Source organism: Acomys russatus, chromosome 14 (genome assembly GCF_903995435.1).
Source record: "Acomys russatus chromosome 14, mAcoRus1.1, whole genome shotgun sequence".
NCBI lineage: Eukaryota > Metazoa > Chordata > Mammalia > Rodentia > Muridae > Acomys > Acomys russatus.
Window position 1 is genome coordinate 53,796,719 of NC_067150.1, and position 72,089 is coordinate 53,868,807.

The following is a 72,089-nucleotide window of genomic DNA, read 5'->3' on the forward strand; positions in this document are numbered from 1 at the left end:
TGAAAGATCCAGTCTCAGAAATACAACTGATTTCAGGGCTACTGGGAGATGCCCCAGCAATGGGGTAGAAGATTTGGGGAAAGGTGGTCTGTTTGAGCCCAAAACTCCTAAATTCCAGGCGGGGAATAACCCAAGAAATCAGCTGTGGAGTAGGCAAAAGGTGACAGACCAAGAAATTCAACTTGAAAAGATGTGAATCAAAAGAAGGTTCCTTTGGGATTTTTACTGAATTATAAACCACGTGTGCCGGCTGGACTCGGGCCAACTTGAACAAGGTAGAGAGTTCTTTTAGAAGAGGGAACCTCAGCTGAGAAAGGACCCCCAACAGACTGTCCTGTGGGCATGCCTGGGGTGCATTTCCTTGATCGATGATTGATGTGGGAAGGCCCCTGGGCTGGTGGTCCTGGGTAGTATAAAAAAGCAAGCTGACTGAGCAAGCCAGGAGCAGCAAGTCAGGAAGCAGCATTCCTCTATGGCTTCTCCTCCAGTCCCTGCCCTGGCTCCCCTCAGTGATGAACAGTATGCTATAAGGTGAGATAAGCCCCTTCTTCCTTGTGGTGGTTTAAATAAGAATGATCCCCCATTTGTTGGGGACAGTAGGCCATATGGCCAGTGTTCAGCCATCTTGTCAGAGCATGCACCTTTAGGCTTCCATGTCTCCAGCAGTCTGTCATTTACCAGAAACCAGCTGACTCGGTCGTGGTTCGGCAGTTAGACTAAAGACAAGATTAAGATGGAGCCACCCTGTTATGGCTTACCAGTTAGACTAGATAAAGATAGAGCAAAATACTCGGTGTGGCAGAACGTTATGACCCTGCCTGGAATTCCCTGTGTCTTGAAAGAGCCTGCAGCTGGGTTGCCATAGCAATATGCTTCCCTGTCTCCTGCCTTATAAAAGTTGCCCATGAGCAGCAGTTCCGGGAACTGTATCCTGACTAACCAGATCTTTGACAACTTTCCTCTTTCTCTGGAATTTCTCCCCTTTTGTGATTATAGCAGCTGTAAAGGTAGACACCTGCTGGAGCATTCCAGAGTTAGGTATCCACAGCAACCCTCACTTACGCAGATACCCATACTCCTGTGCCTATAAAAATCCTGTGAAAAATTCCAATAAACGGGGCTTGATCAGAATCCAGACTTGCCTTCATTTCTTTGCGTCTCCTGTCCCCCCCACTCGTCTGCCCCCTCCACAGGTACCCGTTGAAGACCCCGCGGACGGGGACACCCATTGACTCATACATATATTTACTTGAATGTTGGGTTCCGAGCTGGTGGACTGTTTAGGAAGGATTAGGAGGTGTGGCTTTGGGAGGGAGGTATGCCACTGGGGGTCGGCTTTAAAGTTTCAAAAACCCAAGTCAAGCTTAGTATTCTCCCTCTGCCTCTTGTCTTGGACCAGGTCTGCCTGGCATCCATTTCCTAGCCTTGATGATCATGGACTAACCCTCTGAAACTGTAAGCAAGCCTCCAATTAAATGCTTTGTTCTATAACCCACTTTGTTAATGGTATTCCTTCACAGCAATAGAGTAGTAACTAAGACACTTTCCCAAGTTAGCTTTGGCCATGGTGTTTTATCACAGCAATAGAAACCTTAACTAAAATACCATATGTTTTGTATTAGTTGCTTTTCTCAGTCCTCTGACAAAATTCTGGAGAAAAAGAGTTGATCTTTGCTCACAGTTTATGGGGCTACAGTTCACCATGGTGAGCAAGGCCAGGCCATGGAAACAGGAGGGGACTGCCACACTGCATGAACAGCCACAAAGCAGAAAAAGATGAACCCTGGTGTTTCGCTCACACCCTCCTTTCTTACTCAATCTAGAATTTCAGCCTAGGGATTGCTGCTGCTGACACTCAGGCTGGATCTTCTGTCTTTATTAAAACTCTGTGGGAACACCCTCATAAATGTGCTCACCAGCATGTTTTTCTATGCTGATTCTAAACCCAGTCACCCACCGCACATATGCAGGCTGAAATGTGACGATACAAGGCAAATAGCAGCAGTGGATTTTTTAAGCTTTAAAAGAGTGTGTGTGTGTGTGTGTGTGTGTGTGTGTGTGTGTGTGTGTGTTGTGTACATGAGTATAGCTGTCCATGGAGTCCATGAGGAGGCATGCCATGGCACATGTGCTAACTCACACAGAAACATTTATACACACACCATACACAAACATACAGAAGAAAAAATAAATACATGCATATTTTAAAACAAAATGAAATGGCTTTTATAAATATGACCAGTAATGTTCAAGGACTTCAAGGGAAATGTGAACACAGTGAGGGGAAAAAAAATAGAAGGTACAAATTTTTTTAATCACGTGGATTTCTACAAATAAAAATGTACTATGAGGAATTAAAAAACCCAGATGGAGTTAAGAGGAAATGGAACGAACACCATCAGTGTTGAAGAGACAGCAGGAGTCTCTTTCCAGGCTGAAATGCGTGGAAAGGCTGAGCGGCAGGGAAAGACAGCCGCTTTAACTTCTGGGACAGCATTTTGTTGACTGACACACATGAAGATGCAGTTTCAGAGGAGAGCAGAAAAAAAAAATGTGTGGAGAAGTATTAGGGAAAGTTTCCCAAAACTGATGAAAAATAAACTCACAGACCCCAGAATGTTAATGAATCTCAAGCAGAAAAAAAAATCAGACAGACACTGTGCTCCGATTGTTAAAACAAAAAACAAACAAACACACAGGCATAGGGGAGGGGAGTAAGGGGAAAATGGGAGGGAGGGAGGAATGGGAGGATACAAGGGAGGGGATAACCAAAAATAAAAATAAAATAAAATAAACTGACAAAAAGAAAGAAAGAAACAAACAAATAAAAACATTGATAAATTACTGAAAGCAGCAGAAGGAAAAACCCCACAATCCAGCTTATAAGAGAGACAGAGGGGGAAAAAAAAAACCAGACTTTTGTCACAGCCATGCACATTTGGAATGAATAAAAGACAACTTTACAGTAGTAAAAGAAAAAAAAAAAAAAAAAACAACCTGTCAAACTAGAATTCTGTATTCAGTGGAATGTCCTCCAAACAAAAACCAAAAAACCAAACCAAAACAAAACAAAAAAACTTTTGCAAACACAGCTGATAGAATTCAATCTTGGCAAAGCTACACTACAAGAACGACTAAAGGAAATGATCCTGGCAGAAATAAAATGACACTGAGTGGAAACTTGGATCTATCATCAGGAATAAAGACTGCTAAAAATAGTAACTATGTTAGTAAACATATTTTTCTATTTTGTCATCTCCTTAAAAATAATTGAATCAATATATAGCAATGCCAGCAGAATGGTAGGGGAACAAAAGTACGGTGTTCTGTAACCACTCAATACTAAAACAGTGACAACAACAGGTTCAAAAATTAGACAGTGCAAATGGAAACAAACAAGATGGAAGGGTCATGCCTCAGATTACATTAATTATAAGTGGTCTAATTATGAATTTAAAAGTCAGAGATTGTCAGATGAAATGAGAAGGCAGTTTCATCAAACTACCTGCTGCTCACAAGAAACCCATAAAGACATAAACAGTTTGCAAACACAAAGATGGATGTAGATATTCCATTTAAAATATAACCCTAAAAGAACTGGTGAGATGGTATAAATATGAAAAAAATCTAGAGAAACAGGAAGTCAAGTTGAATGTTTAATAATAATTAAGCATATAACACAAAAGTTCTAAATATGGGTTACATTTGGTGGCAAATACCTTCAACCTCAGCAGGTGGGATTCTGTGAGTTTGAGTCTAGCCTGGTCTATATAGACAATTCCAGGCCAACCAAGGCTACACAATGAGAACCTGCTTCAAAATTGTTGAATGATTATTATTAATATTTCATATTGAATTATTATTTTAGTGAAATCAGCAGTTACTTCTGAACCAACTTTATACCCAAATAACCACACAGAGAGACCCGGATCTATTTAATTCACCTATAGCACAATGCTGCACAATAATTACTCCATCCTAAACCTCCATGCTAGTATAGTTTCTTCCCATGCAGATTTCCCACATTATACTTGCTTTAGAATCATCTCCTAGGCCTGGTTCGTTTCTCTTGGAGTATCCTAGTCTCTCTTCGTGGCTCCTTCCTCTCCTTCTTCCTCTTTCTCCTCCCTTCACTGGATCAGGATGTCCCACCCTGTTCTCTGTTATTGCTCAGCATTGGCTAGTTTGTTTTTATAGACAACACAGAGAACAAATGGTGACATGTTTACACAAATTTGAAACTGGAGATACTCAGAATAAACATCACAGTGCAATGTCAGGATTCATCCAGAGCGTGAGGTAGAGAAATCAGCATTTTGAATGGACAAGGACAAACTGTACACAGTCCACAAGAACATTATGCCAACACAGAATGTTTTTCTAAATATGTATATTCTTCCTAATAACAGTTTCAAGAGTCATGAAGGAAAACGATGAAACTGTATGGATGCAGACAGGTCCACAGTCACTGCTGGGGTTTCAATAAACCTGCCAACTACGGCTTGGGGTGAGGGGTCAGTACCTCAGTAAGAATAAAGATGACGTGAATGACCCAGTTTGGTTGCTTTGATTTATTGACATTTGTTGCGCATCCTGTCTCAGCAAGAGCACACTACACACACACACACACACACAGACAGAGAGAGAGAGAAGGGGAAGAGGAGAGGAGAGGAGAGGGGAGAGAGAGAGAGAGAGAGAGAGAGCACATATCAAGATGGCCACTTTCTGCACCACAGGAACGATCAATGTATTTAGAAAATTTGAACACAGAGTTTGTCTCATGACCAAAACAAAATTGAGCCATGAGTCATCGACAGGCAGATAGTCCCCCACAATATATGGAAATGGAATAATACTCTTCAAAACATTGTTAGATTCAACGAATAAATCACAAGATGTTAACATTTTGGGGTTTTTTTTTTCTGATTTGTTTGGTTGGTTGGTTGGTTTTTTTTTGTTTTGTTTTTTTTTTTTTTGAGACAGGGTCTCTCTGTGTAGCCTTGGCTGTCCTGGACGTGCTTTGTAGACCAGGCTGGCCTTGAACTCACAGCAATCCACCTGCCTCTGTCTCCCAAATGCTAGGATTAAAGGCATCCGCCACCACCACCCGGCGGGATAATGTCATTTTCTATGGTTTGTTATTTCTGTTTAGAGTTTTGTAAAATGAGTAAAATTGGAATTGAAACTGAAACTGAAGACTCAAGTACAACACATTAATTAAAAAAAAAAAAAGGAGATTCATAATTTAAGTTTTTACCAAACCAAGTGGATTCCCAAAATTATATACAAAGATATACAACAATTAAAAAATATTGGCAGCGGGTAAAGGCACTTGCTGCTAAATTCAACCCTCTAAATCCAATCCCCAGACCCCACATGGTGGAAGCAAAGAACTGACTCCTGTGAGTTGTCTTTTGACCTCCACACACATGCTGTGGTGGGCTTCCGGACTGATGGGTGAGAACACAGCATCAGCAAAGAGGATGAAGAATTGTGCTGGGGTGGTGGGTATCAGCTCTTGATCTGCAAGCCTAAGAACCTGAGTTTGAATCTCGAGCATTCCTGTAAAAAACTCAAGCATGGCTATGCATGCCTGCAACCCCAGCATTGGAGGACAGGGACAGCCAGGTCCCCGGAGCTTGCAGGCCACCCAGCCGAGCTAAAACAGGGCTTCTGGTTCAGTGATACACCCCATCTGAAGGTACTGGGGTGCAATAGAGGAAGACATCCACATCCTGCTCCTGCCTCTGCAGACGTGCACCTGGGTACCCTTGCACGCGTGCCCCCACCCACATACACACACAAGTAAAAAGATAAGGAAAAATTTATATTTTAAAAAGATTGTTATATATTTTGAGTTTCATAGTTTTCACGACTATACATTTGTTAAAACTGCTCCTGCATGGTTCACTTTAGAGGGATGCATTTTGCTGTATGTATGTATCCGTGTACATACGTACCCCAGTAAAGGTGATACAATTAGGTTAAAGTTTGTGTAAGCATACATGTGCATGTGAGACAGGGTCTCTCATAGCCTGATTTGGCTAAACTGGCCAATGGGGCCCAGAAATCTACCTTGTCTCTGCCTCCCCAGGCCTGGGTTTACAAACATCTGCCACCACGCCTGACTGTTTCTACATGGGTCCTAGCATTTTACTGTGGGCAAGAATTTACCAACAGAATGCCACCCCTGCGCAGGTTTTGTTTGTGCTTTTCCTTTTTATCTTACATGTGACTGCTCAGCGTGCTGTTCTGTAAGCAGCGCTGACAGTTTGATTTGCCCCCTGGGCTCCCAGTTCCCAGTTGGGAATAGCTATAAGCTTGGAGATTGACACTGAGAAAACAAGCAATAGAGGTTGTATTTAGATCCTTCAAGCAACTGAAAACTAAAGTCTCCCAACTAAGAAAGGCTCAGTCAAGGGCTGGGCTGGGCTCTGCTGGGTGTTGAAGCCTCCTGTGACCCAGATGGAGGAAGCTGTCCCTCCCCAAATTTTGACAAGCTCACACCAGTAATTTGCTCCAAAACATCTGTAATTCTTCCTGCCTGGTTTAGAGATGTTTTTAAGTTGGCTCTTATTTTCTTCCCAAAACACTTCAGCAATGACTGAGGGTGCTCGTCAAGTTCCCCACCACTGGCCCTGGAACCCTGAATGACTTCTTCTAGAAACATCTTGGGTTTTACACGCCTGTCATTTTAGAACATAGGTGGTCTCATCAACTGTCACAGGGTGTCAGTTTGCTTTAGTTTAGTTTAATTTTGGGGGGGGGAGGTGATTAGTGGGATAATAAAGGGTAGTTAGTTATTTGATTTGCTAACACCCAGATGGGCCTAAATATAAGACAGAGGAGAACAAATACTGAGTAAGAGTTTCAGTGAATTCCTCTTGCATTCCTCATCAATTCCAGTGGGTTCCTCTTGGCACTAAAATTTTATTTATTATTTTCAGTTCCTTTTAAAAATAGAATCTGATGCAACCATTGGGAGCCAGCGTCAGGCTGGGAGCCCTGCCTATGAACAACAGCAACGCAATGTAAATCAGCTCAGTAGCCTAACTAGAGCACCTATTGCATACGCAGACCTTTGGGGACCTTTGTGAAAAATCCAGGAAGAATCTCTGGCTTTGATAGACTGTAATAAAAAATAAGAGCCGGGCGTGGTAGTGCACGCCTACGCACGCCTTTAATTCCAGCACTTGGGAGGCAGACGCAGGAGGATCACTGTGAGTTCGAGGCTAGCCTGGTTTACAAAGTGAATCCAGGACAGCCAAGGCTACACAGAGAAACCCTGTCTCGAAAAACAAACAAACAAACAAACAAATGAAATAGGAGCACATGGGGCTGGCCATGGCTCAGTTACCAGCAGCGTGTTTGCTGTGTATGCATGAGACAGCCTGAGTGCAGAACCTAGCATCCGTGTAAGAAGCTGGCCAAGATGATGACCATTAGTGTGATCTTAGTGCCTGGGAGGCAGAGATGGGAGGATTCCTGGAGTTTGCTGGCTGGTCACTGTAGCTGAATCAGTTGTCTCAAAACAAACAAACAAGAAAACAACACTTACACACACACACACACACACACACACAAAACACACCCCACACTCATATGGTATAGGGCAATTGAAAAAGACACCTAATATTGACTCTGGCCCCCTCACATGTGCACACCAACCCACAGATGCTCACACATGAACACACAATAGAGAAAAGAAGAAGCATGCACAGTTATTAGATTTCAAGCCAGAGGAATTAAAAATGTCACTAATTAGCAAGTCAAAGAACAAGCCACTTCATTTCTTGGTTGAACAAATTTTAATGTGCAAAAGAGAAACACTAATCCCAGTTGGATGAGTTTCAGAAAAGATCATTCTTGGAATGGCTGTTTAATAATAATAATAATAAAAATCAAAAACAAAAAACAAATGTGAGCTGGTGAAGGCCTTTAATTCTGAAACTTGGGAGGCAGAGGCGGGTGGATTTCTATGAGTTCTACCAGCCTAGTCTACATGGTGAGACCCTATCAGAAAAAAACAAAACAAATGCATACACCTGCCCACATACGCACATACACACGAACACACAAATAAAGGAAGAAGAATTGCATAGATTCTGTTGCTCTGTTAAATATAATGGGGATACAGGCTTAAGAGACCTCTGCAAAAAGCACAAAGCTACTTGGAATTTATTTGTTTATTTCCTCATAGGTCTACAAAAGGGATTAGGGCAAATAATAGGCTCTGTTACTTTGAAAAGTATTAAGATAATATTTTAAATCGTCAAGAGTTACACTTCTACATCTGGCCAAGATGAGGTAGCTTATGTCAGACCTAAGGGATCGTCTTCAAAAGTTAGATGGTGCAATTTTGTTTGTTTTGTTTTTTTGAGATAGGGTTTCTCTGTGTAGCCCTGGCTGTCCTGGAACTCAGAAATCTGCTTGCCTCTGCCTCCTGAGTGTTGGGGATTAAAGGTGTGTGCCCTTATTCCCAGTTTACTTTTAAAGATCTCACTTATGACTTTTAGGGTGGCCAAGGCAGCCACTATTCAAAGGGCCAAGATTAAAGAATGGGGGGAAGCTCTTTGTAAGGTCTCTAATCTTTTCTGGTTGGGGTTACAAGGTCACCACAAAGATGCCTACGAGCCACAGAGAGGACAGACAAGCACAGCTCTAGGCTCCAAAAAGTAAGCTACACCTGGAGGAGCCAAGAGCCAACAGAACAGCAGCATGGAGACAGGTATGTCACCCACGGCAATCTCCTCAATGAGGTATTGCCCAGTTCTTAGCTGTGTGAGTGAAAGGCTAAGAAGTTAAATAAAAGTATCCAAAAACTTCCCCGGGGCCCTTGGGAGACTCACTTTGTAGACCAGGCTGGACTCGAACTCACAGCGATCCGCCTTCCTCTGCCTCCCAAGTGCTGGGATTAAAGGTGTGCACCACCACTCCTGGCGAAAAATCTATTTTCAAAAAATAAAAATAAAAATGTTTAAAGAAAATAAAATGTCAAAATCCAACCTTTTAAAATAATTATTTAATTAGGTGTGTGTTTGTGTGTGTGTGTGTGTGTGTGTGTGTGTGTGTGTGTGTGTGTGTATGTGCCCACACACGTCTTGGCAGGTACCTATGGAGGTCGGAAGAAGATATCAAATGCCTGGAATTACAGGCCTGTAGAGTTGTGAGCCACCTACTGGGACCAAATTTGGGTTCTCTGCAAGAGCAACGTGCATTCCTAACTGCTGAGCTATCTTTTTTTTTTTTTTTAAACAAAAAAAAAATCACAGCTTCACATGAGTCAGCCTAAAGCTCGAGCATAGAGAACCTAAAGTGAAGGGACAGACAGCTAAGGCACAGTATCTGTGCACTACATCTGACCACAGGCTGACTCATAAGGCATATAACAAGGTTCAAATAGTAACCAGGGTGTGGTTGTGTGCGCCTGCAATCACATGGGCAGCAGGAAGATGGTGAGTTCAAGGCCAGCCTGGGCTGCATAGTAAGACCCTAACCCAAGGGCTGGAGTCATGGCTCTGAGGTTCGGAGCACTGCTTGCTCTGCCACAAGCTGTAGATTCAATTTCCAGCACCCACATGGGTGTCTGTAACTCCAGTTCCGGGGGATCTGACACACCCCACACAGACATACGCGTAGGCAAACATTAACACACATAAAACAAAAGTAAATTACTAATTTTTATATTAAAACAAAAAGAACCTGACCCAAAACAAAGATGATAGAAATGATTAAAAGTAATCCTTTGAGCCGGGCGTGGTGGCGCACGCCTTTAATCCCAGCACTTGGGAAGCAGAGGCAGGTGGATCACTGTGAGTTCAAGGCCAGCCTGGTCTACAAATCGAGTCCAGGACAGCCAAGGCTACACAGAGAAACACTGTCTCGAAAAACCAATTAAATAAATAAACAAAGTAATAAAAAAAAGTAGTCCTTTGACTACTTGGAATGAACAAATGAATTAATGAGTTAGTGGGTGAAATCTAGGAACTGATAAGAAAAAGTTACACACAACATTTTCAGACATTTGAAATCCAGCATTGTGTTTCTAGATGTGGGTTTTTAAAGTCACAACAGAAGTTCAAGAACTGTTGGACAGATAAATGTGATATGGCAAAATTTCCACCTAAACCTGTGCTTAGTGGGAAGTTTATAACTATAATTGCTTATACAAGAAGACAGGACCAAAGCTGTCTATCTAATGTTCATCTCCAGAGAAAACTAAAGCCATATTTAGAGATATTCGTGCAACCTTAAATTTATGTATTAGAAAAAAAAAATCCAAAAAGTTTTATAATGAATCATCTCTAGAAACTAAAAAAGCCCAGCAAATTATAATTCTCAAAAATTAGAGGAAAGAAGTAATAGAAACAAGAGAAGATACATATAAATAATTTTAAAAATTAATGAAACTGGGCCAGCAAGGTAGTCTAGCTGACAAAGGGGCTTGCAGTCAAGCCTGAAGACGTGAAATAAATCCTGAACCATGGTAAAAGAAAAGACTCCTAAAATTTGTTCTCTCTCTCTCTCTCTCTCTCTCTCTCTCTCTCTCTCTCTCTCTCTCTCTCTCTCTCCACACTCACACACACATACACACACACACACACACACAGAGTGATATTGTGCAATCACACATGTGCATGAATGTAAACAGAATTTTTTAAACTAAAAAGTAAAGATGGATGAAATTGATGCATCTCTAGAAAGGGTAACTTAGCAGCACTGGCGATGGAAAGACTGTATAATATACGTGTGCAGAATGGTAAGAGTACAGTCTCTCAAGTCAGGCCTCCTAAGTTTGGGTTTAATGCAGAATTAACACAGCCTTTAGTCTGCCTTGTGCTTTGGGTAAATTCCTGGCCACCTTCTTTTCAAACAGTCTTTGTTACATTTCCTGGTTTTGCAATTTCTGAGGTTGCAGCCGTGCACACCCAGGGGTACATTGCTATACACCTGCACATGCTCCGAGACACTTGTCTCTTCAGCCCTCACCCACCAGGGCTGTCCTCTCTGCAGAGTGCTCTGCAGGAGGTCAGTCCTGCAGCAGTGGGCCCTGTGCACCAGTGTCCCCGAGTATGAAGGGCTGTCCCCCAGGCCCTGCTCCCCTGCACTCTCTTTCTCTGCCTTTGCTCTTAGATATGCAGCCTTGAGCCTAGAGCCTGAAGCCAGCCGGCCACTGGGGTGTGAGCTCTGCAAGCTCACCTTTAACCTTTCCTACCCTTTAAACTTTCCTATGTAAGCTGTAAGGACAGCCCTGAAAAGATGTCAATCATTGTTAGCCAGTGGTGAGGGCATAGGGACAGTAATCAGGAGCAATCTCTCTCTTCCTTCTTCCTTCCCCCCTCTCTCCTCCTCTGCCTCTCTTCTGCTCTTCCCTTCCCTCCTCTGCCTCCCTTCTGCTCTGCTTTCCCCTTCCCTCCCCTCCACCCTCCCTTCCACTCCCCTGCCCCATCTCTTTCCTCCTCCCTGTCTCCAGCAGATTCTCCTCCTACGCTGCAGTTCATTTTGGTTTCTGTGCTCTGAGTCTGAAATGTCCCCCTGTAGGCTCATGTGTTGGGTGTTTGGTCCCCAGCTACTAGGGCTGGTTTGGAATGTTCTGGAAACTTTGGGATGGCCTAGCTAGTGGAAGTGGTTGGCTGGAGATGAGCCTTTAAATGGTACTGCTGTCCCCCTGGGCGGTCTTTCTCTGGCCCTCCCTTCCTCCCTGCCTCTTGGTCCACTGGGAAATGAACAACCTCAGCCACATGCTTCTGCCACCGTGAATGGGGCTATGCTCCATGCCTTTCCCCGCCCTAATGGACTGAACCCCCCCTGAAACTGTGAGCCAAAATAAGCCTGTCTTCTCTTAAGTTGCTCCTGTCATGTGTTTGTCACAGTAATGAGAAAAGTAACTTGTATACTAGGGTGCTGAATGGGGGTTCTAGAGGGCCAAACAGCTGTCACCCTCGGGGTCTTGCTCAGTACCTGTCTATATAGAGAGAAAAGAAAACGGCATCCATCAGTGTGAGTGTCTCACCACTAGCTATGGGATAAAAGCCGGAGCCTGCACCTTGGCTGTGGAGAGCTGGAACAGGGAAAACCTTTTAATGTGTCTTTTCCAAAAACAGCTGCTCTTCAAAAGCACTTCTCTTCAGCGAGAAGCTCAAAGGCAGACTCGTCCCCACAGGAAAAGACCAAGCCATGTTCCAGGTCACAGAAGCATCGCCCTCCCTCTCCCTCCTCCGACCCAGGTGCAGGACCGCTCTCGGCTCAGAACTCTGGTGGCCTTGCGAGGACACAGGCACTCTGAGGAAGATCACTGCAAAGTCAGCCAACCAGAACGGGTATAAATCAGCCACCGCACATGGTTTGGCTCCGAGGCGAGGATCAGGGCAAAGGAATATGCCATAATGGTTTTTCCAATGGCCCCCTAGTCTGCTTTCGGTCTCCCTTTTCTCCTCACTTCTGCCAGGCCTCTTCTCTCTGGGCCCTCAGACTCTGGCATGCGGGGGAATGTGTGGCCCAAAGGCCTCTCAGCAGTTCCAGAGATGGTGGCCGCTGTCCATCCTGCAGCAGGAGGAGGAAAAGTCGGGAGCCCTGCCCAGCTGCAAATAGCAGGCTATAGCCAGGCCACCCTGCAGGCTGTGAGAGGCAGACTGCAATCCAAGTCAGAAGTATGTTGGAATCCACCTCGGTAGTCTTGGGATTATTATTTTTTTTTAAATGTCCTTTTCCGATGCATACTTTGAAAAAATATGTTTGAAGGCAGAGGAAACTAATTAGGACCCTTTGTGCTGGAATTGCCCACTGCAGAGCTCAACCAGCAAGGAAAATAAAAATAGACCAGGTGAGGGTTTGAAAATGCAGCAAAGAAAAGACGATATTTAAGAGGCCGTCTTAGGGTTTCTATTACTGTGCTGAAACACAGTGATCAAAATCAAATTGGGGAAAAAGGGTTTATTTTGTTCACAGTTCCATATGGTAGTTCATCATCAAAAGCCGTGAGGGGCAAACGCCTGGAGGCAGGAGCTGATGCAGAGGCCACAGAGGGCCCCTGCTCACTGGCTTGCTCCTCATAGCCTGCTCAGCCTGCTTTCTTACAGAACCCTGGACCACCAGCCGGCAGAGCACCACCCGCAGTGGGCTGGGCCCTCCCCCATCAATCACTAATCCAGAAATGCCCCGCAGGCTTGCCTACAGCTAGACCTCATGGAACATTTTCTCAGTCGAGGTTCCCTCCGCTCAGATGACTTTAGCTTGTGTCAAGTTGATATTAAAAGTAGCCACACGGAGCAGCCTGAACCCGAGGTGCATCCTCAGGAGGCGAGAGAGGATGCCTTGCTGAGGGCCACACCCTGCTTGTGCCCGTCAGAGTAATTGTGACTTCTGTCCTGACTCTGATACTGGGATAGCAAGAAAATTGGGAAAAAGGAAGTTAAGAGAAGCAGAGAGTTCAGAGGACCTTACAAACTGCTGCCATTTATGCTACAAATTGATCCTTTTAGTAACTTTCATTCACTTGATCATCAGCTGCCTCCAAGAAGCAGGTGTTAGTGGGCGAGCTCATTTTCTTTCTTTCTTTCTTTCTTTCTTTCTTTCTTTCTTTCTTTCTTTCTTTCTTTCTTTTTTTTTTTTTTTAGACAGGGTTTCTCTGTGTAGCCTTGGCTGTCCTGGACTCGCTTTGTAGACCAGGCTGGCTTCGAACTCATATCTATCCCCCTGCTTCTGCCTCCTGAGTGCTGGGATTAAAGGCGTGCACCACTACACCTGGCTGCAAGCTCCTTTTCTATGAATGAGGTCAAAGTTATCCTGAGATGTTGTAGGCAGGCTGGGTGAGCCCTAGAGGTCAGGTGGTCTGACTTCCACCTGCGTAGTTTCTGGCTGACACCAAGATGAGAGTATTGTTTGGAGCTGGAAGAGTCTAACCCGATGGCAGGGGAGATAGGTGGTTCAGATGTTATAATAAAGTATTTGCCATTTGTGGTGGTTTGAAAGAAAATTGCCCCCATAGGTCCATAGGGAGTGGCACTGTTAGAAGGTATGGCTTTGTCAAACGAGGCATGCGGCTAAGGGATGGGCTTTGAGGTCTCAAAAGCTTAAGCCAGCTCACTTCCTGCTGCCTGGTGATCCAGATGGAGAACTCCCAACGACTTCCCCAGCACCAGGTCTGCCTGTGCCCTGTCATGCTGTCTGCCATGACAACAGTGGACTACACCTCTGAAACGGTAAGCCAGCCCCAATTAAAGAGTTGTAGTGGCCATGGCGTCTCCTCACAGCAATAGAAACTCTAACCAAGACACCATTCTAGCAGGAGAACCTGAATTTAATCCTCTAAACCTATGAGAAAGCTGAGCATGGTGGCGATGCTGTAATCCCAGCACCGCACCGGGAAGGTGGAGACAGGGGCATCCCTGGGGCTTTTGGGACAGACAACCTAGCCAAATAGGAGGGCCTTGTGTCCTCGTGAGAGACCCTGAGTCAAAGAGCAAGGTAGAGACAGCGCCTGAGGAATGTGCACCCTCCCACACACACGTGTACACCCCCCCCACAAGAATATACATCCACATCCACAGATGAACACACACACACACACAGGTCTTGGGTCAGCTTCTTATTGGCCACTCATCCCCCACACTCAGTGCAGTTTCCTCGTCTGTAATATTCTCTGGAGCTTCAGCCAACACTCCCCTTCCCCCACTCTGTAAGGTTTCCCTAAGGATGAAATGAAATGGTTTGACTAAAGACCTAAGCCCATGGGCTATAGCAAACACTCATCAGTTGCTCCTCAACTCTAACTCCATGCAGATCTGGGGACAAAAGCAGAGGTTTTTTTAAGAGAAGGGAAGAAGGAAAAAGAGCTATCAGAGATGCCCCCCCCCCCCCCCCCCCGCCCTCCCAAATCCAACAGGCATCGTGGCACCTGTGTTAAGATAGGACCCAATAAAGCATTGCCATCAGTCTTCAAGCCCCAATCTCCTCATTTGCAAAATGGGCCAATGGTGTCTTCTGCAATGGAGGTGAGGTCACCACGCCCTTCTCTCTCTGTTCACAGTGAACCGCATTTCTGGAGTCCTTCTAAGACTGAGGGCCTAGTGATAAGCACCCTTCAGCATTTCCCCCTCTTCTCCTCTGTGGTGGATTGAATGAGAAATGTCCCCCATAGGCTCAGGCATTTGAACAGTTGGTTCCAGTTGGTGGCATCATTTGGGAAGGTTTAGGAGATGCCACCTTGCTGGAGGAAGTGATCTCTCAGCTTCCTGCTCCAGCCGCCATGGCTGCTGCTTACTGCTGTGCTTCCCTACCATAACAGACTCCTTCCACCCCCACCTGCACCCTCGCCGAGACAGGGTCTCTCTGTGTAGCCTTGGCTGTCCTGTACTCGCTTTGTAGACCAAGCTGGCCTTGAGCTCACAGCGATCCGCCTGCCTCTGCCTCCCGAGTGCTGGGATTAAAGGCGTGTGCCAGCACACCCGGTTCCACAACAGACTTTTATCCACCTGGACTCGGAAGCCAAAAGAAACTCTTTCTTCTGCAAGTTGCTTTGGGTCACAGCGTTTTATCATGCCGACAGAAAAGCAACCGGGACCTATTTTGCATTTAGCCCTTTACAGTTTCCATCATTACTGAAAACATTTTATTATATTTCATTCTTACAGGGATTCTTATTAACAAGAGGAAGAAGTTTAGAGAGAACCAATGACTTGGCTGAGATTGCTCACTCAAGGTGGAAGAAGCAAGATTTAAACTGGGGGCCCATTGTCTCCAGATAACAGTGCCGCTGCGTGACACAGCATGCTACCAGCGCGTTCATGCCGCACAGCTGTTTTCCTTGAGATGATCTTGTCTTCCCAGAGGAGCTCATGCCCCTGCAAGGAGGTGGCCAGTGCTGACCCCAGCTAGGCTACTAGCTGTGATGGAGCTAAGTGTGGGGGGCCCGCGGGGGAGCTGTTCCAGAGCTCCAACACAGCCAGTGTGGAGCTGTGCGGCCCTATTGACAAGGATAATGAGGTGTGACCTTGTCAAAATAAGTGTGGCCTCATTGGAGGAGGTGTGCCATCAGGAGTGGCACACGTTTGATGTTTCAAAAACCCATGCTAGACCCAGTCTGTCTGTCTGTCTGCCTGCCTCTGTCTCTTTCTCTCTTGCTGTCTCTGTCTGTTTGTCTGTCTGCTTCTCTCTCTCCCTCCCTCCCTCCTTCCATCCCTCCCTTACTCCTTTCCTCCCTCTTATGGACCAGGATGTAACTCTCAACACACCTGCATGCTTCCATGCTCTCTGCTATAACGATAATAGACTTATCTTCTGAAACTGTAAGCCAGCCCCTCTTCTTTTCTTTTCTTTTTTTTTTTAGTATGAGTCATGTTGTCTCTTCACACTAATAGGACACTGACTAAGACAGGCCTTGAGCAGGAAACATCTTGAAGATGTGTTCCAGCCCCTCAGTGGCTGCCTCTAACTACCAGGAGCTCACTGCTCTGTGATTGGCCTCCACTCTCAGCCTGGCCGACTCTAGGTCCACCAGAGCAAGTGCTGCAGAAGGGCCAGGTAGATCACCCAGGATCTCTTCATGGTAGATGTAGAGCCTCGAGGGTGGGCAGGGGCTCAGAGCCCTCTTAGTGACACGTCTGTAGCCCTCACCAGTTGGACACTTCATTTCTGCTTTAAAATGGCTGGCGTCTTCATCCCTTCTTCACCGGTTCTCTGAATCGGGATCGTGTCTGGCACCATCACGAGTTTGTGTCAGGCAGGTGACAGCCGTGATACAGCTCTTCATTCAGGATCTGATCATGGCTGGTTTTGTTATTGTCACATCAACTGTGCAGGGTCAGCAACATGTGTATTGGAATAGCCTAGTTACCATCCACGTGGTTTTTAGTCGAGATCTTATGTAGTTTGGGCTAGCTTCAAACTCACCATGCACCCAAGGATGACCGTGGAATCCTGACCCTCCTCCCTCTATCTCCCTGAGTGCTGAGATGACAGTTTATGTGGCGCTGGAGATGTAACCCAGGGCTCCCTGCGTGCAAGGCAAACACTCTGCCAGCTGAGCCGTATCCTCGACCTCTGTAGTATAGCTTCTCAAGCAAAAACATTTACCATCTGGCACTGGAACAAAGGGATGATGGTGGCCAGCGGCGATGCAACAGGACAGCAGATGACAACTGGTTACAATGCAAGAGAAGGAAAGATGACCACATTCCCCTCTTTTCTTTCACGGTAATGAACAAATTCCTTACAGACCTGAGAAAAATGATGCCACGTGCCACCAGGCTAGCTGGTGCTCGGTTAGTCGGTTGTGTGAATGAGTCTTCATCTATCTCACGCTAAGCAAAAGCTAGTGAAGTGGAAGAAATCACCACCATCTCCCAGAATAGATGAAAGTATTTCCGCCCAGTGCGTGTGTCACAGGGCTGGGTGGCATGTGGGTCTGTAGAGGGATCACTGGCTTGAGTAAAGCATGCTGTTAATATTGTTCACATTTTAGCCACTGCATTTTATCACGATGCTTTAAGGCTTCCTTTGAACTTCTGTGTCTCTTTCTGTCTTTGCCCAAGTGACCAATCCCTCTAACTAGTGACAGCTCACAGCTAGGAAGGACCTCAAGACATTTCTAACAGCTCGCCCCAGGCTGGAGCCTTCATGCTGCTAGAAGCTCTCACTGAAGAGTCCAGGCATTCCTGTCTCTGTTGTCTTGAGGCATGATCTTGCTATGTAGTCCAGGCTGGCCTTGAACTCCCAAGTGTTGGGCTTACAGACATGCATGTACCACCGTGACTGGGTGGCCTTCTGGGCCCATTAGGGGACTCTGTAAAAACAACATTAGAAAAAGAATTTATAGACAATGCTTTATGTCTCTGTTTTACTCATTCTGTGTACATATCAAGAAATTATTTTCATTTATTTGCTTATTTATTTAGTGTAATCCTGAATGGCCTGGAACCCACTATGCAGACAAGGCTAGCTTCAGAATCACAGAGATCCATTTGCCTCTGCCTCCTGAGTGCTTGGATCAAAGTGGTACACCACCACATCCAGCACAAATTATTTCTAAGTAGCACACCAGAATTCCAAGAATGACTGGCCTGGTATCATCTACAAGCCTACTTATGTTTCCTACCAAATCTAAAGAGAACAGAGAAAAATCACTTATTTCAATGGGTACAAAAATTGTATTTGGAAAGTTCAGTGTGTGTGTGTGTGTGTGTGTGTGTGTGTGTGTGTGTGTGTGTGTGTGTGCACTCTATTTGCATGTATGCCTGCAAGAGGGCATCAGATCCAATTATCAATGGTTGTGAGCCACCGTGTGGTTGCTGATAACTGAAGTCTCTTAACCACTGAGCCATCTCTCCAGCTCCAGCATCTCTTTACAGTAAATATCTTTAGACACCAAAATAGAAGGACATGCCTTTAATTTGAGAATGGCTCCATCCTAAAAGTCTACAGCAAATACTCTTGACCTCCCCCCAAAAAGGTTCAAGTTTTAGATATATTCTTCTCACTGTTTGCTATGAGACAGGATGACTGGGGGTATGGTTAGGATATGGTTTGACCACTGTGCTCTCTAAGGCCCATGTGTTGAACCTTGGTCTCCAGTGTGGTAGCAGCTTGGTCATCACTGGGCTTCCCTAGCAATTAGAGTAGGGCCTGTTTCTGATTCTGTTGACTCTTCCTTTGCATTCCTTTCCCCTAGCTGGGCTGCCTTGCCTGGCCTCAGTGGGAGAGGATGTATTTAGTTGATCCGCCAGGATGAGTTGGTACCCAACGGGGGGGGGGGGCGGCCTCCCCTTCTCAGAGAAGAAGAGGGGGATGGAGAATGGGGTATGAGAGTAGGACTGGGAGGAGAGGAGGGAGGGGGCTGGGATCAGGCTGTAAAGTGGTTAAATAAATAATGAAAAAAAAAAAGTGGGGCCTAATGTGAGTTAATAGACACTAGGGCCTAAGGCGGTTCTCATGGGACTCTTGAGCCAGTTCTCTAGAGAGGAAGTAGTTATAAGAGAATAAACTTCATGGTTGGTTTCCTGTCTTGCAACACAATCTGCTCTTTGTGTGTGTGTGTGTGTGTGTGTGTGTGTGTCTGTGTGTGTGTGTGTGTGTGTGTGTGTTCTCTTTATGTTACCACCACCACGATGTGACACAACTAGAGGGCCCCTTGAAAGTTGGGGCCATGCTGTTTATGCTTTCAGTGCCTAAAGCTGTGAGTTAAACAAATCTCTTTTCTTTATTACTATTGGCCTCTGGAATTTTGTTACAGTGGTGGAAAACTGACTACTGTCACAACCATTCAACCTCGTGCTAGAGGACATAACCAAAGTAATAAAATAAGAAAAATAAATGAAGATTTAATTATTGCAAATGAAAAGGTAAAGATACAAATTGTGGAAAATATGATAAATGCAAATACAAGCTATAACACAACTAAAATAATATTCAATTGGATATAAAGCCTATCAATAAAATTCATTTGCATATATCTAAAATAAGTAATATCACAGGAAATAGAGCTGGAAATAAACAACAATTCACAATTGCAACATGTTTACAAATCACCTAGGAAAGTGTTAAATTAAATAAGGCATTTGTAAATCAAGTTGTGAAGCTTTACAATGGCGATAAACACCAGCTGGTTGCAGACGTAACTATAAAGACTTCACAAAAGATAAACTAAGTATTACCAGACGGTCTAAGAATATCTGTCTGGGAGCAGGGAACAGCTTTCTACACAAGGCCCCACAGGCATAAACCTTATAAGAGATAAGTGATAGTTTGTCGGTGCCGAAATAACAGGTTTTGTTCAATGATAACACAGTGTGTAGAGGTAAATGGCATCGTTGGAAGAAAATGGTTTTTATGACTGAAACACACTAGATACAGAGACAAATGGCAGTCTCCTGGCTCAGAAGGTTGAGCCATACAACTCTCAACCCATCGGCAAAGGAGATAAATACGTGGGTCACAGAGGGAAAATGCCAGATGGTTAAGACGAGCCTCTGGGAGAGGCCAACCGCGAATGCCTCCTCACCAGCAGCACTGGCTGATTAGGTAGCAAACATATCTGGAGAAGTGGGGGTGTAAGTGGGGGCCTCTATCTGAAGACTAGCTGGTGAATAGATTTTTTTTTTTTTGCTTGTTTTAGATTTTTAAGATTACATTTATTTACATGCATGGAAGACAGGGTGTGTGTATGCGGAGGTCAGAGAGGACTGCTTGCGGGAACCACCTCCCTCCTTCCATCATGCAGGTCTGGAAACTACACTCAGATGGTCGGGTGTGGTGGCGAGTCCCTTTACCCACTGAGCTGGTCTGAGGGGTGAGTTTTGTGTAGTGCTCATGGATCACACAGCTCCACCCGTGGGTACCCAAACCAGAGACGCTCTCTCAGGGATCCATGAAGAGGCTGGATGAGGGTGTTCACCCCCAGAAATGCTGGTGGTGACAGACTGTAGACAGAAAGCTTGGCTGTCACATTCAAGGGCGGTTGATGTGCAGGTGGAGTCCCGTGTATCACATAGATTCAATGGAAGTAGATTTAAAACAAAACAAAACCTGCTTTGGGAGAAAAATGGTGAGTAAGCACGGGAGCTAAAAGGGCAATAGCATTTATTAACTTAACATCACGTCCTGGGCCTGGGAGATGGCTCATTGGTTAACACGCTTGCTGCATAAGCCTAAGGACAAGAGCTCGGATCCCCAGAAACTCACATGAATATCAAGTAGGCATGGCAGCCCCTCTGCAATTCCAGCCTCAGAAAACAGAGACAGATGATCCCAGAGCAAAGGGGTAGCAAGGCTAGACCTATCGATGAGCTCTGGGTTTGATTGAGAGCTCCTGCCTTAATAAGGTGTTAAGAGTGGTTGTGGATGATTCCCAACATCAGTACTCACAGGTCTGGTGATACTAACTAGATGATGATATTAATGGCATATACAGTCATCAGAGTAGGGCCCAATGTGGACACCAGGGGATCTAAAGTCTTTGGAGGACAAAAGCAAGCTATAAGACACCACTAGATCATGCTAGACCAGTTTGCAATTGATCTCATAAACTTCTACAAGCTTAGTGGCTTCAAACAACAGACTTTGAATATTGTCTAGTGCTGGAGGCTGGTACCCAGATCAGCTCCACTGGGATAAAGCCAAGGCTTGACAGTTCTTTCTGGAGCCCCGAGGGAGCACCTGCTTCCTCGCCTGAGCCTTTCCTTGCAGAGGCCGCCTGTATTCCTTGGCATTCCTCCGCCATGGAGGCCAGCAGTGCAACAGAGCCCCTCCCACATTCTTTGCATTTATTTTTAATTAAATAATTAATTACCTATATTTTTGTGCATGTGTATGCATGTGGGCCTATGTTTGCATGGTTGGGGAGTACACATGGGTGTGCAGGCATTTGAAAGTCGGCAAACATCAGGTGTCATTTCTCAGGGACAGTTTGCCTCTTTATTGTTGTTTGAGACAGGGTTTCTTACTGGCCTGGAACTTAAAAGTAGGCTGGGCTGCCTGGCCAGGGAGCCCAAGGAGCTGTCTGTCTCTACCTCCTTAACACTGTACAAGCACGTGCCACCATGACCCAGACTTTTTGCTTGTTCGATTGGTTTGTTCTTAATGTGGATTCTGGGGTCTTTGTGTGGCCATCTCCTCTGCCTGTCTTGAATACAGACTCTGGCGATGTCAGTGACTGATAATATCGCTGAGTCCCAACTACATAGGCAGAGTCTGCATTTCCAAGAGAAGGATCACTATACATCCCAAAGAGAGGACTCAAGGGACAAACACACGGGGACAGTTCTTCTGCCTGCCGCAGGCAGATTACAAATGACAGACTATCTACCCATAATCAAAAACAATATTTTTCTTAACTCTCTTTTGGAGAGAGAGGGAGGTGTATGTTTCATAGAGAACTACTCCACTGCGAGGGAAGAGTGAGGGCCAGGAGAATGACGTCATGGGGTGGCAAGCCTATTGGAGGGCTCAGAGTCACTTCCTAGGGAAATGAGGTAGAAGCCACCACTGAAGGTCACAAGGAAGCTAATCAGGGCCAGAGCTGCTGGGACAGAACCTCATCTATGCCTCTGCCCACTGTCCAACCCCCACCCACCCCACCACCCACCCACCTACTTAGACAGGGTTCTTTTGTTCTTTGGTTTGTCCCTTGGTAGGGCTGAGGTCTCTTCCAGGTTGAGCTGCCCTAACTGTATCTTCTCTCTGCTCTCTCTTCTGTAAGCAGTGCCGCTCTGCAGCCCTTCCTCCTTCCCTCCCGCCCTCCTTCCTTCCCTTCTTCCCTTCCTCCTATGTTTCAACCTCTCCCTTCTCTTCTCTTCTCTATACTATTGGCAAGTTCACACGTTCCATCTCAAAGACAAATAAGCTAACCATCTCCATTTTTCCTTCTTCCTACTTTTGAATACTCTTCTCTCTCTCTCTCTCTCTCTCTCTCTCTCTCTCTCTCTCTGTCTCTCATACACACATGTACAAACACACATGCATGTGCAAAATACACACACATGTGCACATGCATGCACACACACACATACACACACACACACACACACACACACACACACACACACCTGCCTCTATCATCCCTACTGCAGTGTGTGGTTCTTGGCCCACCTCTCCTAACAAAATGGGTTTTGCCAAGCTTGCCTGTGACCTGCTGGCCAATGCATTCCAGGGGCTCACTACCCCGTTTCTCACCTCACTTGGCCTGGAGCCAGTGCTGGGTGCCTCTGACCTCTCCCTTCTTGGTGAACACCACACCTGGCTTCCTTCAGTCCCTCCATGGCTCCCTGTCCTCCCTGCCCACACTCTCCCAGTCTCTCCGGGCCTTCTTTCCCTCTCTCAATTTCTGACATCTGGATGTTGTCTCATCTGTTCATGACCTTGTTCTTGTTTTCCTCTGTGCCTAAGCCCCTGGGAGCATCTCATTCCTCCTTTACTTCTGCTGGGCCCCAGGGAGCCTCCTCCCTCCATTTCCCCAGGTCTGGGATTATGAGCCCAAAGCACCATTCCTGTTTGTGTTTGTTGGTTTTAGAAACCAACTCACTATGCTGTCCTTGTTGGTCTGGAACTAACTACATAGACCAGGCTGGCCTCAAACTCATAGAGATCTACTTGTCTCTGCTTCCTAAGTGCTGGGATTAAAGGCGCATATACCTGGACCATGTCAGGACAGCTTTTTTTTTTTTTTTTAATGTGAATTCTGGGATCAAACATTTCCCATGCTTGCAAAATAAGCATTTTATTGGCTGAGCCAACACACACACACACACACACACACACACACACACAGACAGAGAGAGAGAGAGAGAGAGAGAGAGAGAGAGAGAGAGAGAGAGAGAGAGAGAGAGAGAGATATTTTTGATATGTTCGGAAATCAAGTCTACTCATGATGACTGGTTTTGTTGCGTTTGAAACAGGGTCCCCTAACCCAGACTAACCTGAAACTTGCCATGTAGCCCAAGCTGGCCTTGAACTCATGACCTTCCTGCTTCTGTCTTCAGAGTCCTTACGGCTTACAAGCACATGTTGTCTTACCCAGATTTGTTTGTTAGTTTCAAGCTGGAGACTAGATCCAGGGTACAAGCTAGACGACCACCCACCACCAAGCTGCCCCCTCCCCCACTCATGCCTACCATAGCTTTCCGAGTGGATTTGCATGAGAAGCTTGGGTTCTCTGAGGCCTCAGTGGTCAGTGCTGGTAGATGAGCAGCAGGTGGTTACTCTTCTCGACCTGACCTCCAAAATCCTATTTCCTTCTCTTCAGTGAGCCTCAGATTAGTCAGGGTCCTCCAGCGAAACAGAGCAGGTTGAGACAGGTACATCTATAAGTGAGGAGGGATTTATATTAATGGCGGCCATGGTTCTGGGGAGCTGAAGAGGGCCCATGATCTACTGCCTGCAAGCTGGATACCAAGAGATTTGTGGTGTCATGTGCAGTCCAAGGCAGAAGGCCTTGGAGCCAAGGAATACTTAGGGTGGAGGGGGCTGATATCTCTCTCAAGCAAAGGGGTGAAGGGAGAAGAGGAGGGAAGATGAATAGAATAAGATGGGGTGGGATAGGATGGATGGGGTGGGGGATGAGGTGGGGTGGGGCTTGATGGGATAGAATAGAATAGAATAGGATAGAACTCAACTTCTATGCTGGGTATTTTTATGTCAACTTGACACAAGCTAAAGTCATCTGAAAGAAGGGAGCCTCTGTTAAGAATAGGACCCCATAAAATAAGGTTATAGGCAGGCCTGTAGGGCATTTTCTTAATTAGGGATTGGTGTAGGCAGGACGAGCCCATTATGGGTGGTGCCATCCCTAGGTTGGTGGTCCTGGGTTCTATAAGAAAGCAGGCTGAGCATGCCATGGGGAGCAAGCCAGTAAGCAGCATTCCTCTTCCATGGCCTCTGCATCAGCTCCTGCCTTTGAGTTCCTGCCCTGTTTAAGTTCCTGTCCTGACTTCCTTCACTGATGAGCAGCTGTCAGAACACAGCCCAAGAATGGAGTTGCACGAGAGATTTCTGAGTGCTTGTGAGAAAACTCTAAGAAACCAAGGCAAGACTTAATAACCTCAGTTTCTTCAAAAACCACCTAATTGTTCTTGGAATGTGCCTTCGTGCCCAGGTGTAGGAGATAGGAGAGAATTTATTTCACATTATTCATTACAACTTGTTGTTATTTGTTTACTGCCCTTGTGATTATACACTGTACTCAGGTGTCTCCTCTTAACCCTCAGAGTATATGTTGTCTGGTCCTCTGAGTAAAGTTGGCCATTGCATTAGGCTTTAGTCTGCCTCATTTGTCAGCTCCATTCTCCCAGGTCTCATTGCCTCTAGAGCAATGACAAACATAAGGAAGTGGAAGGCAGTTGAACCTTTTCCTCCCCAACTTGCTTTTGGTCATGGTGTTTCATCACAGCAATAGTGGCCCTAAGACAACCTCTTTCTACTCTCTGCTCCTGGGACAAGATGCTGCCCACACTGTGGAGGTGTCTTAATTTTCTGGTTGCTGTAACAACGAAAACTTCGGCTCACAGTTCAAAGGCTCACAGTCCACCACGAGGCAGGAGCTGGAGACAGCTGGCCACATTGTATCCACAGCAGAGAGGTGAATGCTGGTGCTCAGATCACCTTCTCCTTTTTGTCCAGTCTGGCATCCCGGCCAATGAAATGGTGCTTTTCACAGTTAGGATAAGTCTTCCATCTCAGCTAATCTAAGCTAGAAACTCACTCACAGGCGTGCCCAAAGCTTTGTCTCCTAAGTGATTCTAGATCCTGCCATGTTGGCAATCATGTTAGCCATGTTGGTGATCACTCTTAGCCATGTTGGTGCTCACTCTTAGCCATGTTGGTGCTCACTCTTAGCCATCATGGGAAAGTTATGGTTTTTTCCAGCCACTAATTCAAATGTTGCTGTCTTCTGGAGGCGCCTCAGGCACAGTATGGAATCAGATCTTTGGGCACCAGTGTCCAGCTGTTGACACACAATTAAGCATTCCTGGCACCAAGAAGCAGGCCTTGCTAAGCAACTTGGCAGGAGGGGCTCTGTGGTGCATCATCACAGGGGCCAGCAAGGGGGGGGTTTGCTTTGCCGGCAGTACTTAGAGTATCAGAGTCCCCTACAACCCCTGGCTGGGATGTCTAGTTGTTTTTGATGGTTTTTCTTGAAACAGGGTATCTCGCAGGCTAGTCTTGAATTCACTATATAGCCCAGTGTGACCTTGAATTTCTGACCCTTTGGCTTCTACCTCCCATGCACAATTTATGCAAAGCTGAGAACTGAACTCAGCTTTGTGCATGCTAGGCAAGTAGTCTACCAACACTCCAACCCGGGGTGGCTCTCATATACAAATTGGGTTTTGTCCCATCTGATCAGATCCCAAGCAAAGTCTCTAGGAAGGCGTAGAAGGCCTCCTGGAGCCTAGCTCAGGGATTCTGAGACTACTTTGGAAGGCAAAGAGCTATAGGGCACAGGAGCTGGAAGCCAGGCTGTGGAGCCTGCAAATGTCATTACTCTAAAGAGAAATGTCTGGCCATCGCAAGCTTTCAAATCTTTTGATGAAAACCAACCTGCTCACACTTCAGGAATTTTCTGGCTGGCGCAGCAGCAGCAGCCACTTGCCCTACTCCCCTGGGGGTGAAGTTTCCAGCAGAAGCAGGCCAGATGTGGGGTATCTGGAGATAAATGGGAGGAGGTGGGATGAGAGTAAAGGAGCTGGGGCAGGGGCTGCAACTGCTGAGGGCTGGACAGACCACAGAGCTTCACCCAGACAAAATAAACGCAAGTCCCTGCTGGAAAAGTGCAGAACCAAAACGTGTTTGGGGAAAAACAGGTGGAAAGGGGCTTCATGCCGCTCAAAGACCCGTGTCCAGTCAAGTTATTTTGGACGGAGTATCGTCAACGAATACCCAGTTAGATTGAGGTAATCACAGTCCAGCTTTTCTGAGCTTTGGCTTCTTTGGCGCACACCATCACTGAAGTCCCCTTTCAATGCTGTAGTATATGTAACCATGGTTACCTGTTTCACACAGGAGGAACCTCAGGCCCTGAGCACGAGGTGGCCCTGACAAATCCATGCAGTTAGGAAAGGTGAAGGCCTGATCCAAATCCCAGAAGGCACACTCATCTTTATAACCACACCGAGACAGGGTGAAAGGCACAGACAGTGGACCCAAGCTGTCCACGGGTGACTCCATACTTTACAGTGTGACTCCAAACAGGCTCTGTCATTGGTAAAACTGGGCCTCTGAGCCTACTCCATAGGGTGGCGAGGAAGGATCCCATCCCTCTCAGGAAGGACTCTCAGGCAGCCAGGGGCATGGGATGGGCTAGGGCCTTCTCTTCTCTTGGCCAAAAGGACAGCTTCTGTTGTCTTAGTGAGGAGGGTGGAAGCATGCAGAATCTTTCAGGCCCTCCCTGTTTGGCCTGAAGGGGGTTGTGGGGAGGGGGTCATACAAGTTAATAACAAACTCTAGTTCCCACCAGGCACATAATAAATACCCAATAAATGCTAGCTTTCAGCTAGTTAATAGCATTGCATGGATATAAAACTTCTAAGAAGTGAGTGTTCTCCAATGGAGGCATTGTGCATGGTTTTTGCTGGGGTGTGGGTAGGAGGGAGATACCCAGGCATAACACATGCATGCAGTAAACTCCAAGCAAGGCAGCTTGCAACTTGTTCTAACAAAGTTTACAGATGTGTCATCAGGAACACATGGGGAAATTGCTCAGTTCTGACTGGAAGTAAGGATGGGCTTCAAGGAAGAGGCAGCTTTTGGCTTGGATCTTAGGTAGAAGAGGTAGAGAGACATTTTACTCAGAGGCGAGGGGGTAAGGCATGTGAGGACATTTGGCCAGAGGACCAGTGGGAACAAGTGGAAGGAGGAAGAGTTGGTGGAAATGCTGAGGACCTGAGATGTAGACAGAGGTCTAGGAGCTCCGAGGGCGGGTTGGCTACCTGCAGGATGCATGTGTTTGTTGTATGCTCTCAGCCTAGGCACACTCCACCACTGCATCTTTCTGTACTCCAGGCTACAAGGTCACGGCCTCCCCATGCTGTCTGAGTGGCCCACACTGCTCAGTACAACATTAGTGGTCTCCTGCCCCACATAGCCCAGGAGAGGAGGCAATCACTCTCTCAGCCCTGAAGCCATCCCTAGGTCTCTTGCCTGAACAAAGTCAGCATTTATAGATCTGGTGCAGGCAGGTTCCCCTGCAGATGCTGGGCAAAGAGGGTTTTCCAGAGAGGGGAGCCCTTTCTGTCCTGTTGGAAGATCATATGGAATTTGGGCTGGGCCCAGGTGATGTTATTTTTGCCCTCTAAATCACAGTGGAAGAAACAGAATAGAGCTGAAAGCAGGGCTGTTGTACTTCTAGGATTGAGGAGCCTTCAGAGAGCAGCAAGTTCATGTTGAAAGCAGTTGTCTTCCAGGATGGGGAGCCATGGGGACCAAGGAATCACAGCACTAGGCCAGGCTGGGTAGAGGAGGCCTTTAGGCCCACATATGCCTGCACAGTCTCTTTGCCTGCCAAAGCCCAGGTGCCTCTGCTGTTCTGGAATAGAGAAAGAACCTGTGAGCTCCCAGGCCCCTTGTGGCTGATGATGAGGTGGGGGTGGGGCATGAGGGAGTTCAGGAACCTTCTTCCAAAACCCATTCAGGTCAAGTGGGAAGGGTCTGGAAGCTTCCAACTGCCTGAACCCAGACAGAAGGTTGTCATTCATCCCATGTTCTTGGCTGGGATGATCCCCACCATCTCTGGATGCTGCCAACACAAATCTCAAGTCGCCTCACCTCCTACTGTCTGGGGAGATTTGAGACACTCCTGGATCCTCATCCCCCCCAAAACTCTTCCTTCCAGCCTTGCATGGGCCCTGCTTGAATCAGACATTTCCATGATGAGATCCAGAGTTTGGGGTTTCAGGAACTAGGTCCCCAGAGGCCCCTATTTCAAGAAGAAATTATATGCCCAGAAAAGGCAGGGGCAAATTCAAGGCAGGCCTAGGAGAAGAAGCGGGGCCTGGGGGATGTGGTCAGCTCAGAAAAGAGCAGCACGCTGGAGAAACATTTGCCAGAATTAAATCTGGGCAGATGAAAAAGCAGGAGGAGCAAAGTGGCAGTGAGTGTACAGCAGGAGGGAAGGGGGGAGAAGGGAGAGGAAGGAGGGGGAAAAAAAACAAAACAAAAGAGCAGGGAAGGAAGCGGGGTGGGGGGGAGGGCAGGAAGCAAGAGGAGAAGGAGTGGGGTCCTTTCTCCCACAGTGAGAGACGTGGATGGAAGGCAGGCAGGAGAAACAGAGAGTGGCTTCTTCAGCACCCCAGCCCACCCATTCTTCTGGGTGCAGTGCAGTGGGTCCTAAGGGTGCCCTTTAGTAAAGGCTTCTTCCCCAAGGTCCTGGAAGCACCTGCTGAGACATTCTGGAGGGGTGTGTGTGGTGTCCTGAGGATTGACCCCAGACTGGCTGTTCTTAGGAAAAAAAAAAAAAAAAAATCAGTGTCAGCACCAGATGCTTAGCCAGAGAAGACACTGATCCAGGAGACACAAAGAAACATGGCTCTTTTATTAGTCCAATGAGACACATCAGCTGGGCCCCATACACTCCTGCTGTGTTAGTTCTGTCAGAGTCTCCTGGACTGCAGCTCTCTCCCTGGTACGTATGCAGTGTGACCCAGCAGCATCCTTAAGGAGGGCAGTTCTGGTCATCCTGTGGACTTCTTGCTGTGTGACTCCATGAATATCATCTCCAGATTTTGGTCTCAGGCTGTTACCCGAGGGCAGAAGTTATCCAAAGAAGTGCAAGTGTGTGGTCTAAGACTAAACTGCTGCTCTCTGTAGGCTGAGACAGGGTGGGAAGGTGGAGATACCAGGCAGCCTTGTACCTGGGGACCCAAACACTTGACTGCTGGAAAGAAAGACGGTAAACTTAGAACAAGCAGAGTTGAGGGCTAGGTCTAAACTTCTTCTCACTCACTGTGTGGCCTTGGACAGACCAAACCCTGAGTCTGAGTGTCATTACTGTCACCTTGGGGGTGAGCATGGCAGTTCCTCATAGGAATCTCATGGAGTCCCAGGCCTGTCCATTTTCTTCTGTCGGTAGCCCTTTAATCAGTTGGAAAGTCACTTGGTTGTCTAACTCTGTTCAAAGCCCACATGGTGGTGCACACTTGTAATCGCCCTCAAAGTGACCCTCCTGAGGGCTGGAGATAGAGCATGGTGGAAACTTGCCCAGCATGTGTGAGGCCCTAAGTTCAATCCCTGATACCACTGCCAAAGACAAAACAAAACCTTCCTGGAGTCAGGCATGGTGATGGAGCCCTGTAGCTGACACAGGAGGACTCTGTGTTCTGGCAGGCTTAAGCTACATAGTGAGGCCCTTATAAATAAACAAACAAGCTGACAAATAAACAAATAATCATATTTTAATTGACTTCTTGATGTAGCCAAGGATCACCTTGAACTCCTCCTGCCTTCATCTCCCCAGTGCACCCCTACACCTGGTTTATCCAGTGCTAGGGGTTGCGCATGCTAGCCAACTTAACTACATCCCCAGCCCCCAAAGACCCAATAGAGGCCAGAATTACTGTCTGAACTTCAGAGACATTGAGGCCTAGAGTTCCAGGTTTGCCCAAGGCCACAGCTGTGCAGATGGGGAGGAGCTTGAGCCTGGCATGACATCTATCCATCTGACCTTGAATAGCTAGGTTCCATTCATTTACCCTTTAGAGCGAGTTAACTTCAGGCCTGTCCAAAGGTTAGTCATAGCTGAAAGCCAGACTCTGCTGAGAGGCTGGGGCAGAAGGAGCTGAGGCCCAGTGCTGCCTTGGGGGCAGGCCAGCAAGCTGGCCCAGGGCTCTGCCATGTTGAGTGTATGGTTTCCTATATTAAGACCGGTTTCTCCAGCTTGCACGTCTCTGTATTAGACTAGGAAAGCCTAAGTTCACTTCCCATCTCTGCTCTTTTCTGCTATGCGATTGGATGCAAGTCTTTTAACTCGCTGGTCCTCAGTTTCCCCATTTATAAAATGCTGCCCAACCTCCCTGGTATTCCCCAGGTCACATGGCACACTGCTTGGAACTTTGAAGCTTTAAAGCAGTGATTCTCAACCTTGCTAATGCTGTGACCCTTCAACACAGTTCCTCATGTGGTAATGACCTCCAACCATAAGACTGTTTCATTGATACTTCATAACTGTAATTTTGCTACTGTTATGAATTGTAATGTCAGTATCTGTTATGCAGGATTATTTTCACTGTTACAAATTGACCCAAGTGGTCTTGATACACAAGTTGAGACCTGCTGGTCTAGAGGAATAGTGTGATACCTCCTACGGGGAAAGAAATGAAGGATAAGCCACGTGTGTCAACACCTCCGATTGTGGGGGAAAGTGTTGGATCTTGCTTTGGGGCCACTGGGAACTTTGTTTTAGCTTCAGGACAAACATCAGTCTGCCTGGAAAACATTGACAAAAATCCAGAGCACCAGAGGGGCAGCTTGTTAAAGCCGACCTGGTGAGGCTGGGCGGCCATTAATGAAGTGCGAGCCTGCAAGCCTGAAAACACAAGACCTAGGTGAATTCTGCCAGAGTCTTCTGCCTTTGGTGTCTGCTTCTTATAAAACCTCGGTTCTGCTCTCAGACCCTCAAATTCCTAGACAGAAGAATCAGCCTCGGCTGCCCATGGAATTTGCAGAAAAGAAGGTTTTGAAAAACCACACTTGGGAACAATAGTTATCAGGGAGTGTCTGAGTCTCCAAAGAAAGAGCCAACACCCCAACACCCAGATCTCTCTCAGGGGTTTCCCAAGCATCCCTTCATGGCTTTAGGATCCAGCCACTACCCAACATGGCCAACACAAGCCTTGCTTGTCTATCCTTAGCTTTTGGTCGTGAAAGTAAACCACTGTCAGACCTAGTAGCTGGGTGGGAGCAGATTCCCAAGGCCCGTCCCCAAAGCTCAAAAGCCTGGACTGCTGAGGGCTTGTTCTCCCAAGGGCCCTGCTCTGCCATTGCTCCCCAGTGGAGGTAGATGGCAGGACCTGTCAGCTTAACTTGTCTCTTACCTATATCTAAGTCCTTTATTATACTTCCAATTATAGCAGTCTATGAATGGAATTTTCAAAAACCATATCACACCGTAGAGCATACAAAAAGACACAAGTCTCCAGGTTCACCCAAGTCCACACCCCACATGTCTGTGATTGGACCTGCGTATCCCTATGTAATAAGACTACAGATGTGGCCCTTTCTTGTTCTTCTTGATTTTCTAGCTGACAAACACAAATTGTGTGTTCATGTGCACGTGCACACACATATGTATATATGTATATGTACACATATGGCTGGGGCTGTAGCTAAATTGGTAGAGTGCTTGCCTAGCATGCATGAAGCCCTGGGTTCCATTCCCAGCACTGACCCAAATCAGGTGTTTTAGCATATGTCTGTTAGTCCCAGCACTTGGAAGGTTGATGCAGGAGGATCAAAATTTTCAAGGTCATCCCCAGCTACTTAGAAAATTCAAGGCCAGCTCGGGAAACTTGAAATCAGGTGTGTGGTTATGCCTGTGTGCAAGCGTGCATGTGTGTGCGTGTGGTATTCAAGGTGATGCTCAGGACATGTATATGCTGTACATGGTAAATCAATCCAATCCATTTAACGTTACCTTATCTCACCAAATTTTTTTTTTGTGATAGGAACACTTAAAATTTTACCACCTTGACATGTTTGCTACCTTTTTGTGTATGTGTGTATGTGTGGGGGGGTGGGGGGATGTGTTTTGAGACAGAGTTTCTCTGGGTAACCCTGGCTGTCCTGGAAGTAACTTTATAGATCAGGTTGGCCTTGAACTTAGTTCTTTCTTTGCCTTTGCTTCCCCAGGGCTGGGGTTAAAGGCGTGGGTCATCACTGCCAGCTATTGCCCCCTTTCTTTACAATAAATCTCTTGAAGTCATTCTCTCTGAATGACAGAAGTTTGTTTCCTTTGGCCAACTTCACCATCTCCTGGACGCCAGCCGTTGGTGGCCACTATTCCGATCTTTGTTTCTACGAGTTTAACTCTTAGAGCTTCCCACATAGGGGAGATTTCTGTTCTTTGCCTTTTTATACCTGGATGACATCACTTTACATATTGTTCACTAAGCTCTTCCTCTCTTTAATCCATGCAGTATTCCAGTGTGTGTGTGTGTGTGTGTGTGTGTGTGTGTGTGTGTGTGTGTATGTGTACTTTCACTGTGTTTGGTTTCACTTATAAGGGCACAGATGAGGGACTGTCTACAGACATACAGACACCATGCCAATGGCTACACCACTGAAGACAATGTTTCCTTTTCACCCTGTAAACATTAATTCCTGAAGACTCTCAGGGAACGTAGTGAACCTCACCTCTCATGATGGAATGTTGACAGGACGAATTTTGAGTGTGACTGGTACAAACAATCACAGTTGCTGTCAATCAAAGGTGCAACCACCATGTGAAGAAGGTCTTTCACAGTGCTCCCCATCCTCCGGCTGTTTCTCTTCTCCTCTTCTGTGAAGTTCCCTAAGTCATGGGGAAGGATTAGATGGATGTCCCGTTTTAGGGCTGACCATTCGATAAGTACTTACTCTTAGCCCACTTTTTTGTTTTTGTTTTTTTGGTTTTTTTAGACTTAAAAAATTATTTTAACTTTTAAAGAGATTTATTTGCTTTTATGTGTATGAGTGTTTTCCTGCATGTATGTATGTATGTGTGCTATATGCGTGTCTGGTGCTCTCAGAGGTCAAAAGAAGACCTTGGGTCCCCTGGAACTGGAGTTGCAGATAGTTGTGAGGCATTCTGTGGGTGCTGAGAACCAAACCCAGGTCTTTTGCAAGAGTAGCAAATGCTCTAACTCCAAGATTTATTTTTATAATTAATTATGTATGAAGATGAGTCTTTGCGAGGGCATGTGTACATGAGCGCAGTTGCCCAGCGAGGCCAGAAGAGAGCATCGGAGACCTTGTAGCTTGAGTTACAGAAAGTTGTAAGGCCATTGTGGACAGTGAAATGTGGGTGCTCAGAAACAAACTAGGGTCCTCTGTAAGAGCAGTTCACCTCCTTAACTGCTGAGCCATCTCTCCAGCCCTGTCCTTGGCAGTTTGACCAGTTATGGGCACTCTACAGTAATCACCACTCCCGGGGAAAAAAATCTCTGACCAAAGCTGAGCCACCTTTGTAGGCTTTGAACTTTTTCAAACCTACTTTATTTGGGGTTCTTTAAGGCTTATACCTCCCTTAAAACCCACCGACCCTAGACAGGAGGGAAAAGAGGTTAATGGCACAGGAGAAGGAGACACTTTTAGACTCAGAGCCTCTTCATAGTCAAGATTTCAGCAGACCCATTTAAACAGCAAACCAGCAATTCAGCAAAAGTGACTGCAAACCACAGCAACCGGAATCTGGAGCATCAGCCAGAACCTGGAACCTCGAAGTGTTCTCTAGAACCTTTCTCCCTAGGAGTGTCTTGAAGTGGAGCAACAAACAGGCAAATGATAGGAAACACTGCCAAGACCAAAAAGTCTAGCCTCTTGTTTTGGGGCTCATATATATATATATATGTGTATATATGTATATATTCTCCTCTCAGAGTCCATACTAGGATGTTTTTCAGTTGGAAAAGACCATGCCCCCATAAGCGGCAGTTCCTCTTCTAGTGGACAAACACCGTGTGTCCTCTCACAAGTCTGTTTCCAGCAGACAAACACAGCACACCCTCACCAAGTCTGTTTCACATCCCACACTTGGGGGATGTTTACATCCACTACACACCTTTCTATGTCATGAACTTAAGCTGATCCCTCATCTCAGCCAATGTGACCACTGCTGCAGTGAGCACGCAAGCACACGTGGACCTTTAACACTGAGCCTTAGTTGTTCAATTTTACTCATTAGCCATTAACTGCCTAGATGACAACTTAATTAATTTACACGTCTTCCCATATCATAGTTACTACACACACACACATGGGGGGAGGGGGAGAGAGAGAGAGAGTGCCTGGATATGGAGGATGAGGAGACAATGAACGCGCGCGCGCGCACGCGCGCGCGCGCGTGTGTGTGTGTGTGTGTGTGTGTGTGTGTGTGTTATCACTGTGCCTCAAGAACTGTCCCTAAGTTAGGGGCTGAAAAGGGTGAGCACAGCCTGGAAGGGGGGATTCAGAATAAAGTCAAGATTCACAGATGGGAGTAGAGTGTGCAAGAAATGAGCTGTCCTTTTCCAAAAAGTTCTTTGTGTGATAATGTTTTCAAAACCCCAGAGTCTGGGCAGGTACACCTTCTAATAAACAAATGGACGGGTCTCCTAGGAGACTGGAAGTTCCCCTAAGCATTCACTATAGCAGTTCATTCAAGCAGTGGACCTTAGAGAGCACTCCTGTTTCATAAATAAATGCACAGACTTCCAGCCCCTTGCTTGAGGCCTGGGAAACCCCATACTCTCTCCGTCTATCTTGACTCCCCTTTGCAGGCACTGTGTCTGCTGGAAACTGACGTCCTCTAAGATGCCTGACAGGAGATGGCTTCCAAGGCCATCCCTTTCATTCCTGCATCCACACTTGAGAAGTGGCCAGAGCCCACCCTCCACCCTTGTCAGAGTGGAGGGATCTGGATAGGGAAATTGATAACCAAGATACTCCCATTCTCCTGGCACTTCCATGGGGCAGAAGCAACCACAGGCTCCCACTGCGCTCTGTGTCTGCCTGGGACCAGGTACCCAGCTGTTACGGTTGACTTGAGTAGTTGCTGCTAAGTGCTGCCTGGACCCAGCAAAGGGCCGTCGCTGGATGAGGTGTTCTGTGACCCTCCCACTCTTTCCTCTCCTGTGGCCCGAACTCTCTCTGTCTGCCCCAGCCGTGGGGCCCACAGGCTGCAGGCTGTGATGTTAGGCCTGGCAAAGGCTTTCTTCCCAAGAGTCTTCTCATCCAACCAACACAACATATGATCTAGCCTTCAGGGGAAAGACCTGAAGAGGATCTTCAAGAACAGTCCAAAGGACACGAGGAAGGAGGTCAGGTGATGACAGCACTGCCTGAGTGATGGTGGGGCCACGTGAAGTGGGTGGATCACTGCTCCAGACAGACTGACCACAGACGAAATCCCAGCTCCCTGCAGTTTCCAGCTCTGTGTGACCTCAGATGCCTTGCAAACCTCTTTGTGTTTGTGTGTGTGCATGTGTATTCCTAAGTGCAGGTAAACGTGTGTATGCTCATGGAGGTCAGAGGTCAACTTCTGCTGTAGTTTATCGAGTACCATTACTGTATTTTTGAGACAAAACCTCTTTGTTGGCTTGGAGCTTGCTGGTTAGGGTAGGCTGGTTGGCCCATGAACCTCAGGGATTGATTCATCTCTCTCTGCTTCCCAGCTCTGGGATTGCAGCATGTGACACCATATCTGGGTGTGTGTGTGTGTGTGTGTGTGTGTGTGTGTGTGTGTGTGTGTGTGTGTGTGTTTCCTGAGTGTTGAACTTGGGTCCTCCTGCTTGCACTTTGCTGACTAAGCTGTGTCCCCAGCTGTATGTCACTTTTGTCATCTGCATCTTGAGACTCCACATCTCTGCTATGGATAATCGTAAGGGTTAAGGCAGACCCCCAGGTTGCTTCTGGTCTGCAAAGAGACCACAACAGTGTGGAGAATAAGGGTTCTGCTCCCTTAGAGTCTTTTGGAAATGCTCGAACTCTGGGCATGCTCAGTGAGCATGCTGCATTAACTGGGTCTCGGCCAAAATATCCATCTTCACAGGACTGGAAGTGGATTTTAAAACCAACCAACCAAACAAACAAACAACAGCAACAAAACAAACAAGAAACCAGCCCTTCCGCTACCAATGGTTTGGGAAGCTGTGCTGGGAGGAGTTCCCCAGGGTTGGATCCGCTCCCAGGGAAGCTCAGGGGTTGCTGTGTATTCCTCTGTCATCAAGTCGCCTGCAGCTGCTCTGTGGCCACCTCACCTTTCCTTCTGTGAAGTCCCCTCCACACGTGGAGCCTGCAGCAGGACGATCACCTCTGATTCGTACCTTCGGCTTCCTCCCCCAACTCCAGGCAGTTGCAGGTTCTGTTTCACGCCTTGCCAGTGTGTCTCCTTTCCAAGCCTCGGTCCCTCTGTCGCCTGCAGAGCCGGCTCTTACCACTAGTGGGCGACAGCTCCCTGCTTCCGTACAACCCTCCCCACCAGTTCTGCCCTCCCTCCCTCCCTCCCTCCCTCCCTCCCTCCCTTCTTCCAATCTTATCTTTAATGAGCTTTTTATTTTAGAAATTTTAGAGTTACAGAAATTTTTCATAAACACTGTGCCGCATATACCCTCAGGGAGCCTCCACTGTGGCTGGAGTGTTTCCATGCATCTGTGCCAAGGACGGCCCGCTCTGTTCATCACCAGAAACCTCACAGCCATCAGGGTGCCACTAGCTTTCCCCTATGCACCTTTTCTATCCTGCCACCTCATGCAGGATGCCCCCACTTCTACCCAGCCCTCTCTGGACATATTTCAAGCACACCTCACCAAGGGTTTTTTCTCTGTAGGAACCTCAGTGGCTCTGGTGCCTGTCATGCCTAACCCACGCTATTAACCTCTACCGTTTCCTGCCTGCTCCACCCCGCCCCCCCCCCCCATGCAGGTGTCTTCTGGAACAATCCTGAGCTCGAGGCTGGATGTCCTTATTAGGATTTGAAACTCTTTATCCCTATCCATTCTGTTCTGGGAAATAGGCTTACCTATTTCGAATCATTTATGTAGCCCCATCCCCTGGCTTATTGCTGATGCTGGTCTTTCTCCCCACTAGACACCAGCCTCTACATACAGGTGGCTATCGATAGCTCTGTGCCCTTGCAGACAGGAGGCATCCAGTTATGGCACAGTAGGTGAGTGTTTAAATTTTTTATTTATTGAATATGAGTACTTTATCATCAGGTCACATTACAGATGTCTGTGAGCCACCATGTGGTTGCTGGGAATTGAACTCAGGACCTTATAAGAGCAGACGGCGCTCTTAACCACTGAGCCATCTCTCCAGCCCAGAGAGAGAGATTTTTAAAAAAGAAAACCCAGAAAAAAAAGCTGATGCCATGGGGATAAATCATAAACTGTGCAATCTCAGCCAGTTGCGGGAGAGGCTTTTAAGGAAAGCCACTTTCCATCGGATTCTTCTGGACTCACGCCTGTCTGCCTCTGACAAGAACGCCAGCCACAATGTCCTCGAATACATACTAATAGGGTGACAATTGTCTCTTGAGTGAAGTCACCCAGACAAGCCCAGGGGACTGGCATGTGGCCCCTTTTGGTCAGACAGAGCAGTCAGGGCTTCCAGCCACACATACACGACATTCTAGTGTTAGTCACCAGATGCCCAGGGAGGGGTCCTTAGGCAGCATCTCTGTGGTCAGAGGGGTAGGAGAACCAGAGAGCGGGAGGGCGGTGGCCACCACCAGTCTTCAGCTCAGTCTCTCCTCAGCCCATTTGTACCCTAAACATCGGAGGACATCGTCTCTGAGTCAGAGTCCACCATGTTGGAGAGAATGTGGTGACTGTGATCCCACACAGTTGTCACTTAAGATAAACTGTGGCCCAGGCTCAGAATGTGGTGACATCTGTGGAATTCCTGTCAGCAAGCTGCCCTGAGTCAGGGGATTTGTTTGCTGAGGAAGGCTTGGGTATAGCTCTGGCTATCCTACCTTGGACTGCATGCTCACCCTCACTGTTCCCTCTGCTAAAGCTGTCTCTCCTCAGTTGCAGGCCCAACAGGGTATGTCTCTCTCTCTCTCTCTCTCTCTCTCTCTCTCTCTCTCTCTCTCTCTCTCTCTCCATACATGTGTGCTTACATGTGTGTAAGTATTGTATATGTGGAGGCAGAGATTGACCGTGGGTGCTTTCCTCAGTCTCTCTCTACCTTATCTACTAAGGCAGAGTCTCTCACTGAGCCCAGAGCTAAGCAATTCCTGCTAGTTTAGCTAGTTGGCCTGCCCTGAGGCGGCTTCCTCTGAATACCAACCTCACTTTTAAATGGGTTCTAGAGAGCTGAATTCTGATCCTTGTGCTTGCACAGCAGGCAGTTTATTTACAGACCCATCTCCCCAGCCCCTGTGTGTGTGTGTGTGTGTGTGTGTGTGTGTGTGTGTGTGTGTGTGTGTGTGTGTGTGTGTGCACGCATGCGTGCACAAGTGTATTTGGGGGTGCATATCCATCTGTATGTATGTGGTAACCAGAGAAGAAACTCGGGTGTCCTTTCTCAGGTTCTGCCGACCTATTTGTTTTGTTTTGTTCTTGAGACAGGGCCTGTCACTGGCTAGTAACTTGCTGAATGAGCTGAGCTGGCTGGCCAGCAAGCCAGAGAGAGCCGCTTGCCTCTGCTTCCCTAGCATTGAGATTGTAAGTCTGGCTTAAAAAAAAAAAAAAAAAAAAAAAAAATCTGGGTTCTGGGAATCCAGCTCAGATCTCCATGCCTGCACAGATAGTATTTTAAAACAGAACTGTCTCCCTAGTCCCATGGTTCTCTTTTGCCAGCCTCAGGCTGCGTACTCCTATGCCCCACGTCAATTTTCTCCATTGTATAAAGCAGTGGCTGGCTCATGGGAATACTCAATAACTGTTTCCCAATCGAGTAGAAGCACATGAAGGGAAGACCACAAGGCAAACACCAGAACTGAACACACACAGAGGCTGGAGGGGTGAGGAACCACAGGACTGCGTCCTTCTAGCCAACCAGGTGTGTGTGGGTTCAAATCCCAGGCCAGTTCTGACTGGACGACAAGCCACCTCTGAGAGCCAGTTTCCTTTCCACTTCACAAGAGTGCAAGGGACCATAATTCATGTAACGCTTGGTTTTAGGTGCCCAGTGCATGCACGAGTGCATGCTCGCACAGACACAGACACACACACACACACAAACAAAAAAACCTCTAAAAAAGCAGTGGTTCTCAACCTGTGGGTTGAGACCCCTTGGGATTGCATATCTCGTATTTATATTACAATTCATAACAACAGCAAATTTACAGTTATGAAGTAGCAATGAAATAATTTTATGATTGGGGGCTCACACGATATGAGGAACTGTATTAAAGGTCCCAGCATCAGGAAGGCTGAGAACCACTGTAAAAAAAAGCACTTTGATAGTTTCCCCCTTTGTTTGCTGTTGCTTTGGATAGCTGTTTATTCTCTCTGGAGGACCTGCAGTGCGTTAGGGAAGAGGGGCAGCTGCTGGCTCCTGAAAATTGATTATTGGCAGTCAAACAGGGGCTGTAAAACAGTGGATTCTTAGAGCTAATGCTTCCTGGATGCCCGGTGCTGCTGGGGGGAAGGGCAGAGGAGGAGGGCCTTGCCTCAGGAAGAGGTTTCTCACATACTTCTGACCACTTTTCTCATACAAATCAACATATGCGTGGATCCCAGCTCTTCTTCCATCGTTTCTATGTGATTATAACACGGCAACATTAAAGACAGAATCTGAGAACGTTCTCTCTCTCTCTCTCTCCAGCTCTGACCAATCAGTAGATCAATGTACTTTTCTTTACCAGGTTGTTTCCTGGTCTCTTTTAAAGCACAGGGAAATGAAGACAGCAGAGCTATGGGCCTAAGTGTCCCCCAAGCAGTCTCAAACCACTGAGAATGTGGGACTATTTGTTACCACAACAGCCCATGCCCTATCCTAACTAATACAAAAGCTCAAAATCAATCAATCAATCACACACTCTGGCAAAACTCAGAGACTCTCACCTTTAACAGCTTGGGTGCCTGAGAGCATCAAGGTAGACTAGGGCTGTACGAAGGGTCACAAAAGAGCACGAAGCTGCCATGTGGCAGAGGGGACTGACCCTGAGGCCTCAGAGCCAGGCCTAGGTTTGTGATGAGTCACAGCTGGGAAGAATTTGGGCTTAAGTTTTTTTTCTTTTCTTTCTTTCTATCTTCTTCTTTTTATTTTTATTTTTATATTTTCTTGAATGTGGGTTTGTTTTGCGGACACATTTATGAGCCTAGACTTTGTTTTTGGATGCTTTTAGATGCCCGCTTTTCGTGGCCCCTCCTCACTGACAGGAAGGGTTCTTGTTGCTATTGTGAGCAAACACTGTGTAAACAATCAGCTCACATGTGTGTCCCAAGCAGATGACCCATGGCCCAGAGGGGCTCAGGCTACAGGGTGGAGAGGTTATTCTGGGGTCAACTGAAGTCTCCCTTGGAGCCTCCTCCACAGGTAGGAACAGGGCTAAGTGTCCCAGGACACTGCTAAGGCCCCGTGGCCCTGCACGGAGGGTCTTGTCCACTTTGTTGAGAAGACAGACGCCTTAGCACCCGGCAGAGTCTCTGCTCACAGCCAAGGTCATGTTCAGTCTTTCTTTGGGTCAGACACTCCCTTCTGGCTAACCGGCCCTGCTGTTCCAGAGCCAACTGGTGAGGTCAGACATCTGTCCCGAGAAGTCTCTGGCCATTGAGAATATGCTTCAGCGAGGAGAGTAGGGAGACAAGAAAGACTCTGGCCCAGGCATGAAGAAACTTGGCTCCTAGTTCAGCCTCGCAGCCAGCCTGCTGCGTAACCTGGGCTGGGAAACCCTTTCTCAGCTCCTCATTATCTGGGTACTGAAGGTGGCCTCCTCAGCTCTGAGGGGGCTCACACACAGCGGCCTCAGGCATGCTCAGGGTCAGGGCCGATTTCTGCAAAGTTGGCAAGTAGCTGAAGAGTGGGGTGTCTTCCCTCCTGATGGCAGAGGCCTTCATGTTACCCTCTGATCAGGGGCCACTCTGCATTACAGAAAGCTGGCTCCCCGGTTTCTCTCCCACACTAGTTATGTTAGTAACGAAGAGGCAGGCCTCCTGCTTGAGAGTTCAGGAGCAAGCAGAGTCTGGGGTCTCGTGGGTACGAGCCTCAACCTTAGGATGCTGCGTTTTCTGTGAAAATGAGACTGCCCAGCAGAGGAGGTTTCCCATAATGCTCACTCACCTTAACAGGTGTTGAGGGCTAGGTCTTCCGGAGATCCAGCCAGCAGGGGGCAGATTAAGGTATTGCTCTTTTAATTCTAACAGCAGGCCTGTTCAGACCCCGATTTTGCAATCAGAGAGGCCCGGAAAGTCATAGCACAAGTCTTTGCCTTTCCTCACCTTTATCCATTCTGCGTAGTATTTCCTGGGCTGACCTCTACGCTGGGTCTCAACCTGCCCCCTCTTCCTCTGACAATCCTCTTGGATTCAGGCCGTAGGGTACTGTCTGGAAGGTTGGGGCAGGGTATCAGCCTTTGCCCAGCTCCCTCCCTGTCAGCTCTGGTGTACCTGCTGCTGTCTTCCTCAAGGCCAGTGGTTCTTCACCTTCTTAATGCTGTGGCCCTTTAATACAGTTCCTCATTTTGTGGTGACCTCTGACCATAAAACTGTTTTTTGTTGCTACTTCATAACTGTGACTTTGCTACTGTTATGATCTGTAATGTAAATTGGTATTTTCTGATGGCCTTCAGAGACCCCTGTGGAAAGGTTGTTAGACTTCTCAAAGGGGTCTCGACCCACAGGTTGAGAGTTGCTGCTCCAGGACCTCTCCCAGTGCTCCAGCCAGCTTCCCATCCCCCTCCCCAGCAGCACAGTCCCTGGGTTACCCATCTTTAGGGTCCCCCACTTACCATTGCTCACATCTCTACAGAACAGCTCCTTCTGTCTCTGGAGACTGACTTCTCATCACTACCCAGAGGGAGGCAGGCCACATTAAAGTCCTGCTGTGTCGCTCTGGCCCACCACACACACCTCTCCTTGACAAAGGCCTGCAAATTCTGGGGAGCACCATCCTGCAGGTCCCTGAGTAGCACCCCTCTGTACAGTAGAAATCGGCAGGGCCAGGCTCTGAGGTTGGTGTTTGTGCTCAGGGAAGCACTTGTGACCTTCCCTGACGATGTGCTGGGTTCAGTCAGTGGCCTTCCTGGGTGACTCTGTGGGCCTGAGCCTAAAACAGAGGTCAGAGCATTCCTGCCCTCATCCCACCCTCTGTGTCAACTCAGTGCTCTGAATGAAATAGCTATTATCACAGTAAGTGCCTTCTGCTGTCACCCCTCCCACAGCCTTGGATGGTGGAAATCAAGTGTTTTTTTTTGGAGAAAGGGAAGAGTGGATGGAACAAGATGTGACAGGCTCACAGGAAATGAAAGACTGCTAGCGAGCCATCCTAAAACCATGAATGGGGAGTTTTGTAGGTGTCATTTGGTTCATCTCCCCACATCTGGCTTATCTCCCTGCACCTGGCCCATCTCCCTGCACCTGCCCCATCTCCCTGCACCTGGCCCATCTCCCCACATCTGGCCCCCATCTCCCCACATCTGGCCCCCATCTCCCCACATCTGGCCCCCATCTCCCCACATCTGGCCCCCATCTCCCTACATCTGGCCCCCATCTCCCTGCACCTGGCTCATCTCCCTGCACCTGGCCCATTTCTGGGTACCTGGCCCATCTCCCTGCACCTGGCCCATCTCCCTGCACCAGCCCATCTCCCCACATCTGGCCCATCTCCCCACATCTGGCCCATCTCCCTGCACCTGGCCCATCTCCCTACACCTGACCCATCTCCCTACACCTGCCCCATCTCCCCACATCTGGCCCATCTCCCTGCACCAGCCCATCTCCCCACATCTGGCCCATCTCCCCACATCTGGCCCCCATCTCCCTGCACCTGGCCCATTTCTGGGTACCTGGCCCATCTCCCTGCACCAGTCCATCTCCCCACATCTGGCCCATCTCCCCACATCTGGCCCATCTCCCTGCACCTGGCCCATCTCCCTACACCTGGACCATCTCCCTGCATGTGGATTCCCTCTCCCAAACCAACCCAAGCAGGTAGCCATCCATCCTAGTGTCCAACCTTGGTGCCACTTCTTCTAGAAGCCCTCAGTTGGGAATTAGGAAATGGCTCAGCAAGGAAGGAGACAGCTGTACAAGCTGAGGGCCTGAGTTTCCCAGCCCCCATGCAAAAGCCTGGCAGGGCAGCCCACATCTGTAAACTTAGTGGGGAAGGGAAGGGAGCAGAGACGGGCATGCTTCTACAGTTAGTTGGCCAGCCAATGTAGCTGATTGGTGAGCTCTGAACTCACTGCCTCAAAAAGAAAGGTAAAGCTCAGCCTAAAGTCTACAGCACTGTGGCCCAGACTAATGACTGGAGTTCACTTCCAGGAGCCTATGTTATAGGAGAGAGCTGACCCCTTCAAGTTGTCCTCTGACACACACACACACACACACACACACACACACACATACACACACAAATCTATGTGTGTGGGGATTACAGACCAATAGAGGAGGACATCAACATGACCTCTGACCTCTACACATACAGACACACATACATATATACACATATACATGTGCAAATGCACACACACATGTACACACACACATTACTGTGGTTTAAATGAAAATGGCCCCCATAAGTTCATATAGTCGAATATCTGGTTCCTAGTTAATGGACTTTTTAGGAAGGATTAGGAGGCGTGGCCTTGTTGGAGGAGGTGTGTTAGAAGCCCACACCCGGTCTAATCTTAGTCTCCCTGCCTGCCTCCCTCTTGTGGATCAAACATAAGCTCTCAGCTTCTGCTCCAGCGCTATGCTGGCACACCTGGTACCGTGCTCCTCGCCATGATGATCGAACCCTCTGAAATGGTATCCAAACCCCCCATTAAATGCTTCCTTCTATAAGCTTCTTTGGTTATGTTGTCTCTTCACAGCAACAGAATATTAACTAACACACACACACACACACACACACACACACACACACACACACACACACACACACCCATCTCTGGTTCTTCCCAAGTCAGAACTTCCGCCCCGTCTTTGAACTCCAGTGTCTGCCAGAGTTCAGCATTCTCCAGCCAGCAGCAGAACACATCCCTGAAACATGGCAATCACCCCAAACACCAAGAGGTTTCCAGAACAACCACTCACGCTTCCTCAAACCAAAGCATGGCAGGGTGTGTCAATGCTGACAGGACCTCAAGAACAATGGGTCGAGCCCCTACCCCCACCCCCACCCCGCACCCTAATCTGCAGAGGGGAAACAGAGGCTGGGGGAGAGGGCGTGGCTTCGGCCAGCAGAGACACAGAGCTCTGGGCAGTGAGGGTGGCTGTTTCCGCAGGAAAGAGGCAGGCATGAAGTTGGCAGGCTGGGTGCTCAGCATGCTCACCAGCGGCGGCATCCAAGGTTCCTTGGTCGGAAGCTTCGTGTGGAGATTAAATGTTGGAAGAAGTCAGAGTGACTCATGTACCCACTCTTCATTTCTCCTCTTTCCTAAAAATCTCAGCTATTGGATATTTTTTATTACAGGAACAGATTTTATTTTGTGGTTTTTCCTTTCTCCCCGCCCCCACAGAGTTCTATATTAGTTATTTTTCTTGTTGCTGTGGAGGAAGTACCTGACAAAGCAATTTAAGTATCATGATATTAACTTAAGTCTTTGGGGACACAAGGCTTGAAGTGAGGTGTTTGTGTGTCAAGTTGACAAAGGATGGGTTATACTGGTTAGTAATTTTACATTTTATTTTAGTATTTATTCATGTGTATGTGTCACCTCCCACTCTTTCCCCTGACTCCTCCCAGGACCATTCCCTTGTGCCCTATGCACCGTCCCAACTTCATGCTCTTTTTTTTTTTTTTTTTTTTTTTTTTTTTTAAATAAAGCTATTTGTGTTGCTGTAAAGAGACCTAGGTAACTCCTTTAAAGGAAAACATTTTAATTGGGGCTGGCTTACAGTTTCAGAGATTTTAGTCCGTTTTCATCACAGCAGGAAGCATGGCAGCGTGCAGGCAAACATGGTGCCGGAGAAAGAGCTGAGAGCCCTGCATCTTGATCCACAGGCAGCAGAAGGGGACTCTGTCCTACACTGGGCAGAATTTGAGCATTTAAGACCTCAAAGCCCCGCCTCAACAGTGACACACTTCCCCTCACGAGGCCACACCTACTCCAACAAGGCCACACCTCCTAATAATAATGCCATTCCCTATGGGCCAAGCATTCAGATGCATGAGTCTATGGGGGCCATTCCTATCCAAACCACCATGAACCCCAATTATTCTCGACTCTGCCTCTTAGCATCTTTCCACCCTCTCTTTCAATATGGTGTCCGAGCCTCTAGAGGACAGGAAATGACATAGATGTCCAGCTTATGATCGGGCACCCCATAGTCACTCTTTCTCTGCACTTTGACCAGTTTGAAGCACAGGTTCTCTTATATAGTTGGTTAGGAAGTTGGTCCCAATTCCCTCTGAAGAGGGAGAAAAACAAGAGTCTGGCCAGGTAGAGGGTGAGCCTGAGTTCTGCTGTCAGCTCCCTGCTCTGCTGTTTTGACCTCGGGGAAGCTGAGCTTTTATCCTTATTCATAAAAAGCAGTGTTTACAGTACCAGCCCAATGTTCTGTTGGGAGGCTAGCGTGGGAACATTCAGGAACAAAAACACAACATGGTGGAAGAAAGCCTGCTTCACCAAGCCTCTGGCCTGGCCTGGCCTACTCTGGGGCTCAGTTCTGAACCTTTCCGTTGCCCGGTGCAGGCTGCTGGTCTGCACACAGGGACTCTTCTTACAGTTTAAAGTTCCGTGATTCCAAAATCATCAAAAGGCAGGAGCAGCTGGCGAGCTCCGGTGTTATTCCTCACCATAAATCAGTCAGGATGAAGTCACCTCGCCTGGCATGCGTCAGGTTTTCCCTCTGTGTTCAGAGCAGTCCTGGACCCGGCCAACTCCACCAAGCCGCCCTGGCTGAACCTCTAGAGTCAATGGCTTTACCATCTTCTGGTGAGGCTCACCGTCCCCGCCAAGCCACTTATGCAACTGTCTAGAGAAACAGACTGCAAATGAGCTCGGCTAAAAATACTTCATCTTCGTGGTGGGGGGTGGGCTGGAGGGAGGGCTGTGGGAAGGTGGTGGCATTCTGAAGGTTCTGGATGCTTCTGTGAGCTCTACCAGGAATCTAAGAAGTACAAATACGGGAGTGTCAACTCTGGTCACAGCTATCCACCTCTCTGACACACCTGCCGATTACTTCTTCCTCAGGAAGGCACCAGCCTTGGTGGTGACTGACACCCGGATCCCAACTGAGAAGGCTTTCCTGCTAATGGCCAGCGTCTTTAACTTTTAGGGCACTGTTCCGGGATGCTGGAGTAACCGCTGGGCAGGAAGGGCCACAGGTGAGAGAAGAGGAGCCTTCACATGAACTGCACATACATGCAATGCCTGAGGAGTGGGGAATTCCAAGGTGCCCCCACCCTGACATCTGGCTTTCTGAGCTGCCCCGCAGGTAAATAAATTCTACCTGAGGTGGCTTTTTCCCCTCCATGCTCCACGCTTCCCCAGTTTCCTCAACAGAGCTCCCACGAAGCCCGCCCTCAAATGACCCAACATATTTGAAGTTGGGGTGCCCGGGATTCTTCTTCAGGGAGGACCTTGTCTTATAAATCATCCTCCAGGGACCCCCAACTGGCTGCCTTTCCTGAACAATCTCTGGGGGACAGGTGGCCAAACCTGGTCTCCTCTTCGGTGGCCACTGCAAGCCCTGTGGCACTCGCTCCCTTGCCGCTGTGCCTCATCCTCATCCTGAGTCAACAGTATGACAACCCAAACGTGTGGCACCAAGTCACCTGGGTGACTTGCACCGAGGAGAAGCGCTGCTCCACCTGCCCCCTTCCTCCAGACTCTCCTACGTTCACACTACTGTTCACAAGTTGCTGCCCGGAGATTACATGCCTGCCGACGGGGCATCTGTGTCATAGCCCTCCCCCAGGCTCAGGGGACATCTCAGAAAAGGGGGCAGAAAGACCGTAAGAGCCAGCTACCAAGAAGGACTGGAGTGAAACGGTGTCTTCTGGACACGGCAGCTATGGTTGCCTGTGTTAGAGCCACACCTGAGGGCAAGGCAATCAGCATTCCAGCTCGGTGCGGGGAAAAGCTCAAGAGCTGACAAGCTATTGATAACTGATGGTTTCTGGGAGAGGGTTCCTTAAGGGTATGACCCTGGTGTGTTGACTCTGACTATATGAGCAACACAGATTGGACTAGGTGGGTTTGGAAGGAGGGTGAGGGAGAAGGAAGTGGATCTGGGAGACTTTGGTGGTGTGGGGGCGGGGAGTAAGAAGGTGAATATGACCAAAATACATTGTATCTATGAAATTCTCAAAAAAAAAAAAAAAAAAAAAAAACAACTAAATAAAACATTGTACTTTAAATGAATAACTTTTGAAAAAAAAGAAACTCTGCCTAGAGAATTCAGCATCTTTGTTACCTCTTATAAGATACGTTGTTGTTGTTGTTTTTTAATCTCTGTCCCAGCTACATCATGCAGTAAAACATAGAAGTTGCAGGGACTTAGGAGACGACTTAGCTATGAAAGCACTTGCCTAGCAAACCCAACAACCCGCGTCCATCTCATAACCAACATAAAGAATTGGATGCGATGGTGCTCATCTGCAGCCCCAGCACTCCTACTGTGGTGTACAAGGCGGAGACAAGAGAATCAGCTGGAAGCTCGGCGTATGCTAAACAAGAGAGACCCTGCCTCAAAAACAAGGTGGACGGTGGTGAGAGCTAACTCCTGTGTGTCGTCCTCTGATTGACACACAAACACCATGGCACAGGTGTGCGGCCCCACCCCTCTCTCTCTCTCTCTCTCTCTCTCTCTCTCTCTCTCTCTCTCTCTCTCTCTCTCTCTCTCTCACACCACACACACACACACACACACACACACACACACACACAGAGTAAATTTATTCTTTTTTTTTTTTTTTTTTTAAGTTATAGGGCTTGGGTATGTAGGTCAGTGGTAGAGTGCTTGCATTCGTGAAGCCCTGAGTTCTATTCCGGCACCATAGAAATCAGACATGGTGGTGCATGCTTATAATCCTAGAATCTGGAACGTGGAGGCAGAAGAATCAGGAGTCCAGCGTCATCTTCAGCTACATAGTAAGTATGAGGCCAGCCTGGGCTACATGAGATCTTAGGTAGGTAGGTAGGTAGGTAGGTAGGTAGACTTTACATACATTGTGCTGTACCTGTTACTCAGCTTCCCAGCGCTGGCCTCCCCTGTAATCATAGTAGGACAACAAAGGTAGCATCCTCTATAATCACAGTGGGACATCACAAGCAGGAGTCTGTCATTGTATGGTCAGGATACAGGACATGTGCATCTGGAAGAATCTCACACGGTGCCCTTTATAGACACATCATCTCCTTCCTTGTCCCCATTATCTCCTGGACAGGGTCCCCATTTCTGCACTCGTGTCATTTGAAGAATGCTGTAAATGGAACCACTCGGTGTATCTCCGTCAGTATCGACGAGTGTGTTGACGTCTTCCATTCAGCATCCCTCTCCAGAGATCCAGCCACTTGTCTCATATAGCCACGCTCATCTCCTTTTCACGGCTAAGTAGTAATCCATGTCGTGAGCGTACCACAGTTTTATTTAAGCTTGCTCCTGATATAGCATGTCTAGGCAGTTTCTAGTTTGCAGCTATTACAAATAAAACTGTAATAAATATTCACATACAGTTCTTGGGTGGGAGGCTTCCTTTCTCTGGGATATGTGCCCAGGAGTGCAAAGAACTGCTGGATCATATGTTAGCTGCATGTTTAATTTTCAAAGAAACTCCCATCCTGCATTCCAGGGCAGAGCATCTCATATTCTATCTTTCTCTTCCCTTCCCTTTCCTTCTCTTCCTTTCCCTCCCCTCCCCTTCCCTTTCCTTCCCTCCCCTTCCCTCCCCTTCCTTTCCCTTCCCTCCCCTTCCCTTCCCTTCCCTTCCCTTCTCTTCCTTTCCCTTCCCTCCCCTTCCCTACCTTTCCCTCCCCTTCCCTTCCTTTCCCTCCCCTTCCTTTCCCTTCCCTCCACTTCCCTTCCCTTCCCTCCTCTTCCCTTCCCTTCCCTTCCCTCCCCTCCCCTTCCTTTCTTTTCCCTTCCCTCCTCTCTTCTCTCCCCTCCTCTCTCCATTTATGACGGAATCCCATGTATCCAAGACTACCCTCACACTCACTATATAGCCCCAGATAACCTTGCCCTTCTGTCTCCACTTCCCAACTGCCGAGATTACAGATGTCCACACCCATGTGGTGCCGACTGAGCCCAAGGCTTAGTGCATGCCAGGCCAGCACACTATCTGAGCTCCCTCCCCAGCTCCCCTGCTTTGTTTTTACCAGATAGATGTACACTGTCCAGTCTCTTGGCATTGTCACTATTGTTTAATTGGCACCATTCTGTGGCTTGTGCGGTTGGGGTAGTTTCAGTGTACATTCCCATCACTGTTGATGAGATGGACATCTCTGTGTGGGCTGGCTTGTCACCTAGGTGACCTCTGGGTGAAATGTCTGTGCACATTTTCCCCCCTTTCTTAATTGGCCTGTTTCTTTTCTTCTTACGGTTGCATTTTAAACTCCAGCCTGAATTCCAGCTCCTGTCAGCCCCATGGTATGCACTGTTTTTCTGTTTCTGGTTTGTTTTTCATCCACTTAACAGAGTATTTTTCAGTGCAAACACTTTTAATTCAGATGAAGTCAAACTTGTGCATTTTTCCTTTTATGGGTCATGCTTCTGGTGTTGAGTTCAAGAACCCCCGTCAGCCCTAGACCACAAAGATTTTCCCCTGGTTTTTTTTCTAAACATGTTGACGCCTCACACTGAAGTCTGTGATTTTTGTGTAAGGTGTGAGCTTTCTATAAAAGCCCCCCTACGGGATGCTCGCCCCTCTGGCACCATTTACTGGACAGGCTGTCCTTTCACCACAAATTACTTTGTGTCTCTTTCAAAAATCAGCAGGGCCTGTCTATATGGGTCTGTTTCTGAGCTGCCTCTTTTTGCCATGTGACCTCTGACCTGTGTGACCTCCAACCCTCTTGCCAGCACCAGAGTCTTGGTTGCTGTGGCTCCACAGCCAAATGAGTCTTGAGCTCAGGTGGACTGACTTCTCCAACTTAATTTGCTTTTTTTTTCCAAAATATTTTAGGCATTCTAATGCCTTTGTCTTTCTATGTAATTTTTAAAGATTTATTTTATGATTTTAAAATTATGTGTGTGTTTGTTTTTGTATAGGTCTGCAGGTGCTAGGAGAAGCCAAAAAAGGGCGCTAGATTCCTGGGACTGTAGTTGTGAGATGCCTGACTTGGGTGCTGAAAACCAAATTCAAGTCCTCTGCACAATCTGAGCCCTTTCTCCAGTCCACGTGAATTTTTTGACGCAATCTTGTCCGGGTCTAAAAAAGATCTTCCTGGAGCTTGAATAGATTTTGTGTTTAACTCACTCATCGATTTAAGGCAATATTGAGTCTTCTAATCCACAAACATGCATCTCTTGATAGACTCGGCTCCTTGGTTCGTCTCCTGAGCGTTTTGTAGAGCTGCTCACAACCACTCAGACAAGCTGAATTGTTGCTAACTCCATCAGGTATGCACAACCTGCAAACCCGAGGGCATCTTGCCTATGAGTGTGGTGTTCCCCGTACCTGTTCTGGTAGGTTTGGTAGACTTGCACCTACTTTACCTTTATGAGTGATAGTAAATGCTCCTGAAAGTCATTTCAGTGTGTTTGTTCCTACTGTATGGAAACACAGTCTTTTTTTTTTTTTTTTTTTTTTTTTTTTATGTTTATCTGGCACCTTGCTGCCTTATGGGACTCACTTATGAGTTCTGGGCGTTATTTCATTGGGTCTGTGAGGGGAGCTGTTGAGAGGTCTCACACATGGATGACCATCTAACAGTGATGTGACGTTTGCCTTTCCTTCTCTAACGCAGGCCTTTTCTCACTTGCTGCTGATGGGTGGACAGCTTGGCACTGCCCCCACGCTTGGGGAGGGGGGGAAGCCTTGCTTCATCAAGTGTGAGACAGCTGTGGGCTTCCTGCAGTTGCTATTTCTCACATTTGAGAGGCAATTCTGAGCTTAATCTGAGATTTCTCTTTTATCATGAATGAAGTTTGAATTTTGTCAGGAGTCTTTTCTTCATTAAGTGATGTAGTTAGGGGATGTTTCTTCTTTAGTTGTTTTGTGGTTCTGTGGGTTGATTTTTAAACATTGAGCATATCTTACATTTTTTAAGGAATGAACCCCACTTACTTATGGTTACAGAAATTTACAAGGAATGTAGTGTCACTTTTAGAAAACTGAAAACATATGTAAATGAAGCAATTTGGTCCTCAGGAGTGTAGTAGTAAATTCTTACATATATGTACTCATTTATTATGTACATGTATATATTCATAGTCATGTGTACACAGAAAAAACATGTATGTATGTATGTATATGGGTTTTTTGTTTGTTTTTTGTTTGGTTGATTTTCAGACAGAGTCTCATTATGTAGCTCTGGCTGTTCTGGAACTTACTATGTAGGCCAGGTTGGCCTCGAACTCACAGAGATCGGCCTGCCTCTGCCTCCAAAGTGCTAGGATTAAAGGTGTATGCCACCACACCCAGCTGGAAATTTCTTTCTTTCTTTCTTTCTTTTTTTAAAGATTTATTTATTTATTATATGTACACTGTTCTGCCTCTATGTGTACCTGCAGGCCAGAAGAGGGCACCAGATCTCATTATAGATGGTTGTGAGCTACCAGGTGGTTGCTGGGAATTGAACTCAGGACCTTTGGAAGAGCAGCTAGTGCTCTCAACCCCTGAGCCATCTCTCCGGCCTCCATATTCTTAATTCTAGTAGCAGAAGGGTTGAGGTGTGTGTGGGCTCTGCATTAGAGCCAGCTACGCAGGAGGAGTCAGAGTGCTGGGATGGGAAAGAGGGCAAGTATCAGAGTTCTCTTCCTAAGAGATGAGCACTGGGCTCAAAGGTAATGCACAGCCATGCTGAGCATGAGCCTTCAACCTCGTGGACACATGCCAGTGAGTGGACACATGTCAGTGAGTGGACACATGCCAGTGAGTGGACACATGCCAGTGAGTGGCTCCTGAAGCATGGGCTAAAGAAATGGCTCAGTGAAAAAAGTACTTGCCACCAGGCAAACGGCTCAGCCTTGCTTTATGTAGTCATTTTTCTGTACCCATTTAGTGAGTGTCCACTATGTTCTAGGACCTGGAACACCACAGTAGGGACAATGCAGCTGGCCTCTGTCTTGGTGTGATTCCTGGACACACCTCTCCATCAGTGTGAGGCACCCATCCTCTGTCTTCCTCGGGCCCTGCTCCATCAAACCACCCTTGTCTGTTCCAGCCCAGCCCAGCTCTCTGTTTCTCTGAGTTAGCAGTCCCATCAGTAACTCTGAGCCTACTGGCTCATTCATTCTTGTGACCTAGTGTCCAGCATGCTGCCCAGCATACAATTGGTGTGGCACATTTGTAGAATGAAGCTGTGTGAGCAGAAAGGCCCAGGGGAGGTAGACAGGAGGCCATATTACATGAGGGCCACAGCAAAAGAAACAGAAAGCAGATGTTAGCAATGACATGGACCAGTGTGAGATATGAAGGTGGCCAGCTCCTCAGAAGGTGTGTCTCCTCCCCAGCTCACTGTCAGGGGATGGTGGCATAGGGCAACCTGATCGACTGCCTCTGTCCTGGGGAGGCAGGTTAAGCCAAGGCAACCAAGAGTGCTGGGTTCATCTCTCTACTGTACAACTCAATGTCTCGGGAGTGTGTGGAGCCCATGTAGTCACCGCGTCACCTTCTGTAAGTGATGATGGTGGATGCTAGGGAAACCAGGGCATCTGGGAAACTACACGATGCTTACTTAGCACGTGCATCCTGGGCGTGCCCCCTCTCCATGGACCTGAGCCCATGTTGGGTGTAAACCCCAGGGAAGCCGGACTCATCCTGATCCCCACTGGATTCTCAGCAGCCAGAGCAATGACATGTACGGAGAGAATGCAAGGTAAATGTTTACTTGAGGAGAGAAAGATTTGACTGCAGAAATATAATGTGCAGAAACCATGATTGTCCAAAATGACACATCACTAAACTCTGTTGTTTTGGTTAAAAATGACTTCCTGGAATTAAAAAAGAAAAAACCTAACATCAGAAATGTGTTTTGTAATCTTGAGGCAGCCAAAAGGGCACTTCTGTGCCACTAGACGTGCTCTCTGCTCTGTGGGTGTGGCTATTACTTAGGTACTGCGACAAGTTCCATTCATGATAGGAAGCCACCAGCTGGGCTAGAAGGAGGTCTGTGATCTGCTCAGGTGTCTGCTTGCTCATCTCTTCTTTGGCCTCCAGGCTCTAGACATCCATGACAGGCACCATGGCCACTACTGCCCCACCCCCCCATTCATGTGTGACCATCTTAGCGCACCCCAGGAAGGAGGTGACAGTGTATGCTGGAGCATGCGTGCATGTGTAAGTGGGAGAGGGAGGATACACATGCAGACCTGTGTCTTCAAATGTGAGGGTGAATGTGGTGTCCCTTTCCCTCATATGAGCATCAGATCCCATGGCTCCTTTGTGCCTTCCATGAACCCTGGAGCCATAGCTTGGATATGTCCCATTTGTCAGGACAAGGGGTGATGCTCCTGTTTATATTTTAACCATATAAAGATGAGCCGAGGAGCTGACGAAATGGCTCAGCAGGTAGAAGTGCTTACGGCTCTTGCAGAGGACCCATGTTTGGTTCCCAGAACCCACAGAGAACCACTCACAACCGTCTGTAACTCCAGCTTCAAACAGGCAGGCCGATCTCTCTATGAGTTCAGGGCCAGCCTGCTCTACATAGTGAGTTCCAAGCCAGCCAGGGCTAAAAGAAGAAGAGCCAAACCCACATATTATCTTCTCAGAGGCTCCTTAGCCTCACTCAAATTGTCTGGGCTGCCCCCAACTTTATAGCACACGCTCCCAGGCACCAGGCTCCCACTCCTCACTCCAGTGCTCACTCCCTCCTGGGTTTCTGTACTCCTGACCTTTGTGATTTCCAGGCTACAGGCTACCAAGATACCCCAAGGTACCGCAATAAGCTCTTGCCCACCTAGCCTGCCACAGGATCTAGTGTGGCTCTGGCACAGTCCCCATGATTCTCCACAGGACCCTCCATCCGTCCTCCACCCTGGGCCTCCCCCAAGAGCTTCTCATGGGCCCATCCCTTTGTTAATATCAATACCCTGTCAAGTTGCATTGTATCACAACCCCCACACTCCGCAAAGAGGGCTGCCATTTTTCCCATGGTGGAGATGCCTTTCGCTTTCTTTGTCTTCACAGGATCGTTCCTTTTCTGTGGGAAATCAGCTCTCTGTTTTGTTCACTGAAATTGTCCCTGTTCTTGGCGCAGGGTGGGCCCTCAGTGGATATTAGTAAGTGTATAGTATGGCTGAGTAACTGGCCTAAATTCCACCCCAGTGGCGCAGAAAAGACACTCCAAGGATACCAGAAGAGGAGCGTTTATTCCCTGGTAAACAGCTTCCTCTCACCCAAAGAAGCCAAACTAAACCTACTCCTCACCACCACCAGTTTCACCAGATTTCTGTCCCTCCATTAGCCAAATTCACCAGAGGCGTCAGAGCAACAGGGTGTACACAGTCCCTGAGTTCACCAGGTGCACCCCAGTTTTGAGGTCCCTTGTGTCCACAGGTCAGGCATCAAGCCAGAACTGGGAAGAAGCCCACGAAGTCCACTTTTAACAGCTCTCCTGGTGAGTGAGAGGCAAGAGGCAGGCTCTCACATCTCTTCTTGAGAGCCTGGCTGTCTGAGCTCACAGCTCACAAACGCAAATGACAGTGGGCAGGCGTGACCAGCTGTGACTCAACCTGAAGTAGGCTAAGAGGGAATGGTAGAGAGATGGCTTTGGGAAATCTCTTGAGCTGTAGTTAGAAGGGGAGAAAAAGAGGCCTGTGAAAGTGAAATCACAGACAGACACACAGCCAAGAACAAAACACGAAAGCATGGTGCAAAGTTATTGAGAAGGCGGAAGCCCAGAATAAACTGAGGGGTGTTTTGAAAAGGAAGTGGGTGGGGGTTTAAGGACTCTTCGGAGGAGGAGAGTATGGTTCCTCAGAACTGTTGAGGAACACACAGAGAGTTCAACTCAGCATGTGAAGACATCTTCAACTCTCCCTGCAGGAGAAGGGGCTTCGTTTAAAAATAAGAGGATTCGCTTAAAAATTGGAGAAAGTTTTGTCTCCATCTTTTCCTCTCCACACCAGAACTCCATACAGCTAAAGAGAAAAGCACTGGCCAACAGCTGACTTGAGGAGCAGAAGAGAGCCCCAGAAAAGAAAACGTCCATTAAGATGTGGCCAACTGGGGCTGGAGAAATATTTCAGTGGTTAAGAGCACTGCCTGCTCTTCCTTAGGATCCGGGTCCCACTCCCAGCACCCACATGGCAGCTCACAACTGTCTGTACCTCCAGACCCAGAGCATCCAATCCCCCCCTTAGACCTCGGCAAGCACCATGCATAGACACACATGCACACAGAACACTCAGCCACTTAAAACAAACAATAACCTTTAAATAATTATAATAAAAAGACATGCCTTCTGGGGATAGGGAGGTGGCTCCATAAATAGGCGCTTACGTGCAATGACCGCCAGAGTTCGGATCCTAGAGCCCACATCAAAGCCATGTGGGTGTAGCAGCATGCCTGTATGTACTCTCAGCACTCAGGAGGTAGAAATGTCCCTAACCAGCTGGCTGCCTAGATTGGCAGAATCAGTAAGCAGGAGACACGGCCTCAGTAAATAAAGTGGAAAGCCGAAAGCCGTTAGAGAAAACCCCACGTCAACCTCTAGCCTCCACATGCAGGCTCACACATGTGCACATGTCCTGGACACACACATGCACCACAAACATGTGAACATACATTTACGCATGTGTGCACACACCCACACATATGCTCACAATTGCTTCTCCTAACAGCATACACATTTGGTCTAGACCCGAACTCCTGGGGAAACAGTTAAGAACCCCTGAGGAAAAGGGGGATAATAGCACCCCATAGGCAGAGTGCGGAGAGGTAGCATGCTCAAAATGATGTCTAGGTGCTCTTGATGAAGTACTAAATGTGTCCTTGCTTTTACCTGACCCCCAGCTCAACTGGGGGGGGGGGGCTGGGGCAGTGGATGGCATAGTTAGTACATCATTTGCCACACGGTGCGAGGACTAGAATTTGAACCCCAACCCCCCCATCACCAATATCTAAGAAAGCTCCTCATGATTGTGTGTGCTTGTAATCGCATCACTGGGGAGGCAGAGGCAAGTGGATCCCTGGAGCTCACTAACCAACCAACCTGGCTCAGCCAGCATGCTGCAGGCCAGTAAGAGCCCCTGTCTCAGAAGCAAGATGGACAGCTCCTGATAAAAGACATGGGAGATTGTCCTCTGACCTACACACACACACCCACACACACACACACAAAAAAAAACCTGTGTAGATACAGACACACTAAAATACAGCCTTCCTTAAGCTGTCTAGTTTTCCTAGTTGGCTTTGAGAAATGTGCTCACTTTTCCAGGACACGAGAAAGTCGTGGTTTCCTGATCAAGTTGCTCCTGAGACAACCCAGAGCAGTGCTTACGTCACAGGAGAGCCACACCTGTGTTTTAGCCTTGCTAATGGACATTGTCAGTTGAACCTGTACATGCACAGTGCTAAATGCATTGCATACACTTTACGTCCAATTTACCCACAATCCAACGTGGTAGAAACTGCCCGCCTTCTTCTTCTTCTTCTTCTTCTTCTTCTTCTTCTTCTTCTTCTTCTTCTTCTTCTTCTTCTTCTTCTTCTTCTTCTTCTTCTTCTTCTTCTTCTTCTTCTTCTTCTTCTTCTTTTTCTTCTTCTTCTTCTTCTTCTTCTTCTTCTTCTTCTTCTTCTTCTTCTTCTTCTTCTTCATCTTGAGACAGGATTTCTCTGTGTAGCCTTGGCTGTCCTGAACTCGATTTGTAGACCAGGCTGGCCTCAAACTCACATTGATCCACCTGCCTCTGCCTCTCGAGTGCTGGGATTAAAGGTGTGCGCCACCACGCCTGGCTCACCTTCTTTTTTAAAGAAGGAAAAACTGAAGAGACTAAATTCAACTCAAGCCTGAGCAGCCCAGGACCCCCACCGTAGGCCTGTGACCTCAGCACATGGCTTTTAAAACTTTCTCTCCCAGAAGTGGCTTCCATTATGCCAGTACAATGAACAGAGACTGGTGATTGGCAGACAGGCCTGTGGGGAGGGGTGAGGAGGAGGATGGGCACCGGAAAGTTGCTGTGGACAACATGTGCATATAAATACGGTCTCAGTGGTAGATGTGCTTGTCTTTTGCACACCTGTACATAGAACAAACCCTCTGCACATCCAATCTGCCCAGTCTTCCCCTGGGAGCTTCCAACAGGGGACCGGGTGCCATAGGACTTTGATGTGGGAAAGACTGCACTTGCTTCCTTGGGTCCCCAGATGTTGCCCGGTGACCTGGCTGGAGCCATGCAGAGTGCTGGGTGCAGGAGACACAGTGAGCGCACTGCTCTTACGGAGGAGACAGACTTCACTCAGCTCCCTGAGACAAGTGCTTAATTTCACTGTGACTCTGCTGTGATGGGGAGGGATCCAGGGACTGTGACTGAGCAGAGAGTGGGTCACACTGGCTGAAGACTGGAGATGAGCAGAGAGATGTCACCCAGGTGACAGGCAGGAAGAGCATTTCAGGCAGAGGGAACAGCCTGTGTGCAGGGGCCCTGTGGTGGGAAGGGTGCAAGGGGAGCAGCCGGGGTTGGCATGAGCTCCAGGGGAAGATGGTGACATGGTCCTAGCAGGAAACAGAGAAGCATAGGAACTGCCCCCACCCTCCACCCCCCGAGGATAGTAGAGGGCCAAAGACCTCACACAGGAACTGCGACAGATCTATGTTTCTGAAAGGGAACTCTGGCTTTCAGTGGAACCAGGTGACATACAGAGGACCCTAGAGGGAAGCACCTGTACGGCACACGGCCTTGGCATTCTAGACGACGGTGACAGAGGCAAGGCCTCCAGAAGCACCTTTCCCTCAGTCCCTAAGTCCTTAGCATCTCCTTGAGGTCACTGGGGTCCATCAAGAAGAAATGTCCAGCTTCGTGTGTCCTATGCAAGAACAAAGCAGGCCTCGGAGGTAGGATGAGCTCTGTTGCGTTCTCAAGAGCTGTCTTCTGTTTGGCTTTTCTCAGACTTCTTGGAAAATAGTAGAGGGATAAGGGAAAGAGGCAACTTCTCCAATTTCTGGGCCATTTTCCCGTTTTTTGTGGGGAAAGTGCCCTGCAGTTATCTGCATAGATTGTCAGTCCTATGGCAGGAAGCCCAGCCCAGGCCCTTTGGGGGAGAAGAAATGCATGATTCAGCTGGCAGGAGGGAGCCAGGAGGTTAATGACCGATGGTGGAGGCCAGAGCAAGGCTGGGGGCAAAGGGGAGCCAGAGAGGAGCCTGGGTTGCTCTGGGCAAAGAAGCTCTAGAAAGCTCGATGAGGCAGAGGGGAGACTTTGTGGCCCCTCTGCAGGCAGAGGCTCCTGAGCGCTGCTGCCTGGAGGCAAATTTCCCTTGTAGGGAGCCAAGAATTAATAAGCCAGGACCAATGGGGTGGCTGACCCAGTGGTAGAATTGCTTTTGGTCCAGGCCCAGCCTGCAAATTACAGGCCTAGGTTGCTGCTTCTGGAACAGCTACTGGAATCAGGGCCTGCTGGTGACTGCGGTCAGCAGCCACACAGTCCTGCCTTGCCTTTCCGGGGCATTGGTCATCTCTGATTGTGTGTGTGTGTTGGGGCGCGGGGTGGGCTCTCCTTTGTCGAAGGAGATGTCGAAGAGGGATCTGAGCGTCCTCTGTTGCAAAAGTGAGCCCGGCTTCACTGGGTCTAAGAGACACAAGCAGGAGGCCCAATCTTCATGTACCTAAGTGGTGTCATGAATCATATCAAAGAAAAGAGAAGTGCATTTCCTAGCTGGGCCGTGACTGTGTGCGTGGCTTTGGAAAATTAGATGCCCCCATTCTGAGCTTTGGTGTCCCAAGCCGGGGAAATGATGGTTTGTGATGGCCAGGGTCAACACCAAAGAAAAACAGGATGACTGTGTGATTTGGACAAGCTCATATCCACCGAGATGGTAGCCTTCTGCTTTGTAAGGAGCTAGCTTATTGTCATGTATGCTGCATACATGAAAAGCCAAGGCTACGAAGTTAGGTTTTGAGTGAGATCAGGTGGCTGGTGAGCCAGAACTCTATCTCCATCCACCCGTCCAAGGCCAAGGTTCCCCCTCCTTCCTGACCCCATATGCATGCCTGTGGGTTAGTCTGGAGTTGATTTACATTTAAAGAGGTTTTTTAAAAAAATATTAGTTCTGAAATTCAGAACCAGAGACAACAGTTGCCTTGTTAATTTTCAGGCCTTAAAGTAGGCGAGACTGTGGGGGTCAGCTCCAGCCAATTCCACTGTGAACTCCAACCAAATAAAACGCCTGGAGCGGCTCCACCAACAGCTTAGGAACCCCAGTAGCAAGGTCAGACAGGGTGGGGCTTGTTTACAGAGATCATGAAAGATCGAAGATTTCAGATCTCAAGTACTTGCCCACCCCACCCCATAGTTTTCATTTATTTGTTTGGGGGTGTGAATGCATGTACCGTGTGTGTGTGTGTGTGTGTGTGTGTGTGTGTGTGTGTGTGTGTGTGTGTGTGTGTGTGTGTGATAGGTATTTGGGTATGCACACATGTGGGGGTCAGAGGTTGCTAACAGGCATCTTCCTCTATAACTTTCCACTTTAATTTGAGATGGGCGCTCTCACTGAACCCAGAGCTTACCAATTTAGCTGTACTGGCAGGCCGGTGAGCCCAGCCTGCCTCTGCCTCTGCCTCCTCAGGGCTGGGGTTATAGGCACATTGCTATGCCAGGCTTTTTTTTTTTTTTTTTTTTTATGTGCATGCTGGGGCTCCAAACCCAGACTAATGCTTGTCTGGCCATCACTTCACCAACTGGGCATCTTCCCAGGCGCCACCTCCACAGTTCCACGTAAGGGACCTGAGCTCTCTAGAGGAGACGGAAAGCTCAGGGTCACGTGTGCAGCAGAGGCTGAGACCTTAGTCTCCCTTCTTTGTCTGCCTGTTTCAAAATGGCAGCAGCCTCCTGTGTTTGTCACAGACTTCCAGACAATCTTCAGGAAACGGAGAGATACACTTCTCGAAAGCAGCACGCATCACAGGGAATCTCCCTGGCCTCTGCAAACATTCTCTGAGATCGTTAGCCAGAGGTTCATCCTCACCCCCAAATCAGTCTGGCCACAGCCTCCCCAGCTCAGCAACCAACGAGTGCACCTCCACACACTCCTCCCTACCCCATACCTTGGTCTCCACCACCACTGCCATGCCAATCGCTTTATATCTTGTTACCGTTCAGAATGCTCGAGATCCAGCCCACATGTTGAGCTACTGACAACCCCGACACTGAGCTTATGTCTCTTATTGTTTATGAACATGTGGTCTCATGATGTTGTCCAGACTGGCTTTGAACTTGCAATCCTCCTGCTCCAACCTCTTGAGTGCTGGGATTATGGGGTGGTATCACACCACACCTAGCAAAAAAAAAAATGTAATTTTCATAGTCAGTGCTAGGAACTGAGGGCAGTACTCTGGCCTGGGCTGCAGCCCTGCCTGTTAGCAGAGGACATACCCACTCTCTGAACCAGGATAATAAGAGTGAGACCATGACAGCAGCTGACACCTACTGAGGCTTAGTACACTCAGAAGGCTTTGTTTGGAGGTCACCTCACTGTAAACCCTGGCACATGATCACACACACACACACACACACACACACACACACACACACACATATACACACACATACACACACACACACACACCGTGTGAGCATATCTGCACATTCTGAAGGAATTTGCCCAGTGGCGAGGCTGAGACTAAAACGTTGGGCTGGTTCTGTGAGCTAGAACCGGCATTTGAACCTTGATGCGTTGTCCCAAAGCCTTCAGCGGTTTCTGTCTCAACTGTTCTTCCTGACAGCTCCTCACACCTGCCTCACTAGTGTCCCTTTACCAGAGCTCATCTTTCCTGAAGTGGTGGCCTCTTGAGGAAGAACATGTACATCCTTTCTCCCCAATTCCTGGTGAAGGAGGCAGAGTGAGTTACTCTTGGAAATGGCCACTTTAGTGGAAGAAATAGCTCTGTTTTTGTTGGTCCTTTCGCACGTCCCCACCACGCCTCCCCCTCCCCTTTGACTCTTTGTACCCCACAGCCTCTTCCCTGCCTTCCTGTCACCTGTGTTCTATTGCCCTCAACAGCTCCCTTTCCCTTCTCCTGGTCCCCTTTCTTGTTTCATGATCTGTACCCACTCTCACCCACATATATACATGCATGAACATTAAAAGCGAGGGTCCACATATGAGAGAGAACATGTGGTATTTGTCTTTCGGAGCCTGGGTCACCTCACTTAATGTAATAATTTCCAGACCCTTCCATTCTCCTACAACTTTCATAATTCCATTTTTCTTTATAGCCGAATAAAATTCCACTGTGTATCTGTACCACATTTCCATTATCCAGCCATCAATGGGTGGACACCTAGGCTGGTTTCATTTCAAGGCTATTGTGAATAGAGCAGCAACGAACACATATGAGCAAATGTCTCTGTGGTAGGATGTAGGGTTCTTTAGGTATATGGCCAGGAGTCGACCCAGGCTGAGTCATATGGTAGTTCTACAAGAAGAAAAAAAAAGTCTTAATTTTAATGTAGTTAAATTGCTTGATGTTGTCCTTATGGCTTGTACTTACTGTGCTTTGTTTAAGAGATCTTTCCCTAGCCTTAGATCATAGATATATTCTCTTATACTGTCTTCCAACTCTGTCATGGTTTTCCCTTCTATGCTTAAGCCTTTGTTCCATCTGGAATTGGTTTTTGTGAATCACTTGGGGTAGGAATCTAATTTCACTTTCCCCCATACGGATAAGCAATAGGTCTGGCGTGATAGGCTTGCAGTATCTGGGAGTTGCCACAGGCTTCCACACATGTGAGGGTTTATTTCTAGGCTGCCTTGTTTGTTTCATCTCCGTGCTGGTGGCACACTGTCTTGATCACTGTGTCATTATGATAAATCCTGGTATCTGGTATAGCAAGTATACCATCTGGCATATGCACTGTGCTTAACTTTAAAAAAATGTTTGTAATTATTTATTTTATGTGTGTGTTTTTTGTTTGTTTGTTTGTTTTGTTTTTGTTTTTGTTTTGGTCTGTATGTATGTTCTGTGTGCTACATGGATCAGCGTTCACAGAGACCAGAAGAGGGTGTCAGATCCACTGGGACTGGAAATACAGAAGGTTGTGAGCCAGCATGTGGGTGCTGGGAGTTGAACCTAGGTCCTCTGGAAAAGCATCCAGTGTGCCATCTTAACCATCTCAACCACTGAGCCATCTCTCCAGCCCTGGTACTTAATTTAAAAACAACAACAATAAAAACAGAGTATCATGGCTCCTTTTGACCATCTCACTCTTCCATATGCATCTAAAAATCAGCTTGTTAAATGAGAAAAATAGGTTAGGATTGTCATTGAAATCGCATAAGGTTTATATGTGAGCTTAGGGAGAGTAAATGCTACATTTCATCTTCTTGTTCAAGAACATGGTCTCCCTCATGTAATTCAGTCTTATGTTCTGACTTCTTTATTCCAAGATTCTTTATGGTTTTTTATTGTATTTGGTATTTTTAAATGTTTTTAGGTATCTACTAGAAAAAATATATATGTACACACACACACACACATATATATATATATTAAGTTAAACACACATTAATTGTTACAAATTGAATACACACATTTATATGGCACCAGACTGAGAGTCCAACATCAGTATCGGCCTCAGGTCCCATCAGGCACCTGCCACTCACCACCACCTAAGGTGAGACCTTAGCTTCCTCTTACCCAGGTTGTGGCTAGCCCACCTGTGTTTCTGAGTTGCCATTAAATAAAATGGTGCCAGACATAACTGCTCAGGGTTCTTTTGGGTAGACATATTCATATCGCTACATGCAAAGTAAGGGCCATCATTCTCCATGGTGACAGTGCATGAAGAGACCACAGTTTCGTGGTTCTTTCTCCATTGTCCATGAGTATCCAGCAGTTTCTAGTTTGGAGTTACTACACACAGTAGGGCTTAAGACATTCTAGTAGAAGTCCTTTAGGGACACATCTTGGGGCAAAATTGCCACATCATAGGGATCCTGCATGTTCAGTTCGAGAGACTCTATCTGACACTGTCCCAAGGGGACTGCAGACTTATAGTCCCATCAACGCCTTCACCCGGGTGCCCATCCTGGTCACTGTCTTGCGACAAGATCCTCCTGGTCCTACCTCCCAGTCTCTGCCACTATGCTCAGTCTTAAGCAGTGCTGGAGTTGGGATTCATGGCTCCTCTCCTTGCATGCTATGCTAGCACTCTACCAGCTGAGCCAAAACTCCCACCTCTGAGTGGGTTTTTGGAACATCTGTGTTAGGCCCACTCATACGGCCAGTCTGTGCCTGCTGCCACCTTCTGGTTCGCAGGAGGACACGGGGGAGCATGGAGGATGACAAGGTCCATTTAGCTGGAGATAGAGTCATGGGCTTCTTCCTGCTTGTAACCAATTCCAGAAAATGTCTATTTCCCCTCATGCTCCCATCTACTGCTACTCTCTGGGTTTCTCCTGGCATCCTAGGCTCCTTGTTTCAAACTCACCCATAGTCATCTAATATGGTCTGGTGGCTAGAAGGGCATTAGCTTTCCTGCCTGAGGATGTTGGGGTGAGGGCAGCTTTAGAGGCAAAGACCAACCCTTTGGCTCCTGAACATCCACTGCACTTAACTTTTTTCTCTCTCTGCCTGATGAAGAGAAAATGGAGTCTGGGCTCCCTCCTACATCACTGTGAGAACTCATCAGTCATTCAATAAATGTTTACTGTACATTAGGCCTGCACTACTCAGTACAATAGATAGCAGCTCACCTGATTCCCATGCCAAGCCAGAAGTTAAGAGATGTTAAGTCGTCACTGACTCAAGGTCCCACACGCGATGATGGCCCTGAGATTCAGGGTATCTGATTCCAGAGCCCATAACTTTGACCCACTCACAGCTCCTTCCTTAGAATCCAAACACCTGCGTAATCTAAGCAAGCCTAAACAACTGAGGCCTTCAGTCAGTGGCTTTGTGTCATGGTTAGCTGCCACTGGGAAGGGGGTCTTAATTGATGAACTGTCTAGATCAAGTTGCCCTTTGGGTATGTTTGGGTTGGGGTTGTCTTAATTGCTACTTGACATAGGAAGACTCAGCCCACCACGGGCAGCACCATTCCCTAGGCAGGAGATCCTGACCTGTGTGAGAGAGAAGAAAGTCAGCCAAGGAGCAAACAGCCCCTTGTCCGTTTATTTCTCTCCACACAGTTCAGCTAGCTGCTTCAAGTTCCTGCCGCTGCAACTTCTTGGCTGCGGCGCACTGAAACCTGGAACAGTACCCCAAATAAACACCTTTCTCTCCCAAGTCTGGTCAGTTTGCTTCAACACAGAACCAGAAATGACACTAGGACACCTTGCCTGGTTGGCATCAAGTTTTCCCCTTTTGGTGCCCTGCAGCAATGAGTAAGGAGGAAGTTCTCTCTGTCCCTACCAAGGTCCATCATGACCTCATATCCTTTGGTGTCTCTTGACATCATTAAAACTTAGCAACTTAAGTGATTTCATTGATTTAAAAAAAATGAAAGAAGGAACCTTTTTTTCCCCACAGAGAAAAGAGGTAGCCCAGGCTGGGAGGGTGAGGAGGCATCCATACACACTTCTCCCTTTGACACGCTGACTGTAGCCAGACACATGGGAAGAAGAGAGGCTGTGGGAAGCTGCCCTTCACTCTTCTGCATCATCACACAGCCAGTCGCTGGAGGCAGGTGCCCTGGGTCCCCCTTTCTATCCTCTCTCTGCTACTGTGGTTGGGAAACACAGAAAGTATGGGGTCTGGCTGCGGTTCCATCTTCTCGTCCCGGATAGGCCCCTCCCAGATCTTCTTCCAGCAATAAACGGATTTGGAGAAAACTGCAAAGTTGGCTCTTCTTTCCGAAATATTGTGGGGAGACAATTCCAAACACAGAAGTTGGAAATATGGAACTTCCAGGCCATGGCACAGCAAATTGAAAGATGAGTCTTCCTTGAGGGGGGGGGGGAGCCAGACTGGCCAAACGCACCAGCTTCAGACAGAAAAGCAGCTAGAAGTGGCCTTCTGTTTTGACTGCGTTATGTTTTGGTTGCTGTTGTCTCATTTCATCTTCCTCCTGGGAACAATTTTCGGAGAGAGTTGGTCCCTGCCCAGCAGTATACTGCGTATAAGAGAGGATGTGCGGGTGCGTGTCATGGGTGTCTTTTTATTTATAATTTTTAAAATATGAAACGTGTGGTGAATTTGTGTGTTATCTCGCACAAGGGCCATCCTCGTCTACTCTGCATTATTCTAATTCTTCCGCGTGTGCTGCCAAAGCAAGCGCTGTGCAGCGATTCCGGGGAGGGGAAGGGAGGGGAGGAGGAAAGGGAAGCAGCTGTGGCTCCTTGGCGTACGGACCTGCATCCTCCAGGACCACAGAGCTCACCCTCCACTCCACTAAGAAGCCAAGGCACAGGGAGGGGAAGTGACACACCTCAGCTTAGGGCCCAGAGTTCCTTGTCCTGGAGGGATGGATCCTTTATTCAAAGCCTGGCAGTCATTAGGGGGTCTCAATGAAAGAGCTCCTTTCACCGTGAGGCAAAAGGGGTCATCAGGCCAAAGTGTTGTGGGGGATGGAACTGAAGCTAGTCCAGCGGACTTCACATGCTCAGTTTCTTTACAATCCGTCTCCTGCCTCCAGGCCTTGCCCCTGTGTTCATCGGATGTGGGTGCTGGGAACCGAACCCAGGTCTTTTGCAAGAACAACAAGTGCTCTTAACTACTGAGCTCTTGAATAATATATATATTTTTAAAAAGCACCAGTGATGTAGTGTCAGGCCTGGACGTCCAAGTTTGGTGCTATGTGCTGCCTTGGCATGGGTGACATCAGGAAGTGGCCAAATGGCCTCACTGCAAACTGCCCTTTCGTTGTGTTCCCTAGGCAGAGTCCCCTGAGTCAGGCAGGTTAGCTGAAGGTTCCACTTATCGCAGAATAGCATCTCTCAGTTTCCCGCCAGGCACAGAAGTATACGAACAAGTCAGCCCCATGCCCCTATGGGAACCTGGAGGCACTTCAGCGTGCCCCCCAATACTACCCAGCCAGCCTCACATAGCCCTGCCATTCACTCTTGTGTCATCTGAGCTTCCTCCTCCAGACTGTGAGGCCAGGACTTGATCTCGTTTGTCCAACACGGGTGTGCCACGTTCAGCAATCCCCACACCAGAGGGTTGAAATCACCTCTCACCTCACCTCTGGAGTGAGGCGCTGCTGTGATGCTGAGAAAACAGACTCACCTAAGGGAATCTCACATCTGGGAATCTCTGGACTTCCACTTAAATTCAAATACCCAGCGGCAGAGCCTTCCCTGTTTCCTTCGGTGCCACAGTATCCAATCAACACTCACCACCCCACTAGTCTATTCGCGTCCTAAGACAAGGACGACGTCCTCCTGGAGTCTCACGCAGCCCCTGGAGTAGAAAAGGTGAGTTTCCCGGAAATGTTTTTGAACTTCAATTTTCTCTTGAAAAAAAAAAAAAAAACCAGAATAGTGGTAACTTCCCACCCCCAAAGTAGGGACTCAAGGAAGTTAGAGTCAACTCTGGATCAACTGCAGGCCCCACCAACTGTGTGCCCCTCCATTGACAGAGATAACAGGATAACAACAGGGGATCTACATCACCCAGCTATATTAGAGTCTGAGTGATTAGCGTGTGACAGCCATGCTGGCTTTTGATTGTTGGTTTTTCAGGGTCACAGTGAAGAACGCATATGTGAAAGCCTCTGGGAACTGTAAGCCTAGCGGTCACGTCTTGATGGTGATATGTCACCTCTGCTTTCAGCTACCTAAGGTGAGCACTACCGGCTGCTTCTGAATCCCACTCACTGCCTTCTTTCTCCTTTTTTTTCTTCCTCCTCCTCTTTCTCCCCACCCCCTTTCCCTAGTACCCCAATTTTGCTGAGAAATTGCCCTCTCACATAGATAGGGTTAGGTCACAATCAGTCTAAGCCACCATGACAGTCTGGGACTTTGTTTTTAAGATTTGTTTTATTCTTAATTATGTATGTGTGTAGATTTGTGCCCATGAGTTCAGTTGCCCACAGAGGCCAGAAGAAGGTGTCCGATCTCCTGGAGCCAGAGTTGTAGGCAGGTGTGCGTGCTGATGTGGGTGCCGGAAGCTAACCTCGGGTCCACTGCAAGAGTAAGAGCAGTGTGTGCGCTTAACCGCTGAGCCGCACCTTCAGCCTTCGTCACAGTAATTGTGTTCCATCCTCCGTGACTGGAGCAGAAGCGAGCATAGATCCCAGGTCTGAACAGAGGAAAAAATGGCAAAGTGTGCTAGGGGATTCTCGGAGCCTCCTCCACCCCGTGTTGGCACAGTTACACAGAAGAAATAGAATTCCAGCTGCCATCTTGAATCAGCTCAAAAACAAGAAGCAAGAGCCATGATGCCCCCTGTTAGCAGCCTCTGGGCTTCTTGTTTCATGACGGATGGTGCATTCTGTCATTATTGAAATCCATTTAGGCTTAATTTTCTGGTTCTTGCAGACAAAGCAACACAACGAATGCAGTCCTTGGCATCCCGCTCCGCCTTCCTGTCGCAATCGATTGTTCTCAACCAATTTCCCTCTCCACCTCTCATCACATTTGACAGTAGCTCTTTAAAAAGTAAAAACACTCTGTGTCTCTTTCCCTGCCTTCTTCTCTTGAGAAAGGGTCTCGCTACGTAGACCGGGCTGGCCTGAAACTTACCATGTAGACCATGTGTGCCCCAAACTCGGAACTGAGCCTGTCTCTGCCTCCAGGGTGCTGGGATCAAAGCATGCGCCACTATGTCTAGCCTCCCTTTCTACTCTTTGTGAAAGAAATGAAGATATCTGCATTGCCTAGACCAGTTCTGGAGACACAGTCCAGGTTTGATAAGTATTTCTTGAATAGATAAGATTCTACCACTTGAATTATCATTTAGATACAGCTGGATTAAACAATGGTCCCAGAAATGGTTGGATTGAAATGGGAATTCTAGAAGATTCTTGTTAAGCTTTATGAGCTATTAAAGGTCACCGTGAGGAAACGACATTGTCATATTTTGGATTATGTTTCCAGTTTTGACAGCTTGAGTGATGATCCAGACAAATGCTCCCTCTGAGGAGAATTTGATAAACTGGGCAAAATAGTTTCCAGAAAACCCAGCTTAAAAGTGTGGGAAAACTATCAAGATAGGGAAAAAAATATGGGGCTGGCTGAGATTTGAAAAAAGGAGCCCCACGGAATGAGCCTGGCAGAGCACAGATGCCTGCGTTGCCCTAAGGCACTCACCGTGTCCAGAGGAGGTGGCTGAGAGGCCAAGAAACATCCTGTGATAGCTATGTGGAGGAAAATGCCAAGTTAGAGGTTTGTGATGACACCCTGAAAGGCTATTCCCAAACACACACACACACAAAAAAAAACCTGTTGGGAAACTGGGCCTCACATAGACCCTGGCCTGCCTTCTGCCGGAGGCATCTGGGTACCCAAGAGTGTTCCAAGGCTGTAACACGTAATAGCTAACACGTTCAGTGATCGGGCAATCCTCTCTGGACAGTGGAGCTCAAGTCTTCAATCTGCTCTCACAGCTTTCAGTTATAATGACTCAGGACAGGACATCATGGCTCTTGCTTCTTGTTTTTGAGCTGATTCAAGATGGCAGCTGGAATTCTATTTCTTCTGTGTAACTGTGCCAACACGGGGTGGAGGAGGCTCCGAGAATCCCCTAGCACACACACTTTGCCATTTTTTCCTCTGTTCAGACCTGGGATCTATGCTCGCTTCTGCTCCAGTCACGGAGGATCTGCCTGCCTCTGCCTCCCGAGTGCTAGGTGTATGCTTTGGTGTATGGTCAGCTTGAGTTTACCAATTCTAAACTAACAGGAGGAAACAGAACCATCACGAAGTATCCACTCTAAAAGAAACAAGGAGGCGAGGTAAAAGGAACGCAAACCTCGGGCGGGACAAAAGTAATTACTAAGGAAGTAGATTTAATTTCAGTGTTGCCATGCTGGAGTTTAAATGCAATGAGCTGGCAAGCAGCCCTTCTAGAAGACCTGGGTTCAGTTCCTAGCACCCACATAGCAACCTGACTGTAACTCTTGGGGATCTGAAACCCTCACACATGCAGGCAAAACACCAGTGCACATGGAATAAAACAAACAAACCACTGAATGTAAATGAACTAAGTGCGCTGTGACGGTTTGGCTGAGAGACATCCCCACGGGCTTATGTGTTCGAACACTTGTCCCTGGGTCTTGACGGAGCCTTGATGGTGGAAGTACATCAAGGGGAGGGCTTTGAGGGTGTATAGCCTCACCTCTCCCTCCCTCTCTCTCCCTTCCTCCCTCCCTCCCTCCCTCCGTCGCTCCTGTCACTTTGTATGGCATCCCTCAGCTCCCTGTTCCTGCAACTTGCTGCCATGCCTCCCCCACCATGATGGACTATATGCACCTAATTACTTAGCCTTAAAAAAAATCTATAAAGAAAAAAAAAGTATCGAACTATAAGGAGAGATACAATTCCACAATACACGTAGGGGACAACTATATGATGTTGTTTGTTTGTTTGTTTAATTTCCTATAAACAAGCAGCAGTTACTGCCCTAAGGCACTTTTCCAAACACCCTACATAACTTAGCTCCTTTGACCTTCGCAGGAGACACAGGAAGCAGCTGATCTCACTACATGCAGCTTCTGAAATACTGACAGTTTCCTTAATTTGCCCAAAGTCCTCAGAATTGGGAAGCATTGGGGCTGAGACTCGAAACCAGGCATTCGTCCCAGAAGTAATTATTTACAAACTGTGGGACTTCTTTCACTCGGTCAAGTTGACACCTAAAGTCAACCATCACTGATGTGTAGGGGAGAGTGTAAGAGGGGTCCAGATGTGGAGCCTGGAGTAAAAAAAAAAAAAAAACTAAAAGGAAACCAGAAAATCTAGCTAGAATATGGTGGGTGTCGTTATCCTTAATCTCTTAGTAACTTTTTTTAAAAAACTGGGTATCACCCCATGGTTAGAATGAAATCAAAGCTGTTTGTGGACTAGGAACTGCTGTTCGAATTTAGACGCCTGATGTGTGGGTTTTACTCTTTATTTGTGGGTGACCTTGTGAGCTTGTGATGTGCGCCTTTGTGGCGACCCCTTCCAATCGCTTCTGCATACAAGTGGAGTCTGAACAGTTACTCAATTGTGTCACAGTCTAGACAGCTGAGTGTTAAAATGTTTGTGTAAACACAATCTGAGTTAACCATACTACAAGGTCACATGCTGTTGGCCCTTCAGTGCCTTTCAGCCCACACAGGCTCCACGGTGTCAATAAAGACTTGCTGAATGAGGGAAGGAAGTTCTACCGGCCACTGACCTTCTCCTGCCTTCTAAGCCATATGTTGCTGCCTCTGTGGACTTCTTGTGAGAGCTTTGTGAATTACAGACACAACTAAACAAATGTCAGGCACCATTAAGAATCTCAAATGAGGCAGGAAGCTTGACTAGTCTGCTTCGTGTGCTGTTAATAATAAAAGCTAACATTTACTGAGGGGCGACTCAAATTGAGGGGTGGGCATCAAGCCAAGCCCTTGCTAGGACACAATTCGTGTGTTTCCCACAGCAACTGCAGAGGCAGAAGAAGCACACCGGTAAGTTTGCCTGAGAGCATCTCCAGGCTCCACTCAACACCAGCTGAGAGTCCCAGGCCAGTACCCCGTGTGCCTTAGCTTCTCTTCTGTAAAAAGGGAGTTGAAGACAGCACCAGCTTAAAGATAGGCACGAGCTGTATTAAACTACTAAAAAAAAAAAAAAAAAAAAAAAAAAAAAAAAATAATAATAATAATAATAATAATAATTTAAAAAATATTTTGGGAAGTAACATTATTATCTTGATATTAATAACAATCAAAATATATCAAATGTTTAGTGTGGGACTCTGTCTGACACCTGGCAAGCACTCTGTTAAGAACTTTGTGCTAAGTCATGTTCACTTTACAGATAGAACACTGATTATAAATGAGAAGTCCTCTAGCTGTTGAGGTGGGGTCTCTCTGACCCCAGAGCCCACACTCCTTGAGGCCCTGCATTAGTTAACTACTTTACAATTTGCTGCTGCAAAAAAAAAAAATCTGACCAAAGCAACTTAAGGAAGAAAGGGTTAATTCTGGCTCACAGTTGGAGAGTACCATCCACTAAAGCAGAAGCAGGAGGCAGCTGGTCATGTGGTACCCACAGTCAGGAAGCAGAGTGCTCATCTGGCTTTCTCTTTTTTTTTAATGTAGCCCCAGGACCTCAACAGTGACATGGTTGACAAAGGATTGCCTGGACCACCTTAGTCTGTGGGTGTGTCTATGGAAGACCGTCTACATTATATCAAGATCCAGCCCACTGTGAGCAGGACCATTCCCTAGATTTGGATGCTGCACTTCTATATGACAGTGGGGAAAGTGAGTTGAATAGTGAGATGTGTGTGCATTCATTTCTCTCCATTCCTGGTTTTGGATGAGCTGTGACCAGCTGCTTTGAAGTGTCTACTGCTTTGACTTCCCTGTTATAACGGACTGTGACCTGAAACTGTGTGAGCTAAAGTGAACGCTTTCTTC